The sequence below is a fragment of the Ceratotherium simum genome, chromosome 2, assembly GCF_057802395.1.
Source record: "Ceratotherium simum simum isolate JZ-2026a chromosome 2, ASM5780239v1, whole genome shotgun sequence".
In the NCBI taxonomy this organism is placed as follows: domain Eukaryota; kingdom Metazoa; phylum Chordata; class Mammalia; order Perissodactyla; family Rhinocerotidae; genus Ceratotherium; species Ceratotherium simum.
In genome coordinates, this window is record NC_141901.1 from 4,932,762 (window position 1) to 4,991,556 (window position 58,795).

Genomic DNA, 58,795 nt, shown 5'->3' on the forward strand with positions numbered 1-58,795 from the left:
GACTTTAGGACATTTATTGGACCAAGAGTGGGAAATTTAGAGTTGGAGTAGTAAGATTTGGGAAAACTTCAAGTTCCCTGACTCCACTGTCCCTACGCCCTCCTCCTTTCTGATGTGGATGGTCCTGACTTGCTTGAAGACTCTTGGATGACCTCATCTGAGGCAGATAATTTGCAAGAGGGTGCCTGTTCTTTCTATGCCCCACACCCACCACTTCTCATTGCCTCTAGATCCGTAACTATACTCACTCTCAGCATACCTGGAGGACAAGCTGCAAAGTCAAATACAGAACTCATGAACAGCAAACAAATTGCAATATTTTGCTAATTTATTTGGCAAAATCCCAGGAAACAAGTGTGGGAATAAAATCTAAGGACGCTGGTCCAGCGAGAGAGGAATATAATTTTATTTATTTTTTATTTTTATTTTTTGTGTGAGGAAGATCAGCCCTGAGCTAACATCCACGCCAATCCTCTTTTTGCTGAGGAAGACTGGCCCTGGGCTAACATCTGTGCCCATCTTCCTCCACTTTATACGGGACGCCGCCACAGCACGGCCTGACAAGCGGTGCATCAGTGCGTGCCCGGGATCCAAACCCGGGCCACCAGCAGTGGAGCGTGCGCGCTTAACCGCTACACCATGGGGCTGGCCCCCAGAATGTTATTTTAGAGTGAGCTGAATGCATTGATATGTTGATTCAGTGTGCTGGTGTGAACAGCTGGGACTGGTTTGCTCAGTAGGTGGACTGAAACCTGAACTCGATCATGAACCTTGACGACAGAACTACAGATTCTGAGTTTGCTTGGTTTGATGTGGAAGTAATCCAAAGACATAGGGTGATAAGAATGTTGGAGTGGATTTCTCACATGTAACCTGCTTATCCATCTCCTAATTACGTCTTCTAATCCCTGGGAGGATTAGAGGACTTGCCCTTTACCAAGAAATCTAGTGGTGAAAGCGGCACCACATCCTTGGAGAGTACTTCACCAGCTGACTTCTGTAGTGAGGCGATGGAGGTGGGAGATGTTCCATTTTAATAGACTCCTTGATTTCCATGGGGATGTAAGGATGTCCAAGACGGAAAAAGCCAAATAGGAGTATTTAATTGACCGAGGCAATGTGAGTACGGTAACTATAACAGGCAGCAAGGATGGAGTGATTATCAGAATGGGTTGACCCACAGAGATCTTGGGCAGGGGCAACTGATGATGGGTCCCTATGTCAGAAATAGATGGGCAATACATTAAGGTTTTATTTGGTCTATATTACCAACAGAACCCTGAGGATAGTAAAAAACTTGGACTGTGGGACCACAGGAGCCATAGCCCCTCCCCTAATTCCCAGACCTGAGTCAGTTCACAGATCCTGAACCCCTTGAATGAAGCGGAAGCTGGGAAGCCTTGTGGATGGGCAACTTGGCCAAATTATTAGAAGTTTCAAGATCATCTTTCTGCTTGCTATTCTACGGTGCAGAAAGGAACCATTCTGAGATAGAAGAGACAGTTAAATTAAATTACAACTGATGCAGTATATAAATTTGAACAATATTGATTTCCTTTAATGACATGATCATTCATTCAGAAGTGTCCCCACATCACGCAGATATTAGCATTCATTGCCTATGTGCATCGTATGGAATTTCACACGTAGGGGAGGAAAGCGAGTTCAGACAGATCTGAAATTTCGTTTCCACAGGCTCTTCCTCAGAAAATCCAGTTTTTTTCTCTCCTTTGATATGGCCACGTCTTCTCTTGTGCTGGTCCCTGTCCTTCTTTGTCATCACAGAATACACAGGTCAGCTGACCAGTGTCCTGATTATAGCTTTGTGATCTCTAGGCCACCAACTGGATGTCTCTCCCCTTACGTTCAATCAGTCACCTAGTCGTCTCCCATGTCTGTCCTCTCCTCTCTAACCCCTCTACAACTGCCTTCAATTAGACCAATGGTCCACAAAGTGTTTTGATCACTCGCCATTAATATCTGTAAAAAATTGAGCATGCATCCCAATATTTGTTTTCAAATAAAATGCATGTGAATATATATTATTTACATTATGAAACACACAGAAATAGAACTAGCACTAAGAAAGATGAGATAAATATAAATAGACATAGTCATATTTTCTTCCTCCACTCCAGTGCATTTTGTACATACCCTGGTGTGTGTGTATACCTCACTTTGAAGACACAAATTTAGGCCATCATGATCTCTCATCTAGGCAGTGGCCCCTGACCACCCATTGGAAAAAATCCCAAGTTCTTTAGCACAGCATCAAGTTCCTTCATGATTTGGCCCATGCCTACCTTTCTCGACTCATCCCCTATACCCTCCCAGTAAAAGTTTATGTTCCAGCAATCCTCAACTACTTCCTGCTCCTTACTCATACCATTCTGTTCCACACTTCCATGCCTGTGCACTTGCTGTTCCTCATCCCTGAAGTGGACTGACTCCTCCTGATGAAATCTTTTACTTTTTCTTTAAAACTTTGCTCCAGCATCAGCTCCTTTGTGAATGGATCATTCCTAACCCACACAGAAAGAGTGAATTACTCCTTCTTCCTGTTCCCTGTCCGTGTACACACACGATTTTATTGCCCAGATGTCATATGGTATTGTTTGTATTTATTTACTTCGTTTCTTATACTTGAGTACAGTTGATCTTATACTTGAGATTACAGACAGTGTCTTATGTATCTATATATCCTTGGCACGCGGCCCAGGTGACTTGAACAAAGTTGCTTGAGACTGGGGAATATCATAGCTTACTCATATTATGCATTGTAATGCCTTTCTCCAAGAACTGTGCTTCAGACCTTAGAAATGTAAATATCATTGAATAAATAAGCAGATAGATGAGTGGGTGGATGGATGGATGGATGGACAGATATATAAGTGAATGGATAAGTAAAAAGAGAAGGGGAAGGCATAGAAATTGTTTTAATATAAGAACAGTCATGTGGAAGAGGGAATATGTTTGTTCCATGGCACTGCAGGGGGCAAAACCAGGTTTAAATAATATAAGTAACAAGCAAGCAGATTTTAGTTTGACCTAAGAGAGAACATTCTGATCATTAGAATGTTCTTCATAAACGGCACAGGTTGTTTAAACAGAGTAAGCTTCTGCTCAACAAAGATTTTTTTTTGAAGAACTGTACATTCATTTGATAAGGTTGCTGAGAAAGGATATGGTATGGCTTCCAACATACCTACATCATGGAGCCTCTGCCTGCCTTTCTGAACTCTTCCCAATTCCCTCCACTCCAGCCACTGGGCTTCTTGCTCTTCCTAAAATGTGACGAGCCCACTGCCTCCTTTGGGCTGAATAGCTGACACCTGGAATGTCCTTCCTCCACATTTTCTCATGGATCTCCCTTCTTATCAGCAGATCTCTGCTCAAGTGTTAGCTCCATAGACAGGGCTCTTCTGATCACTCTGTCTATACTAGTCTGCTCCCACCCCAAACACACACACTTACCCTCCCCACTTAATCTGCTTAATGTTCTGTACAGAATTTATCTATAGCTGAAATTATAAATTTTGTTTACTTGTTATTACCTGTCTTCTCTATTATAGTGTAAGCTCCAAGATGAAAGGACTCTTGCCTGTTTTTTTAACCGCGGTGTCCTTAGTACCTAAAACAATTTCTGGCACCATAGTAGGTACCAAAAAAGTTTGTTGAATGAGTGCATTTCTACAATAACCAGTTGGTTCTTCTCAGAATTGAATCTTGAGAAACTTAAACAGTCTATGGTTTGATTTAGTGGCTCTAACATCCTTTGCCCAATTTGGTTGAAAATGAATTCCCTCCCTGCATCAAGTCCCAGGTATTACAGGTATTACTCCATCTCAAGAACCAGCTTTATAAAGCAGATAGTTGTTGCATGATGGTACTTGAATGGGCACTGAAAACACCCTGCCAATACCTAAATATCTTTCTAATGTGTGTGTTGTACCTTTAAAGATTCATTTCCTTGTATCCCCAAAGAATTTTAGTTTTAAAGTCCTCTAATAAATTGTTGAATTGAAGGCCATAGAGATAACTGGTTTAATTGTTATATTTTTAAATTTAAAAATACCGCTATGTGAGGAAGTCTTCATCATATCTTTCTAGGAAAATTTGGAAGGGGACGAATGTTTTGGGAGGGTAGGTAGGAAAGCACTGACTCCTCGGTTCTGGCTAGGGTGGGCTGGTACTTCTCTATCAAGGCCAGCTCATAGAAAATGAGGTAATAAAATCATTTAGACTAAGACGTAAATGACTGATTAAGCAAATCAGTGACTTGGCCTATCTAGAAGCAACTGAAATTTTAGATGAAATTGGATAGATGGATAACATACATTTTAAGAGGCAGGGAGTCCTGCCTTGTATCTCTGAAATCATGTCTTGGAATTCCACTGTCAATCTCTGTTACAAAAAAGGGTATGAGTTGGGGCCGGCCTGGTGGTGTAGTGGTTAAGTTCACATGCTCCACTTTGGCGGCCCAGGGTTTGCAGGTTTGGATCCTGGGTGCAGACCTACGTACCGCTTATCAAGCCATGCTGTGGCAGGCATCCCACATATAAAGTAGAGGAAGGTGGGCGTGAATGTTAGCTCAGGGCTAATCTTCCTCACACACACAAAAAATAAATAAAAAATAAAAATAAAAAAGGGTATGAGTGCTATTTCGTAATAAATAAACGAATGCTTGGCAAATAGCAGGTGCTCACATTTTGGCATTCATTTGAATGAATTAATGGACAGTGATCATTGGAATGAGTGAAGTTGATTTAAATCAACATATTGGCTCACAGGAAGAATGATTAAATCCAGCTTTAGGGTTCAGGAAAAGCGTTTTGAAGATATATCAGTCCAAGGCAGATTATTCCAGGCCAGTGCAAGGCATGGGGGCTGTAGACTCTATATTTGTAAATGGTGCCAGGTTGGATCTGAAAGGGGACAGGTTTGAGCATGATGTTTCAGGCAGACAGAGCGGCAAGAACTGAGCGTAGGTGGGTAGGGCTGAGAGGGAGTTGATGGAAATGAGGCCAGAAAGACAGACTTGGGAGATGCCCTAACATCAAAACATCTCATTTTTGGGCAACTGAAGCCAATATCAATAGTTAAGTGGTTTGCCCAAGGATGCACACAACAGTGCTGCAAAAGCCGATTTAGCACCCTGTCTCCAGTGCTGTTTCCACTACACCAGGCGCCTAGGTAGCAGCTAGAAAAGCACCAGGAAAGTCTTGAAACGTCCGACGGACGAAACTTTTTGATAGTCTGTCTTAGTCAACAGTGGCTAGATGTTCCACTTCTAAATCATGTAATACTTGGTGTTGGACCTCCTAAATTCTTAGGGAATACTTCTTTTGGCCTCAACAGAAAAACGTTGGGCATTTCCTCTCTACACCAATTCGCCAGCACACGACGAAGCTACGCGGCTTTGCCAGGTCTGCAAGGCATTCTTCCCCGGCGTTCCGTAATATCCCCGAGATGACGTCATCCAATGCGCTCAGGGGGGCGGTGCGTCCCTGACCACACCCCCTGCGGCCGAAGCCCCGCCCCTCAGTATTTTCTTCTCTTTCCTTGTTCCGATGCGTCGTGACGTCAGACGTGGGGCACGCCACATTAACCACCGGTCCCGGAAGCAAAAAGCGAAGGGGCGGAGAAGAAGGCGGAAAGGAGGGCCCGCGCCTGGGTCGGCCGGCAGGGGGCGGGGCCGGGCATGGTAACGGCTCGGGGCCGACGGGGCTGGGTCGGAGGGAGGCGGAGGAACCGGTGTCCGCCGCTGCCGCCGCCTGTTCCGTGTGACCCACGCGGACCCCGCCTCGACCATGATGATCCACGGCTTCCAGAGCAGCCACGAGGACTTCTCCTTCGGGCCTTGGAAGCTGACGGCGGCCAAGACCCACATCATGAAGTCAGCGGATGTGGAGAAGTGAGGCTCCGGGGCACGGGTCGGGCGCGGGCCGGGCTGGGCCTGGGCGGAGGCTCGGTCCCTCGGGACGGGACCTTTGAATGACAACGTTAGTAGATACTCTTGCCACCACCTCCCGTCCTCCGGTTCGGGCTCGCCAGGCGCTGCCCTTGTGAACCTGTCACTCCGCCCGGCTTGGTAGAGCACGACTGTCCGGTGGACTTTGCCCTCGCCGTGGTTCTCTGCCTGCCCCAGCTTGCGCCACCTTTAGAGGGTTTCTTTCTCGGTGGCTCTGACCTGTTTTCTTGCGGGTTAATAACGGGGACCATATATATGCTTGGTTTTTAGCATGTCAGGTGCTGCGCCAGGCAGTTGAGATACAGAAGATGAAAGACAACCTCTGCCGCAAGGAATTCAGAGAGAAAGACAACCATAATACAGGGCGAATAGCTGTTTGATAGAGATGTCTACGCGGCGTTATTTGAGATCTTTTAGGGGGACAAGGCGTCCGGGAAATCGGGATGCCTGAACTGAGGCTCCATAAAGTCCGGGAACTGGGATGGGGCTGGGGCACGTGTAAAGCCGGGAGGCCTGCGAGAGGAAAGCCATGACTTGTTGGTAGAATTGTGTCTGTGTGATTGGAGCGCGAGGTACCAGAGGAGGAGTGAGAAGTGCGAGGTAGGCCCCAGGGGAGTGGAGAGAGCACTGAGAAGACTTTTATGCCAGGCTAAAGAGTTTTGAATTTTTTCTGATTACCACTGGTGTAATTTTATACGAAAGAGCGACATTATCAGATATACACTCTAAAAGATTTCTCTGGAGGTGATGTGGAGGATGGATTGGAGGGCTGCAGGACTGGGCAAGGAGACCACTTAGAAGGGGAGAGAGGAGAAGAGAGGTTTTAGAAGATTAAGTCCGTGGATTTGATGGCCAATTGACAGAAGGAGGAGTCTGTACTGATCTCAAGATTGCTGGCTTGAGCTGTTGCATGGAAAGCGTTGCCGTTGAACAAGGTGAGAAACCCGGGAAGAGGATCAGATTGGGGGCAGGTGTGGAGTGTATAAGGCAGGGAAGGGGATCATAGAGGGTGAGTAGTTTGCTGAACTGTGTGGGTCATGAAATAGAGATGTAGTAGGCATTTGGATGTGTTTATCTTGGAGCTTCAAAAAGATGGCTTGTCCGTGGGTTTACCTTTGGGAATCATGAGTTTACAGTTGATAGGAGCCTTGGGAGTCAATTAAGCTCATCTAGAAGTCATTCAGAAGAAAAGAAAAAAGTTATGAGATGGAACCCTAGGGAGCACTGGCATTTTAAGATTTATGCAGAGGAAAGAGTGGAGGGTCAGGAAAGAGTGTTTAGCTTCCCAATTTAAAGGAAAAAAAAAAGTAACATTCTTGCAGACTCACTAAGAAAATGTAGGAAAATACAGAAAAGAAAGGAAAAAAGTTCCATTTTTTTATGGTTTTTTTGGGTGAGGAAGATCGGCCCTGAGGTAACATCTGCCAATCCTCCTCTTTTTTTGCTGAGGAAGACTGGCCCTGGGCTAACATCCATGCCCATCTTCCTCCACTTTATATGGGACCCCGCCACAGCACGGCTTAACAAGTAGTGCGTCGGTGCCTGCCTGGGATCCGAACTGGCAAACTCCTGGCTGCCGCAGCGGAGCGCGTGCACGTAACTGCTTGCGCCACCGGGCTGGTCCCAAAAGTTCCCTTTTTTTAAAGATGGAGTTACTCTCTGAGTTTTCCCCTCCAAATAATTTTCTGTTACATATTGCACCATATATAGTTGTATTATATAGAAAGCAGTCAGCTTCAAGTTGTGGTTACCCACATAATTAACTTACAGACTCTCTAAGAAGTACTGGATGCATGGAAAGTTTTAAGGGAATCAAATTCCAGATCTTTAATCTCTCTATTATTTCTAAAATAGATCTGCCTAGGTATACTTAGTCCTTCTTCATAAGACAAAAGAAAGGATTACCCTCACCCATCCTAAATTTTTCTGTGATGCATTGCCTTAGGGTGTTAAATAAATGGATTAGGGGAAATATTAAATTTAGGAAGATTCCTTTAATGAATTAAGGCATCTTAAACCCATAGAGGCTTCTTGTCTTCCCTGCCTTGTCAATGGTCATGCTTATCGGTTAAGAATGAAGCTCAACAGTAGACATGGGGTTAAGATACTCTGTGTTTGGCATGTGTTTAAGATACTCTGAATTTAGAACATTTGGAGTTAAGTTAGTGACAGTGTTTCTTTTACATATATAACTGTAATATTTCATAGGACTACCAAATTTTTCCAGATATAATGGGAAAAAATCCACAGAATCACTTCTTACATTATTTCATATTTGGTATGCATTATTTAGTAAAGTAGTTCAACTTATTTTATCTAATCTTTTTATGGTATTTATTCCAATTACAATTGATCTTCATCTTATTTAATTTTTAAGTATTTAATATTTTCTTTTTTTAAATATTGTTTTATTGTGGTAAGAACACTTAATATGAGATCTATTCTCTTAACAGATTTTTAAGTGTACAATACATTATTATTGACTGTCGGTACAGTGTTGTCCAGCAGATCTCTAGAGCTTATTCTTCTGGCTTTACTGAAACTTTATGCCTGTTGATTAGTAACTTCCTATTTCCCCTCCCCCCAGCCCTTGGCAACCATCATTCCACTCTTTGACTCTATGAATTTGACTATTTTAGATATCTCATATAAGTGGAATCATGTGTATTTGTCTTTCTGTGACTGGCTTATTTCACTTAGCATAATGTCCTCAAGGTTCTTCCATGTTGTTGCATATTGCAGAATTTCCTTCTTTTTTAAGGCTGCGTAATATTCCATTGTATGTATAAACCACATTTTCTTTATCCATTCATCTGTCAGTGGACATTTAGGTTGTTTCCTCATCTTGGCTATTGTGAATAGTGCTTCAGTGAACATGGGAGTGTTAATCTTTCTAATATTTAATATTTTCTATCTTCTAATAACAAAGAATAAATTTTATTTAAATTTATGATGAAAAATTAACATTAGAGATCATCCTAAAGATGTGCAACTTAAAATGTTAGATCACTGATATGTGCACATATACGTATACACACACAGATGTAATAAATATTCAGTATGTGGCTAGTTTTTTCCTTTACTATTGTATCATAAGCATTTTTTCTATATGATTATATTCTCTCTTTAAACATTTTTAATGATTCTATAATATTTCATCATATGGATATATTGTAGTTTACATACCATTTATTTCTTTGTAATTGGACATTTAGAGTATTTCTTTTTCACTATTATAAATAAGGTGATTATGGGTATTAACATGTGTAGTTTTTTCTGCATTGGGGATTATTTCTTTATTACAGATTTCCCAAAGCTGATATTTTGAGTCAAAGAGTATAAATTTGATTGAATTCTTGGTGCTTTTTGCCTAATTGTTGCCCCAGGGTGGAATGTAAATTGACACAGTCCTTCTGGAAATCCATATGAGCAAGTGCTGGTTTCCCTCATCAGCGTCAGTGCTTTTCCTTTCTTCATCACCACCTTTTAAAACTTGTAACAAGTTGAGAATTTTCCTGGAAAAGTTGTTTTCCTACAAGAAACAGGATCCTTCCTGTCTTTTCTTCACAGCTATAATTAATATAATTGTTGTATAAAAACAAAAAGTTCACCAGCGATATGAAGCTTATGGAAACACAGACTATTATGCATTAAGTCATTGCCTAGAAAGTCATAATGGGTTTAGAACCCATCTTTGTTCTTGGAAGTGATGGGCCATTGATGATCCAAGAATGAAATAGGTATTTCTAATAAGAACCAATATCTTTCCCATTCAAAGCCTAAATTGTTTAATTTTTCATGTAGGGTTTTTTGCTTATTTGTTTTTAATATATATACAAGATTTAATTGGTGTGTCTGATTGGATCTGAAGCAATTGGAAAGAGGGTAATGGTCTTGGACTATTCATAGATCTTTTGTTGGCCTTATGTAAGAATATATTCTTTACTGTAGTATTATTTTACCTTACCTAACAAGTATAGCTATGTAGCTGTTCAAAAATCCAGAAGTCTTAAAAAGAGAGAAGAAAAGAAAGCCTTCTGATGTGGTAAAGTAGCTGTCATAGAACACTTGCACTGAAATCCTGTGCTTTATTGAGTCCCTTAGAACATCACTCAGAGCATGTTTCAACTTTTGACTCCATTGCACACTTTATAGTTATAACCATATTGGAAATGTAATGAAGCAAAAAGTTCCCTACAGTCTCTTTGCCCTGATAAATGAGTTGTTGTTATCTTTCACGTTCTCTTATTATTCATTATGTGATTTTAAGAAGTGTGATTGTTTGCTTTTCCAGCCTGTGATAGATTAGAAACCAAATAAAAAGGGGCAAGGGTTTCAGGGGCAGGTACCACGTTCTGGAGCAGCTAGAGGTGTACACAGGCAATTGAACTTGAGGACATTGTCTTACAAGGTTGTTAAATGTGATGATCTCTGATCATCAAGAAAAGGTAAAATAACATTTTATATTTTTTGTTTAAGAACACAGAAAAGTCTATAATACATTTTGAAAATTTTCCAAAATCAATAAAATAAAAAATTTGGTATATAAGGTAACTGGAAAACTTACTTCCCTGGAACCTCTTATGCTAGTTATGCTTTCAGGTTGCAAGGAACAGAGACCCACGTTGCCTCAAGTAATGGGAATTTAATAGTACCTGAGGAAATAATTAAACACAGGAATTATCTCAGAAAATGAACAGCAGTTCTTGTGGCCCCAACAACTATAGAAGTCTCTGTTCTTCTTATTACTATTATTTCTCAGTCTCTGCTTTGCTCTGTCTGCTTTTCTTGCTGTTACTTAACAGTTTCACTCTTCCCCCCTCACGACCTCATGGCTTCTGTTTCATGTCATGTCTCTTGGTCTGTACTTTGCTTGACTGTCATTCAGACTTATGAAAAGAGAGATCAGAGTGAGTTTAATTGGCCATTATGCAATTCAGCATGAGGATATGGGGCAGAGTTCTCAGGCTAAAGTTCAGGGGTTCCTGCCAGCCCATAGATCTTTGCCTTTGGTTGAGAAGCTGAACTTTCATCCCTAAATGAGAGTCTGGGTTGTGCTGAGGTGATGGGTCCCTAAGGCACGGTAACCTATACATACAGCTACTTGTTTCAGAAGTGAGTGACTAGCTGCCACTTAAAAACTTTATAACAGGGATTCTAAACTCAGCTTTCCAGAGGGCCAAGGTGACTGGTGCCCACTTAAAGGGGGCAACCTCTACTCAGCAATAGCCAACTGGTGCTATGTGGAATACAGGTCCAATGTTGCCAAGTCTTCCATATTTTTTAGAAAAAAAGAAACCAGAAGTCCAGATTTCTCAAAAATCTCTCAATTTTCATTGGCAACTATTTCAAATATATATAAAAAAATATTGTGCAGGCTAATCAAAACACATCTGTGAATTAATAATTTGTGATCCTGGCTTTATAGTATGTCTACTGTAACTTTCTTCTCTAATGAGGCTGGCGAAATGAGGTCCAAGTATTTATAAAGCAGTCTAGTATAATGGAAAGAGGCCTGGTATTATCTCTTACTAGCTCTGTGGTCTTGAGTTAGCTACTTAAACTCTCTGAGCCTTTCATAGCTCACAAGGTAGTTTTATTTTTTTTTTTTTGTGAGAGGAAGATTAGCCCTGAGCTAACATCCGATGCCAATCCTCCTCTTCTTGCTGAGGAAGAGTGGCCCTGGGCTAACATCCATGCCCATCTCCCTCTACTTTATATGGGACTCTGCCACAGCATAACAAGCAGTGCGTCGGTCTGCGCCCGGGATCCGAACCTGCAAACCCTGGGCCACCGAAGCTGAGCGCATGAACTTAACCACTACGCTGCCGGGCTGGCCCCATCACAAGGTAGTTTTGAGGCTCAAATTCAACTATCTCAGAAGTGATCTCTAATCATCCTACCTAAAATAGTGCACCCCATTACCTTGCTTTATTTTTTTGTGTATCATTTATTACTAGCTGACATTATATTATGTATTTATTTTTATATTTGTTTATTATCTGTCTTCTTTAGCCCACTACCTAGTACAGTGCCATAAAGATATACATGGAAAGAATGGATGACTTTACAAATGTGTTTATTAAATCATATGTTATTTAACTCATCCAGGAATGTAGGAAGTATTCTGTTGGGATCAAAAGGAAGCAAAAGTGCCAACAGTGATATAAAAGAATCCTGCCTGACTTTTGGTTATGCGTAGGTTAGCCGATGAATTGCATATGCCATCTCTCCCTGAAATGATGTTTGGAGACAACGTTTTAAGAATCCAGCATGGCTCTGGCTTTGGGATTGAGTTCAATGCTACAGATGCATTAAGATGTGTAAACAACTACCAAGGAATGCTTAAAGTAGCCTGTGCTGAAGAGTGGCAGGAGAGCAGGTGAGAATCAGGGCAGTTATGGGTTAAACAAGAAAGAGCTGAAAGAAATATTCATTCATCATCTGTGTGTTTTATTAGAATGAAGGGCTAGTATTATTATTAAACTTGATAGTTGGATCATTGTAGAATTCTTTTTTCTCATCCATGAAATGGAGGTTAGTTACCCACCTCTTGAATACTTGTTGAGTAAAATTGAATTATAATGGAGCTGAGCTATGTACGGTTTACTTTTTTGAGCCTTCAGTGTTATTTAGTGAAGAGGCAGTACACTGTGTACTTTAATGTTCTTGTTTTTGAAGAAAAATGTTTACTTATGATTTGCATTGAAAATTTGAGGAGCGTTGAAATTAAGAAAAATGTATCTTCTTTGATAATCAAATCAGCAATTATTTACTTTGTGCCTATTATGTACTAGGACCTTGGAGGATACAAAAAAGTATAAGCTTTTAAATCATGTCCTCAGGCAGTGTACAGACTAATTGGAGAGATTACATTGGCACATGACAAGTTAAATCACGATAAATGTGCAGAAGAACTGTAAGAAAGATCTTGTATTAGTGATATTAGTGTATGTGTTTAGTAGGATATTTTACATTGTTTGTAGAATGTAATTTGATGTGCTAAATGAATCCAGATAGTCTCTGTTCTGCATCACTGACTCTGATCCTTCTCCTTTTGGTGTTTGAGGACTGAGGGTGACCACTCCAAGGAGGTTATTAAACCATACGATTGGACCTATACAACAGATTATAAGGGAACGTTACTTGGAGAATCACTTAAGTTGAAGGTAAATCTTTTTTGGTTTATGAGTCATTGTCTTGGACATTCTTTGCATTAGAACTTTCTAGTAATGGGTTATTTTTTGCTACTACTTTCATTCTACTTATTTTCTATTGCGGGAGGCTTCCGAACCTAATGTGAAGGGATTTCGCTTGTTGATTATCAGCAGAAAATAGAAGGCGGCCATAGTGGAACAATTTTTATCTTAAAAGTGTGGTTGGTAACAATGGCAGATAATGATGTTGTCATTATCACTATCAAAAAGCATTAAAATGTGTATCTGTCCTTGCTGTAATGTATTAGGTGATTTAGATAGAACCTGCTAGATAGTAGCTTACAGTTTTAAAGATGAACAGATAGGTGGGCAAATAGGACTTTTGGTCAGGCAACTTAGGTTTTTGTCCTGCTTGTACTATGTGTGAAACTGATATGACTTTAGGCAAGTTACTTAATCTATCTGAGTCTCGGTTTAGTCAGTAAATTAGATACACAGCAATATCTACCTCACAGTAGAGTTTTGATTTGAGATAATCTATGGGAAAGCTCTCAATAAATTCTAAAGCTCTGTATTAATGTTAAGTTGCATCTGTGTAAGACCTGCTTAAGAAGAGACTCACTTCATGGTAAATGACACTAGGAAGGTGGAATTGTTAGGTCTCATGTTGAGAGCTTAGCTGTATTTTGAAATCTTACGGTATAATTGAAATGAAGTCACATTGATTTCACATGAGTCACACATTGTCACCTTCTGTTATAGATTACATTCTAAATATCACATTCTCAGTATCACATTCTCTTAATCACATGCTATTATATATCATATTCTATTATAATGGATAATCACATTCTATTATAGAGAACAAAATTATTTCAGTGTAAACTATTTACATTAAAAGTAGTTATTGGAGACCCTATATCATATGTTGGTGCTTAGATGGAAATGTTAAGAAGATAGGGTTGTGTGTGGGCTCCTTGTGTCTGAGAGATTTTTAGAATCTTGGGAAGATAGAAGTTCATTGCGGGAACTTCATAATTCTTAGCTTCAGTTTCTGCCACTCCTACATTCCAAGCTTTAACTACTTTCCTGTGCTGCTTCCAGGACAAAAATACAGTTTTTGAGAAAATGTATATTCATTCATTGATTCTTGAGCTCTTACTATGTACTAGGCACTAATCCTGGGAGTCGTGAATACAGCAGAGAACAGACAAAAATCCCTCCTTTTATTTTTTTAAATTAATTAATTTTTTATTATGATTTTTTTATTGATGTCATAATACTTTATAACATTGTGAGATTCCAGTTGTACATTATTATTTGTCAGTCACCATATAAATGCACCCTTTCACCCCTTGTGCCCACCCCCCAACTCCCTTCCCCCTGGTAATCAACAAACTGTTCTGTCTGTGTGTTAGTCTATATTCCACACATGAGTGAAGTCATACAGTGTTTGTCTTTCTCTTTCTGGCTTATTTCGCTTAACACAATACCCTCCAGCTCCATCCATGTTGTTGCAAATGGGACGATTTTGTCTTTTCTTATGGCTGAGTAGTATTCCATTTTATATATATACCACATCTTCTTTATCCATTTATCAGTCGATGGACACTTGGGTTGCTTCTGCTTCTTGGCTATAGTGAATAATGCTGCAGTGAACATAGGGGTGCATACGCCTCTTTGGCTTGTTGATTTCAAGTTCTTTGGATAAATACCCAGAAGTAGGATAGCTGGATCATAAGGTATTTCTATTTTTAATTTTTTGAGGAATCTCCATACTGTTTTCCATAGAGGCCACACCAGTTTGCATTCCCACCAGCAGTGAATGAGGGTTCCCTTTTCTCCACAGCCTCTCCAACATGTGTTATTTTTTGTCTTGGTGATTATAGCCATTCTCGTGGGAATAAGATGATAATCTTAGTAGTTTTGATTTGCATTTCCCTCATGATTAATGACGTTGAACATCATTTCATATGCCTATTGGCCATCTGTATATCTTCCTTGGAAAAATGTCTGTTCATGTCCTCTGCCCATTTTTGATCGGGTTGTTTGTTTTTTTTGTTGTTCAGTTGTGTGAGTTTTTTATATATTATGGAGATTAACTCCTCGTTGTATATATGATATGCAAATATCTCCTCCCAGTTGGTGGGTTGTCTTTTCATTGTGATCCTGGTTTCCTTTGCCTTGCAGGAGGTCTTTAGTCTGATGAAGTCCGACTTGTTTAAATAATTCCTCCTTGATAGGCTAATGGGGGAGGAGGGTTATATCAGTCCCTTATAATACTTCGTAGATTAATGTTCTCATCTCTCCTCACTCTTGATTGAAAACTTTGCAAATTGCATATTTAGGCCATTTAGTATTTCCTTGCCAGGCCATTTAGTATTTCTTTGCCAGGAGTGAGGAAATGGGAACTTGTTTAACCCTCTGCAATAATGATGATGACTTACTTTGTGGGCTAATTTACAAAAAAGCCTGCTGGAGGCTATGAAGTAGCATTAGCTGTGTCCAGGGAGCGAGAACCAAGGCAGTAGAAACAGGGAGTGTGAGAGTAGGACGAGGTGAAAAGCATGCATTCAGTACTCTTATTGACACGGTCAGGCTGGAATGTAGTTTCTTCTAAGGACTTGCCGACAAATGTCAGTGTTATCGCCTGCTAGCCACTGGTGGGAATGAGCTAAGGCTTTGGCAGAGCACAGACCTGGGTTCAAATCCCAGCACCATCAATTAGCAGCTTGGAAAACAATTTAATCTTGCTGAGCCTTGTTTCTCACTTTGGTAAACTGGGGATAATACCAGTTGTGAGGTAGTAAAAAAAGATTGTATATGTAAAGTGCTTAGCACAGTGTCTGTTACACAGTAAGATCTCAATAATTGGCAGCTGCTGTTATTATTATGATAGTATCATACCTCAAACTTAGGGGAACTAAGTTAATATTGTTGAAATACCAAGAATAGTAGTAGACATATTGTCTGAATATTTACTCTTGCTTTATGATCTAAACAGAACTGATGAATGTGTTCCTTTATTGCTTTAAAAAATGAAAAGACTATTTTCCAGGCAAAATTGTTAGGACCTTCTTGCTTAATCCTCAAAATAACCTTATAGGATAGATATTATCCTTATTTTGTAGATGAACAAATGGGTTCAAAATTTTAAAGTATGTGTCTCTTAATAACATAATGGCAATAACATAAATATCAAGGTTATAGCTTATTTTGAGCATGTTTCTTATATGTGGAAGATCACTTCCATAGGAACATTTTTTGCATTTAACTCTTTTAATACCTTTAAGGATTATTTGATCTATAATATTACTTGGCATTTTTAAAATTCTTTAATCTTCAGCCCTTCCCCAGTCACTATTCAAAACCCCTGGTGTGTCTAGGAAGTGTATGCCTGCATAGGAAAATATATTTTATATGGATAGTAGGAGTGTCAGACAATGAGGTATTTGAATAAGGTCTTCGTTTTGCACTTAAATTCTTGCTTTTTAGTTGCTGGGGACTGCTGGTCTGTGTGTGTGTGTTTAGTGTTTTCTCACTCTTTGGGGTTGTTTAACCTATTAATCTATGAGTTGTAGCATGCTGTTAGAGAAGAGAGCCAGTCACAGAGTTGTACTGACCTGGCTGGATTCAAATCCAGCCTTGCCATTTATTAGCTGAGCCACCATAGGCACTTCTCTAAGATTGTGTTAGGAGAATGTTATGAGAAAACAGGTCAAATGCCCAATATGTATGTGGCCTGTAGTAACCTATCAACATATTTCTTGTTAAATAAATAAATTGGCTCTGCAGGAGACTAGAGTTAGAAGGCTGCCTCTCCTATTTGTACTGCCTCTTAGGAATAAAATATGCCTAGTATCCATGCACTTAAAAAAGCATTTTTTTTAAAGCACATTGGAATGTTTGCTCAACTCATTCAGTGTGATTTAATATCTTGAGCTTCTTTTTTCTTTTTATTATTTTGGTAAAAAATGCGTAACATAAAATTTACCATCTTAAAAATTTCTAAGTGTATTAAGTACAGCCATGCATCGCTTAATGATAGGGATACATTCTGAGAAATGTGTCATTGGGAGATTTTGTCGTGCGAACGTCATAGAGTACACTTACACAAGCCTAGACGGTATAGTTGACCACACACCTAGGCTACATGGTGCTGATCTTATGGGACCGCCATCATTGACCAAACATCGTTATGTGGCGCCTGACTGTAGTGTTAAGTATACTCATATTGTTGTGCAACCAATCTTCAGGACTGTGTCATCTTGCAAAACTGAAACTCTATACCTATTAAACAACAACTCCCTATTTCCTCCTCTCCCTAGCACCTGTAAACCACCATTCTACCTTCTGTTTCTGTGAATTTTGACTACTCTAGATACCTCATATAAGTGGAATCATACATTATTTGTCTTTTTGTGACTGGCTTATTTCACTTAGCATAACGTCCTCAAGGTTCATTGATGTAGCATATGTCAGACTTTCCATCCTTTTTAAGGCTGAATAATATTCTATTGTATGTATATACCACATTTTATTTATCCATTTGTCAGTGGGCATTTGGGTTGCTTCTACCTCCTGGTATTGTGCTGCTATGAACATAGGTATGCAAATATTTCTTTGAGATTCTGCTTTTAGTTCTTTTGGATATATACCCAGAAGTAGAATTGCTGGATCATATGGTAATTCTATTTTTAATTTTTTGAAAAACCACCATACTATTTTCCACAGTGGCTGTGCTGTTTTACTTTCCCACCAGTAATGTATGAGGGGTTTTGATTTGCATTTCCTTAATGATTAGTGATGTTGAGCATCTTTATATATGCTTCTTGGCCGTTTGTATATCATCTTTAATATCTTCAGCTTTTAAGTAGATTTAGGGGAGAAATGTGCTGATTTAAACATTGGAAATGAATGGAGTTTGTAAGACTACAGGCAAAAGGCACTGCACATAAGTACTGTACACTAGTTGGTAACGTTGTTTTCTACAGGGGTATGGGTTAACAATGCTGATGCTGTTTCAGTTTTGCAGGATAAAAAACTTCTAGTGCTCTGTTTCACGACAACTTGAATATAGTTAACACTACTGAAATGTATGCTTAAAAATGGTTAAAATGGTAGATTTCATGTTATGTACTTTTTACTGTGATTAAAAAAAATGTTAAACATAGAGTTACCATATAACCTAGCAATTCCACTCCTAGGTATACACTCAAGAGAATTGGAAACAGATATCTACACAAAAGCCTGCACGTGTTCCTAGCAGCGTTGTTCATAATATCTAAAATGTGAAAATCCCCCTGTCCATCAATGGATAAACAGAACTAGTATATTAAGACAATGGAATATTATTCAGCCTTGAAAAAAAAGAGTGAAGTACTGATACATGCTACAACGTGGATGAACCTTGAAACCATGCTAAGTGAAAGAAGCCAGACACAAAAGGGCACATATGTATGATTCCACAATGATTTGCAGAATAGACAAAGCTATAGAAACGGAAATTAGATTAGTGGTTGCCAGGAGTTGGGGGAAGAGGAGAATGGAGAGTGACTGCTAATTGGATATGGGGTTTCTTTTTGGGGTGATGAAATGTTCGGGAATTAGGTAGTGGTGATGACTGCACAATCTTGTGAATATACTGAAAAACACTGAATTGTGCACTTTAAAATGGTGAATTGTATAGTATGGGAGTTATATCTCCATTTTCTTTTTTTATATCTCCACCTTTTTAAAAAGAAAGAAATTGTTGTAAAACACAGCAATTTCACTATATGTTCCTAATGAGATATACTCTAAAGACAAAAAGAAAAGATATGTATTCACACACAACACACACACACTGTTTTCAGTAATTTTTAGCATTTGCTGTTAATTAACTTTATGGGATAAGTTAAAAAATATAAGTCAAGTAATTTCCTTTTTATAAACCTCCATTGATGTGAGGGAGGTCCCATTTGAAAGATGTGACCAGGACTTATTTTTCGTGTAAGGAATCAAGAATGTAGCGTTCCATGTTTTTTAAGCCTTTTTAAAATTGTGAAATAACTCAGACCGAAAAGTTGATAAAACATGAAGGTACAGTTTAATGAATTGTAAAATGTAACCACCAGGTGAAGAAATAGAACATTGCAAACACCCCCTAGCATGATGCTTCCTGATCATAATTCTTTTTTTTTTTTTTGGTAATATTTTCTAGTATCTTTTGAAATTTTCACCCTTAGCTTTTACTTCCTTGAAACTAGAGTGCATTGTTCTTTCACAGCTTGGGCCTCATATTTTCAATAGCTGAAGTCTCTAGGGTCTTTTATTGTCTTGTTATCTGTTGGTTCTGGTTTATGGTATCTAGGCTCCTAATATGCCTCTTTTTTTTTTTTCTTTTTGGTGAGGAAGACTGGCCCTGAGCTAACATCTGTTGCCAATCCTCCTCTTTTTGCTTGATTAAGGTTGTCCCTGAGCTAACATCTGTGCCCATCTTCCTCTATTTTGTATGTGGGACGCTGCTACAGCATGAGTTGATGAGCGGTGTGTAGTTCCATGCCCAGGATCCGAACCTGTGAACCCCGGGCCGCTGAAGTGGAGTGTGCAAACTTAACCACTATGCCACTGGGCCAACCCCTATTCCTCCTTATTTTTGTTTGAATTCCAGGATGATGTTGTTTTCCTCTAGAGAGGACTTTTGTTTTTTCTCACAGGCACTAGAGGGCATTCATAGTCAAGGACATAGGTCTGCAAACTTTTTCTCTAAAGGACCAGATAGTAAATATTTTAGGCTTTGAGGGCCATACAGTGTATGTTGCAGCTACTCAGCTTTGCTGTTGTAGTTGAAAGCAGCCATGGACAACATGTAAACAAATGGGCATGGCTATGTTTCAGTAAAATTTTATTTATGGATATGGAAATTTGAATTTCATATGATTTTCATGTGTCATGAAATATTATTTTTAAAAATTCTTTCCAATCATTTAAAACATGATTCTTAGCTCAGAGTCTATACAAAAATAGGGGCTGGGTCACATTTGGCCTGCAGGTCTTAGTTTGCCAACCTCTGTCTGGTCTAGGACCAGAGTTTGAGGTTTACTGGGCCTGTAATATAAGAGGCTATGAAACCAGTGTAGCACTTTAGGATATCATCCCAAAATTGGGAGGCGGCAGGGAATTCTCCAGGGTCCCTGCCCTTAGCGAGCACTGAGCAATGATGGCACCAAAAGCTCACAGAGTGCACCTTCTTGTCTGCATCAGCCAGTGCTGATGCTTCAGGGCCTAAGCCAGCCAAGTACAGACTTGCTTTTCTGGCCTCCTGTCCTCTCCCAGGTGTCAGCCCGGTAATTCTTCGGCGCCTTGGCCATTTGATGCTTTTAAGAAGTCTGTTTTTTCATCCAGCTTTTTAAAATGTCTTCAGCAAGAGGGTTTGGGTTATTCTGACAATACTGGAAGCCTAAAGTGCTCGATATGTCTTAAGTTAAGCTGGGTTTTTTCCCCCTTTTCTTTTCAGATGCCTGAGTTCAGGGAAAAGACAAGTGGAGTTGAGGAAGAGAGAGGGCTGAGAAATATAGTTTTAAACATATTTCTCCTTGCAAATGAAGAAGATAGTATAGATAAGTTAAATATAATGACTGTCCCTAACCCATGTTTTATCTAATTATTTTTTGTTTTTCTCTTTCAAACATTTTATAAGAACAAGTAAATGGCAGAACTGATGAATTCATTTTGATCAATCACTTACTGAAGGTATATATGAAAAACATTGAGAACATTCATATCATGATTAGCTAATTTTTTGGAAGTCAGGAGTATCTGTCTATAAGGAGGATCTTTCAAATGTGTTCCTTTGAACTGAAACTAAATAAAAAGTAAGGAATTTAGAAGTTGTGTTTAACACTCAAGTTTTATGCTCTTAGGCAGTCCTAGAGGCACCGACTTTTGTCTTAAATAGATCACCACCATGCACGTGATGCAAGGGGCTGGGTATATATGCTGCTTTGTCCCTATCTACCCCTCCCCCCCAATTTACACCTTCAGATGTGGTCTCATGTCTGCTCCAGATACAGTTTGGAATAAAATTGCAGAGGATTAAAGTGTTACCTGTAGGTCAACATGGAAGAACTGTGGGCATTTTTTTCACTTCTTGGGGATCATATACAAACTGCTCATTTCTTTTCTTTCTTCTTTTTTTTTAAATATGTTGTTATTTATTTATTTATTTTTTGCTGAGGAAGATTCAACCTGGGCTAACATCTGTTGCCGGTCTTCTTGTTTTTCTTGCTTGAGGAAGATTAGCCCTGAGCTAACATCTGTGCCTATCTTCCTCTATTTTGTATGTGGGTTGCTGCCACAGCATGGCTGACAAGTGGTGTAGGTCCAAGCCTGGGATCTGAACCTGCCAACCTGGGCCGCTGAAGTGGAGCATGCTGAACTTAACCACTACACCATGGGGCCAGCCCCCTGCTCATTTCTTTTCATTGCAACCTCTTTCCCCCTAGATCGCACTTAATACGCCCTTAGACCATTTTCCCCCAAAAAATCTATGCACTCTTGAATATACTGTATCATTTTCTTCTTCTTTTTTGTTTTTTGTTTGTTTGTTTGTTTTGTGTGTGTGAGAAAGACCAGCCCTGAGCTAACATCCGATGCCAATCCTTTTCTTTTTTGCTGAGGAAGACTGGCCCTGGGCTAACATCCGTGCCCATCTTCCTCCACTTCACATGGGATGCTGCCACAGCATTGCTTAACAAGCGGTGTGTCGGTGTGCGCTCAGGATCCGAACTGGCGAACCCCGGGCCGCCGCAGCAGAGCACGCGCACTTAACCACTTGCAACACCGGGCCGGCCCCTGTATCATTTTCTTCTAATTCTTGTCCAGTTATCTCAAGCTACTCTCCATGAGTCACACAAATGATCTAATCGTGGCTGTTAAGTAAAGCAAAATAATAGCTACCATTTACTGAATACCTATGGTTTAATAAGCAGTGTTGTGTTTATTTAGGATACAACCATGTCAAAGAATAGAAAACCTTTGTACTGAAATTGGATATAGTAAAGAATGGTATCACCAATCATGCTTTAGTGCTGCTATTAGGAGACACTTGGATTTAGTGAGCCACTGCTATGGCCACGACCCTCCTTCAGGCTGTTGATGCTTCTGCTGCATTATGTGTGTGTGTGTGTGTCTGTGAGCTACAAAGTAATACATTGAAAAAATTGCCAGCATCTTTTAAAGCCTTTTGGAATGCTAGGAGTTTCCCCTCAGAATTTCTCTAAAAATTCTTATTTAGCTCATTACTTAAAGCACTTTATTTTGTTTGTATGTTTTGGGGAACTAGGCTGGGAATCTAAAATATATAACATCATTCTAATGGGAAAAATTTTTTTCTTCTTTTTTTTTTTTTGTGAGGAAGATCAGCCCTGAGCTAACATCCATGCTAATCCTCCTCTTTTTGCTGAGGAAGACCGGCTCTGAGCTAACATCTACTGCCAATCCTCCTCCTTCCCACCCCCCCAAAGCCCCAGTAGATAGTTGTATGTCATAGTTGCACATCCTTCTAGTTGCTGTATGTGGGACGTGGCCTCAGCATGGCTGGACAAGTGGTGCGTTGGTGCGCGCCTGGGATCCGAACCCGGGCTGCCAGTAGCGGAATGCGTGCACTTAACCGCTAAGCCACGGGGCCGACCCGAAAAAATTATTTTTTTAAGTTCCAAATGAATGTCTTAGAAGTGGATTTGCACAGCACAAAACTGCTTTGAACTTTTAGGATAGTAGTTGTTTACCACACTGACTAATGTTCAGCTGATTAATTTTCTCATAGGCACAGCAGAACACTTGATTTTAATTTGACTTGTGAAAGATGATGAATTTTCACTCTGTTTTTTTGTGAAGCTATAGTATCAGCCATCTGTAGTGTCTTAAGTTTTTCAGAGGCAAAGCACATATCTCGTCTTTCATGTCTACTGATGACACCCAAATTGAGAACCATGTGCTCTGGCTGTGCAGAAAAGACTGGTAGGAAAAACTACTTTCCTATGTCTCTAGCTCCTTAAATTTTTTTTTATGTGTTCCTTCTTCATTTTTTCTTTCAGGTTGTGCCTACAACAGATCACATAGATACAGAGAAATTGAAAGCCAGAGAACAGATTAAGTTTTTTGAAGAAGTTCTCCTATTTGAGGACGAACTTCATGATCATGGAGTTTCAAGCCTGAGTGTAAAAGTTGTGAGTATTATGATTTTTGTTTAAAATTTCTTTCTTTCTTCCCTTCTTACCATTGGTCAGAAATACAAGACTCACTTCAAATCACACTGTCTTAACATGATGTCATGTAAAGTTTCACTTGGTCTAGAGCACATCTTACTAATATCCATTATACAAGTCACAACATCTTAGTATATTGTTAAGACTTCAGTTTAGCAAAGCGATGTTTTAATACTTACCTGGCCACTCTGTAGTTTGTTTGCCTATTATTTAATTTGAATGAAAACTATGGCTTAAGTCTCCAGCATACAAGTGGAAAACAGAAAATGATGAATGTAAAATCCCTTCTCCTTTTGTATTCTTTTCTATCAGTGGAGGACAAACTGCTTCCATTAACAATGTCATTGGTGGAACATGCTTAAAAAGAATAATAAATAGGCCACTAGCAGTTATTCATATTTGTTAACTATTAGGTTGTAATTGAGTTTCTAACATTTTCCAGAAAAACTTCAACTGAAACTTTTAATTAAATACCTTATCCCTTAAGACCCAGCTAAAATGTCACCTCCTTTGTAAGGCCTTTCACAGCTCCCATAGGCAGAGTTAAATATCCCTTTTCCGTACTCCTGTAAGTACTTTTTTTTTACCCCTCAATTATAACACTTATTGTAAGGTCTGTCAAAGACAGGCCCCAGCATCAAGCATTGTTCTTGGAGCATAATGATTGTGGGTGTTGTGATTTAAACAATAATGAAATGAAAACAATAAATATATAAATAATAAATAAGTAATGGATGAAAATAGTAAATCAAAAGCAGCAATAATTTTTTTTTTTTTTTTTGTGAGGAAGATCAGCCCTGAGCTAACATCTGCCAACCTCCTCCTTTTGCTGAGGAAAACTGGCCCTGGGCTAACATCCATGCCCATCTTCCTCCACGTTATATAGGATGCCGCCACAGCATGGCTTGCCAAGCGGTGCGTCGGTGTGCACCCGGGATCTGAACTGGTGAACCCCGGGCCGCTGCAGCGGAGCGCACGCACTTAACGGCTTGCACCACCAGGCCGGCCCCCTCTCCTTTTTTTTTTTGTAAGGAAGATCAGCCCTGAGCTAACATCTGCCAATCCTCCTCTTTTTTTTTTTTTGCTGAGGAAGACTGGCCCTGGGCTAACATCCATGCCCATCTTCCTCCATTTTATATGGGACACCGCCACAGCATGGCTCGACAAGTGGTGAGTCGGTGCGCGCCTGGGATCTGAACCGGCGAACCCTGGGCTGCTGCAGCAGAGCGCCTGCACCTAACCACTTGCGCCACTGGGCCAGGCCCAATAATTTTGTTTTAAAGTCAGGTTTTTTTGTAGACTCGTAGAGTTTTGGGATTGTAATGAATTTTTATAGAATCATTTAGTCTAGCCCTCTGTATTTTATAGCCGAGGCCCAAAAGGTTAGTTTATCTAAGGTCGTGAAACTAGTTAGCGACAAAGTTTTCTTTGTACTACCTAATATATCTCATCATGCTAGCATTAGATAATTGTTTTCTTAGCACGTTACTCCCTTGTTCGCCTATAACTGTCCCCCAGTTTATCTTTTGTCAGTTAGATTGGATGATCTTTGACTCGTCCAGTCAGGTGCCTTTCCACTTGTCTACCCACCTACAGAACTGACTTTGTTGAATGTTCATTATGAGTTTGCATATCTGGGTTTGCATTTGTATCCAAGTGGGTGGATATTCTATGATGTATACAAGTGGGTGGGTACGTGGGGAGCACATGTGTTTTTTGTGGATGAAGGAGTTTAAGAGGATATGGGCATAAATGAATTATGTGTGTACCAGAGTAAATAGTAAGTCTCAAGCTGAAGAGTAACGTATCTTAAAATGTTCTTTTTTCTTATCCAGCGTAACTTTTTGAAAGTTATGTGCTAGAGTTGCATTTTGAGAATGCCTGGAAGAATTTCATTAGAATAGTGTCTTTCTGGGTTGGTTTCTTTCCAACAACGTGACAGATATTGCTGTGAATAAATGCCATAGTTACAGGTGTAGAGGCAATGGGGTATGGGCAAATGAAGTTCCCTTCTGTAGAAGTGAAGACTAGCCTGGAAATACGGGTGCAGGTGAGAAAGCGGGAATGTGGTGCTTGGGCAGCTGCCGGAGTAGGACTTTGCAAGAAGGGGACATGAAGGTCAGTATCATGCTGTAAAGAGGTGTTGTAAGCTTAGAATAGGATGGTGTCTACTAGACTCAAACATTTGTTTATTGGTTTTAGCAATTAGAATATTGTTATTCACCTTGGCAAGAACAGTTTAAGTTACATGGTCAGGGAGTAAATGACAGATGTGGAGCTGGACACGGAGTGTGGCTGTAGACCAAACTTTCAGAAAGCTTTACTGGTATAGAAGAAACAGAAACGTGGCTAGATAGACCATGAGGTTGACAGAGGCGTGTGTGTGTGTGCGCGCACGCCTTGTTTTTAAATATGGGGAAGACTTGAGCATGTTTAGGTGCTCATAGGAAGGAATCACTTGTAGAGAGGGGAGAAGATGGATGGAGTGAGGTTTCTGAGGAGGAGGAGTAGGGGAGGAAGAGAAAGGCTTTGAGCCTTTACTGTATGTGAGACACTGAGTTGGAAGAACTCCAGTCTTCTCCTGTGTTTCTCCTTTACTGTCACACTGTCACACTCACAACACTTCTGACACTAGATGTGTGGCTGTTTTCCCCACACCCAGCAATTCTGCAACACCAGCTGGGTGTCCTATAATTTAACTCAGTTCTGACACTATCTACCTGGAGATAGCGTCAGATCCCATAGATTAAGGCCTCAGTCCCACAAGACTGCCCCCACCCCACTTCAGATGCCAATCGCAAGTAGTGGGTTCCCAGGTTACCCACAACTTCTGTCCAACTTGACTGCAAGTTGGAGGTTCCCATGACCTCCTCCCCCTTGGATGTGGTTATTTGCTAGAACAGCTCATAGAACTGAGGGAAACACTGATGTTTACCAGTTTATTAAAGGATGTGACAGATGAACCGCCAGATGAAGAGATAGATGGGGCGAGGTCTGGGAGGGTCTCAGGCGAAGGAGCTCCGTCCATGTGGAATTGGGATGTGTTCACTAACCTGGAAGCTCTCTGAACCCTGTACTGTTGGGATTTTATGGAGGCTTCCTCACATAGGCATGATCAATTATTAACTCCATTTCCAGCCCGTCTCCCCTCTCTGGAGGATGGGGTGGTGGGGCTGAAAATTCCAAGCTTCTAATCATGGCTTGGTCTTTCTAGGAGCAGCCCCCATCCCGGAGCCACCCAGAGTCCCCTCGTTAGAATAAAAGATGATCCTAGTGCTCTTGTCACTTAGGAATTTACGAGAGTTTCAGAAGCCCTGTGTCAGGAACCAGGGGCAGAGACTAATATATATATTTTCTATTATCTCACAGACACAATGCTAGATAATTATCTATATCTCACAGACACAATGCTAGATAATTATCTATATTATCTCACTTAATCCTCAGGAAAATTCTATGCAGTGGATACTTTAATATCCTTATTTTACAGATAAGGAAATGGAGGGTCAGATATATTAAGTAACTGGCCCAAGATCAATCACACAGCAGACCAGTTTGAGTCTCTGCCCTTGCTCATAGTCTTCTAGGAACTAGATCACAGAGTAGAAGGATTAGCCTTAGACAGGAGAGAGAGATGCTTCTTCCATGGTGATAGGAGGAAAGGGGGACAGGATGTCAATAAGTCAGCCTCTATTCCAGTGATCCCCGAACCTGGAGTTTTATCAGAATTACCTTAGGCAGATTATGGATTTAGTTGTCTTTTAACACTATAGGAGCACAGAGAGTATTTCCTGCTTGATTATACATAGTACATTTGCTGTGTGTTTGTTGACTGGAAAGATGGATAGACAGATGTGGGAATGGAGGGAATAGGTCAGGAAAGGCTTTTTAGAGGAGGTAGTCCCTGATCTGAGTTTTAGGTGTATAAGTTTCTCTGGCTGGACCAGGGAGGGGCCTGGTGCTAGAACACAGTGACATCGATGTATTTTCTGAGCTGGTCATCTGTGCGAGTTGCTAATTGCTTCAGGCTGTCATATTACTGGCTGCTGCCAGAGAATGAAGTATGATGATCATTTCCAAAGCCTTTGCTGGGTCCTTTCCACTTAAAGTTCACTTAAGGAGGTTGTTTAATTGGCCTTTTTCGATAGAGCTTTTCCTGACTTACAATCTACATTTTCCTAGTTGCTTTCAAATAAAATGTGAACCATCACAGATTATTTTTAGTTTAACAAAGCTTTCCAAGGAACTTCTAAAAAAAAAGTATATATTTTTGAGAACTACCTTATATCTTTCCTTGTTCCTAGGAGTTTGATTGGGGATATGGAATATATAGATATCATCTCACTTTCAAAATGTTCTTAGAATCATCTGGGGTAATGGTAGTAGTGTTCATTGCTTTTATTTGGTGTTTGAACCTTGGCTGGAAAACTGCTAAAAAGTTCTTGTTTTAGAATTGCAAAACTAATTTCTTATGAATGTTTGTTTTTTTAGGTTTCCATAATGATTATAAAACACTCTAAAAAGAAATGCTATTGAAATATGGAAGCTGCTTGTATAAACAAAGTCACTTACTTTAAAGTCCTCGTATTGTTAGATGGAATCTTTTAGATTGCTCTTAATTTATTTCACTGTTTCAGGTTTTAAAGTGTTTTTTCCACCTTAATTTTTAATTCTAAACCTAGTCAATTTTTATTTTAAAAAACCCCATAATTTCCTTGTGATACAGTTCCCCAGGGAGAAAGAGTAGATTTAGAGCTCTGTGTACCATGAGGTCTGGGATGTTAATGGATTTGCTTCATTGAGTTTATTATGAGTTTTGATAACTTCATATGAGTGGCATTACTTATATCTAATTAGAAGATATTTGTTTCAGAAATTAATTTATCTTTTGTATTTCTAAATTAGCTTTTCTCAGCAATGTTTGTTTTTAGGATTAGGATTAAATTACAATGTTTGTGATTAGGATTTTGTGTCCTAATCTACTGTCCTTGGTAGGGCTTACAGTTTGTAGGACTGTGTTCTAACAGAGAGCTGAAGAGAAGCTCTTTTCGTGCTAATATGTTATTTTTTAACTTGCAGAGAAAATAAATTTCCTATCTACCAAATAGTGGCATTGCTGTGATGTTCTGTAGTGGTTTTTACAGCTAATGGTTAGTTCATTCTTAGTAGAGTCAGGAGTGAGTGTTGTCACCTTCTGCTTCCATGTTTTACTTAGAATCCGCGTATACTGGACAGGGACACATCTTTCATCTCTGTTGTACAAGGAATTCCACAATGCCTGTGCAGAGGTAGCTTTTGTTAGAAATGTAGTCCTGCAGAATTGTCACATTTTATAGAGACAGGACCTAAGAGATTGTTTCCTCGCATCCTCTATTGTTAGAAATGAAAGAGGAGACTTAACTTGCTCTAGGTTAGTGATTCTCAACCTTATCAGACCCATTGCTCCACTTTTTTTGTCAAATACTTTTAAGCACCCCCTCCCTTTTACTACCCTGAAATGAAATGCTTAGATAATATAACCCACCTTCTTTCCAATAAATCAACAGACTGTCCTAATTATAAAATAAAAGGGAAATAAAAAGAAATTGATTTAGAATAAAATGATATGTATTTCAATATGTAAATATATAATATGACTGCACTAAAAGACATAATGAAGTAGTCAGGTACTCATATTTGCATATTGAATCTCTGTGAATGCGACAGCTACAAGTGTAAGCTGACAGAGATGCCAGGTGTCAGTCAGTGACTCAGATAACACAGTTGGGACGCCAGTGGTGATGTAATTTTTCAAAATGGTGAGCTACTCTGAGTAAAGTTCCAAATAAAACAAAGTATAATCTTCCCTTGATTTATAAGGTAATTGCCTTCCTGGAAATTGAGTAAATTTTGTATTTATGTGTGAAATGGAATTAGGTTCTAAGGTCAGTTACTTTTAAATCAGTTGTTTCTCCCACATAAATGCCAGGTGAGATATTTGGAAGTTTTGTGGGATGGAAGATTGGATTTTGTTGTATAGGATCGTCCTGTGCATTATAGAACATCTAACGTCTCTGGTCTTTAACTGCTAAAAGTTAGTATTGGTTGTTCATCATTGTGACAACGAAAAATACCCTCAGAAATTTCCAGATGTCCCTTAGGAGAGAACTACTGCCTTAAAATATACAGTTGAATTGTAGAATTGGGACTAGAACTCGGGTCTCCTAATTCCTAGTCTCCCCATTATGTCATGCAGAAATGATACTTCATCTTGCTTCTTGTGTGTGACTGTTAGTAGCTAATTTTGAAATTTGAAGAAATGTGAATTTGTCTTTCCAGTAATTACAAATAGCACTCTGTCTGGTAATGGTGTGCTTCCCCATCAATTTATTGTGACGTACCAAGTTGTTGTCAGTCACGTTCTTCCTCCAGCTCTTCTTTACTGTAAGTCTTGCTTTTCAGGCTATTGCTGATAACCCCATCAGAATGCAGTTTGACCCAGAGCCTTTTCTCCAGCAAAGATAGCTTCTAGCCTTTATTTCATTCAGCCAGTAGCTAATGAGCACCTGCTGTGTGCTAGCTAGGACACAGTGATGAACAAAGCCATATTCCCACTGTCCTGGAGCCTATGGTCAAGTGGAGGGAGATAGGCTTTAAGCAAGTAAACACAAAAATGAATATAGTTACAAATCTGTTCATTTGTAATGGACTACTATGAGAGAATAATAAGAGAAATCTGCTATCATGGAATGGTAGGAAAGGCCTCGCTGTAGAAGTGACATTTCCACTGAGATCTGAAGGATGAGTGAGCATTAGCTGGGAGAACACGCCAGGTCAGGGAACGGGGTGTGTAAAGGTCCTAGGGCAGGAGAGCTTGGCCTTCGGCTGGTGACTCTCCAGGTGGTAAAGCCACTATCATTATTGGGTTATCTTGTTATTTCTTCTTTCTTCATTAATGTTGCCCTGTGCTTGTATGGAATTGCAGGCAGTTTCCTGAATAACTTTACTATTTCATGCCTTAGTACTTTTTGTACATGCTGTTTCCTCTTTCTGGAATTCTCCTTCCCACCCCCAGATCTTCTTTCCATGGTTAGCTCAAGCATTGCCTTCTCTGACTTTCTTCAGCAGCCTTAAATACTTCTTTCTTTGAATGCTTCTTGAACCTTGTGCATACCTCTGTTATAGCAGCTACCACTCATTTTATCTGTCTGTTTTCCTCTTTGATAGACTTCTTGAGCATTGGAATTGTAACTTTCTATTTTTATAAATCCAAGACCTACTATAGTAAGAACTGGACACTTAGTAGATAACAAGTATTTATTTAGTGAATGGTTAAAGCATATTCATTTTAAAGACCCCACACTCATCTAACCCCTCCCTCCCTGCCACTAGGACCCACCTTCTTACTCTCCACTACTTTGGGCTTTCTTCAGTGATGATACTTGGAAAACAGAAATGTGTAGAAGGGACACAGATGAAAGATGTTAAGAACATGTTACAATGATCTCATAAACCAGTCTTAGTATGAGATAGCACTTAATTGGTTGCACTGAATCAGAGCATTCCATTTAAGGTCTCCTGTCTTTATTTATGTAAAGTGAATAAAAGATGAGTAGCAACAAAGAACCAAATTGTTCTTTCATTTCGATGTTACTGGTGTTGACATTTACTATAAGTACTATTGTTTTTTAAAATGAACATTATAGGGCCGGCCCTGTGGCTTGGTGGTTAAGTGCGCGCGCTGCGATGCTGGCGGCCCGGGTTCGGATCCCGGGTGCGCATCGAGGCACCACTTCTCTGTCCAGCCTGAGGCCGAGTCCCACATACAGCAACTAGAAGGATGTGCAGCTGTGACATACAACTATCTACTGGGGCTTTGGGGGCAAAAAATAAATAAAATCTTTAAAAAAAAAAAAATAAATAAAATAAAATGAACATTATAATTTTCACATTACTTAGGAATGTTTTAAGTCTTTTTAACCTGAGTATCTTTTGACCTAGAAAAAAATATTTTTCTCTTATAGGAAAGTGAAACCAGTATGTTAAATAATCCCATGTAAACAAGGTTTTGAGCCTTAGTTGGAGCTGGGAAAAAGAACCTCTAGTTCAGAGATTTCTGTATACTGCTAATTCAGCCTTCTTCTGATGCCTTTTTAAAAAACTTTTTTCTTTTAGAAAAGTAATAAAATCTTATTTTTCATTACAATATTAATGTACTTTTTTTTTTCAGAGAGTAATGCCTTCTAGCTTCTTCCTGCTGTTGCGGTTTTTCTTGAGAATTGATGGGGTGCTTATCAGAATGAATGACACAAGACTTTACCATGAGGTATCAGTTCTCATTTATGACTATACTGATTGATACTGGGCTGGGCCATGTTGTTTCATTGTCAGTCTGAGAAGTTGAAATTAAATGATGCTGTATATTATACAGTGATCCTTCTAACCTTTGAGATTGGGTGTTGCGCATTCACTGTTGATGCACAGTTATTGAAACATTGTATGTTCTTTTCCAGAAGTTCTGGTAGCTGAAAGTGTTTTCTAAAAGACCCTCCCCAGGTTGGGGAGTCTAATGCTTTGAAAAAAATCTCATGTGTACTTAATCTGTTTAAGAAAACTGTCCCTTAACTTTTACCTTTGTTTATAGTATGTATTGTTTATATAATGTCCTAATATTAGGAATACCAATCACGTGGCTTCCTGAAATTTGTATTATATCATTATTTTGATAGTTGTTCTCAAGTTTGAAAGCTCTGTGCTCCATCTGAAGAAACTGTTAACATACAAGGTTTAAAAAAAAAGTGTTAAGGGGGGCGGCTTAAATTGAGTCATGAAAATTCTTCTAGTAGCTTTCTAGAAGCCTATCCTTTTTGAATGACTTTTTAACTTCAGATTTTTGATCATGTAGAATGATGACTTAGAGAAGAGATCACCGGTATCAGTCAGGGTAATTGTAGTAAGGGTCAACTCTCACAACAGCTCTATGAAATAAATGCTTTTATTTTCTCTGTTTTATAGCTGGGGCAACTAAGGCAAAGAGAGATTAAGTAACTTGCCCAAGTTAACAGGTAGCAGAGCTGGGATTTGAACCCACTAGGATGGGATTGGATTGGTGTAGGTCCAAATCCTGCACTTAGGATGGTGTCTTTTTTTCTTTGAAATAACACAGTGGCTGTGATGGACCTTTTTCTTTTTAAAAGTGGTAGCAAAGTACTAAAAATAGGCTTCATTATTCTCCCTCAGAAAAAATGAAATCTAAATTTTAAAAATGCTTATGTTTTAACTCAACAGTGTTGAATTTTAAAGGAATTTGTCCTAAAAAGAATTCTTATATACAGTAGTCCACAAATATTAATCAGGCAGTCATAAAGAGTTGTATTTATATGGATGTTCATGGCAATGCTATTGTTTCTAATAGCAAAAAGAAGAGAAGGAAGGAACTTAATACCCATTCAATGGGCATTGATTAAATTGTTTACTTTATATCCATATAGTAGAAAAATATACAACCATTAAAATTAATGGCAGAGAGTTATATTTAACTGATTTGGAAAGATGTGCATCTCAGTGTTGAATTTTAAGAAGCAAATATGAATCTATTTATATAAGATTTTGTGTAGAGATTTCTAAATGTTAAGGGTAGTGTTGTCTATAGAAGTTCTGATTGCTGATGATTTATACTCTATTCTTTTATATTATTTGATTTTTTTTACAATGAGCATTAATCTGTTTTTATTGATATAAAAGATTGAAACTTTAAGAGAATATAATCTTGTGATTTTCCTTTTATTAAATAATGTTTCACCAAAAAAAAGTTGTAATAAATTGCTTTCTAAAACCTAACTTTAAAAAGTCTTAAATGGGAAAAAATTGAAGTACCAAAAGAGTAATTTTATTTATTTATTTATTTATTTATTTATTTGTTTGTTTGTTTGTTTGTTTATTTATTTATTTATTTATTTATTTATTTATTTATTTATTTATTGTGAGGAAGATCAGCCCTGAGCTGACATCCATGCCAATCCTCCTCTTTTTGCTGAGGAAGACTGGCCCTGAGCTAACCTCCATGCCCATCTTCCTCCACTTTATGTGGGACACCGCCACAGCAGGGCCTGACAAGCGGTGCATTGGTGCACACCCGGGATCTGAACCCGGGCCCCCAGCAGCGGAGCGCGCACACTTAACCACGGGGCCACCCCCAAAAAAGTAATTTTTTTTTTATTATTATTATTTTTTTATTTTTCCCCCAAAGCCCCAGTAGATAGTTGTATGTCATAGTTGCACAACCTTCTAGTTGCTGTATGTGGGACGCGGCCTCAGCATGGCCGGAGAAGCAGTGTGTCGGTGTGCGCCCGGGATCCGAACCCCAGGCCGCCAACAGCGGAGCGCGTGCACTTAACCACTAAGCCATGGGGCCGGCCCCAAAAAAAAGTAATTTTAAATAAGCAGTTTGGCAAGAATTTTGTGGAAATGGGAGAGAATAAAATTTGTTTGAAGTTCTTTTGGGAACATAAAAGTAGCCACAGTTATGTAGGTAGATGATAATATAGCTTAAGGAAAAGATGTAGTTCCAAACTTGAAGTAATATTAAAATGTCTTGCATATCTCATTACAAACATATTTTCTTTCAAAGTAAAACATGTGCTTGTGTTTTTCTTACACAGTATTATTAAATCTGTTTACATATGTGTCTGATATTACTGTGATTTATAGAGATTGGAATTAATTCAGAATTCTTGGTGAGAACTAGTTATCTCACTGTAGATATTCTTGTCAAACTTCATGCTACTTTCACAATCTGTTCTAAAGTGTAGACAGTTCTGTTTAGTAGGAAGGATTTTATAAGTCAGTATAAATAAATTTATTACAAACTTTTTTTTTATTTTTAAACATAGGCCGACAAGACTTACATGTTACGAGAATATACATCACGAGAGAGCAAGATTGCTAATTTAATGGTACTGTATTTAAATATCAGTTTTTAGAAGTTGAATTTTAATGTTTCACTTTAAGTATGGTATCTCCCAATATCCCACCCATCCACCCAAATCTACATCGCTAAATCCATTCGTTTACCTAATAGGGCTCTAGAGGATAAATCCCACTGGAGCGTAACTTTTCTGAACTTACCTCAAATACAAGAACAGTTAGACTTGTTAGGTACCTTAGCCGTCATCCAACCTAATTTCATTAGATTGCAATTGCATTTCAGATTCAATCAGATTGCATTTTATTCTAGAAAAACTGAGTCCCAGAGGTGTGACTTACCCAAGTCTCACAGCTGGTTGGTGGTGGCGCTGCAATTGTCACCAGTTGGGTGTTCTTTCCACTTATCACTCTGTCACCCTATAATTTCTTTCTACCCACTCTCGTTTTTTCTTCCTAAAATTTGTAATTCTGTACCATGACTTGTTTGTTTTGGTATAGTTTTCCTTTATTTTTTGCTCCCCTGGGGCTTGTAAAGAGCTTCTGCAGGTCTGTAGGATTCTCTAATGGGTTGCTTAAAAGGTGACACCTTCTTCCAAACTTGATATTCTTTTTTCACCCTTAGTGCTATTCCTGTCTGGGTATAGAATGTATGTGGGTTAGAAAAGTTACTTAGAGTCTGTTGTAGACCACAGACTGGGCTCTAACCGAAGGCTGGTGCTTTCAGGGTACAAAAGCAACAGGAAAAGGGGATTAGATTAAGATGCATTAAATTCTTAGGACATTTATGGGAGCATTATAAATAACAGAGCTGAATGATTCGGTAACAAGAGATGGCTGTTATTATTAGGTACACTTAATGATGCTCCTTATATCTGTATATTGCACTTCATTTTAAAATTGGCATGCTTTATGAATGCTTGCACCAAAGCATTTCTAAAGAGTATCAATGCAATAACTGAGTATATGCTAATATGATTTATATATTTCCTAGCATGTTTCACCTTCGCTCTTCACGGAACCTAATGAAATATCACAGTATTTACCGATAAAGGAGGCGGTTTGTGAGAAGCTAGTATTTCCAGAAAGAATTGATCCTAACCCTGCACACTCACAAGAAAGTACACCTGTGGAATAGAATGTGATACAACATACACTGACCGTGGAATCTGACTGGAGACCTTGGCTTTGTGGAGGGGGTATTTTTATTATGAGAATTAATTGCCTTGTCTATGTGCAGTTTTTCTGTAGCCTTTAAGGAAAAAAAATAAAAGATTGTTGCAGGCAGTTTCCACTCAACTGCTCTTTGTACTGTCTATCTTCACATTCATATTCCAGATTTATATTTTCTGGAGTTAAAATCGGATTTCTAAATTATCACAAAGTGAGACTTCACCAGTAGTGATGTGTGTGTGTCTCATGTGCAGTGGGCATAATCTTCATCCATCATGAAACACTGTTTTCTACCGTGAGGAGGTTAATTTAAATCACTGAATCGCAACACCTTGTGATTTGTGTAGGATTCCTGATCATGCATGTTGATGTACTGGCTCTTTACCTTGGGCTTTTTGATGTTTATTCGCATTTCTGGAGAGTCATGACTTGCCTCTTAGGAAATTGATCTCATACTAATGATCTTTACCCACAAATTAAAAAAAAAAAATTCCCCTCCCCCCAAATTTAAATTGGCTTTTGAAGTTTAAAGAATGTTTCAGTCATAGAACCAAATAACCTAGGTTTTTGGAGCACTTAAGGTATTATGTCCATGGAAACACATGAACATGGTTTGCCACTGACAGGTAGGATGTCAGAGCCGTCCTTCTTCCATCGTTAGGTGCTTTTTCTTAGGTGCAGTTCCACTTGTACTGACATTTTTTACTTCCATCCTCCATGCAACCTCAGAGTGAATAAATCCTCTGGATATTGAATTTGATATTGGTTCTAAAAAGTTCGAAGAGATAATATGGACTGTTTTAAGCAAATATTACATCCACCCTTAAGCAATCAGATTAATTTGCTGCTTGATATTTGAAGGGTAGCTGTGGAGGGAGAAAGCTTATTTTAAAATGTAAAAGCCAGTTTTTCTATTTTAAGATACATGTTTTTAACATTATAGGAGATCCAGTAAAATGTAATTAATTAGTACAAGACCTAGGTAGTACAGAAAGTACACAAAAGTAAGTTTAAAATCCCATTTGGTTATTTTGATGATGACCCTTTAAACATTTTATATTCTTTTCTGCCTTTCTAAATGGTCTTCATAAACTGGAAAGTAGCTATAGAGCACCAAGTTAGGAATTACTTGAAATGGGTTTTTAAAAATAATTTTTTACAGAGCAGGGGGGAAAAATCACTCCTTTTTTTCTGGTTTGAAATAACCATTGTATGTATTTCCGCTTGATGCATAAATCATTAAATAAGAAGATTTAATTTGAAAGTATTAGCAGAGCTCTTCAGGTATTGGCCCAAAGAGAAATTTTAGTGAAACAAATACAATTGGATAGTCATCATTGCTGAGACTCTGGTATATTGTCGTGTGTGTTTTTGTTTAGCTCAATTTGGTCATAAACGCCTCTGGTATGTGTTTGCCTTCTGCTGCATCACCTGCAAGGTGTAGGAGATCAGGATTTTGTTGGCTTTAAGAGAATATGTGGCGTGTTCACTGTATATTAGATATGCCTGTATTGAATGTTTTCTCTTAGGACAGAAAAGCGTATATATTTCCTCAGCTTTCTGTTTTACTTTATTGGCTATGAGATTTGAACAGAACAGACTCTTTATTCATACAAATTATAAGAAATGAGAAACTTGTAAGAATACTCATTAGTTGAAGTTTCTGGGCAGCATCATATATATATATTTTTAACTTGATTCAGGATGTCTTATCCCTGAGTCAGTCTTAAGTTACTTATTTTTAGAATCCGTTGTTAAAAATTGTAGGGAATTAAAAGAATTGACCTTTTTATAGAGGGCGGGGGATAGATAGGATGCATGTACTTCTGAAAACTTCATTAGTTTATTCCTGTGGAGAATACCAAGAAAACCTGTACTTGGCCATTGCTAAAGAAGACATATACCATTTTATATTTATTTGTTCCTAGTGTCTTTTTGTAAGAGGAGAATAAACAATAAGGAATTACTGATCTATGTTTTGCTATTTCATTTATCAGTTTTTCTTGAAGCTTAATTAAAGAATGGTTTGGTATACCTTTCTCATTTGTGCTTTATGTTTTGAACTTGGTCAGTATTGTAGCCAGATTGCACAGACAGATTATAAATGGAAATGTAACAGATAGTTCATAATATCACCCCCCAGCTTAGCTTTGGGCTCTTGTTCCTCCTCTCCCTCTGTCCCTTAGTACTTCTATGGATGTTAATTAGCCAGTGTTTTCTGTATGTTGGGTTAATGTTCTCTGTTTTTACAGTTTTGTTTTGTTTTGCTGAGGAAGATTCACCGTGAGCTAATATCTATTGCCAGTCTTCCTCCTTTTTTGCTGAGGAAGATTTGCCCTGAGCTAACATCGGTGCCAGTCTTCCTCTATTTTGTATGTGAGCCACCATCACAGCATGGCCACTGACGAGTGGTGTAGGTCTGTAGCCAGAAACCGAACCCGGGCCACTGAAGTGGAGCACGCCAAACTTAACCACTAGGCCACCGGTGCTGGCCCTGTTTTTAAAAATATAAATACCTGTCATAGGTATCATTCCATTTAGTGTTGAGTACTATGTGTCCAATATGGTGCTAAGTACAAGGGATTACAATAATAGATACAGTGTGTGTCTTCATGGGGTTAAAGTCTAACAGAGGAGCAAAGTAAAAATAATTACAAATTTTAATAATTGCCATGATGGAAATATACTGATTTAAGAGAAGAACAAAATCACTTTTAGTAGAGGTAGTCAGAGTTCTGCTTCTGAAGAGAATGTAGAAAGCCTCAAGAGAATATCACTCCTAACTTAGCAAGGAGAAAAATCTGGGTAAAGTTACAGCTTGTTTTTTGAGTATGTCAGAGAGCTGAGGTTGCAAGGCAAAGTAAACTGAATCCCAAAGATTGATAAGCCCTCCAACAGAAGATGGGACCTACAAATTATTTCATCTTAGAAAGAATATGCGAGTAAGAAGTGGCCACTGTACAAGCAGGTAAGAAAAAAGCAGCTAAAATTTTCACGAATTCTTAAGGGCTGAGTGTGGGTAGTGCATCAGTTTGGAAAAGCTGAGAGTCTCGAGTACACACACTCACAAGTTCCTTCCCAAGGGCCTACACCAGGTGCTCACAAGAAACCCTGGGGCAGGGCAGGGACCAGAAAGTCCATGTCAGTGGTTCAGGCCTGCAGGAGGTCACTGGCTGCTGCTGAGAGAGAGGTATGAAATCCTGCTACTTCCCCCCAGACTCTTCTCTTGAAGGACCAATGAAGCATGTCACTCCCAGGATCCAGGCAAAATCCATTATTTCTGGGGAGGAATAAAGGCAAAACCCATCTGCCTCTGGGGGAAGAGTAGGAGATGCTCTGCTTTCAGGACACAGACAAAGAACCATTACTACTAGAGAAGGAGGACAAGCAAATATCCTCCGACCTTGCAGGAGGAACAGAAAAACCTGGGCCTAGGATCCTATGTGGATCACAAAAAGAATCTGCTCCCACTGGGGGATGGGCATGAAATTCACACACATGACCAACAACGGATTTAAGGCAGAGTTTGGCTACTACTGGGGAATGGGGCATAAATGTTGAAAAAGCCATACCTCTAAGGCCCAGGCACACAAGGCCTCCCTAACACTGAGGCTAGCCAAGGTCGACTGAGAAAACCTTTCTGTGCCCACCATAGTAACAAGGACCACCAGTCTGTCATGGGGAAGTGGCAAGAGTGTAGAGACAGACCCTCTGTGTGGTCATGTATCCCTGAAAGTTGAGGGTAGGACTCATAAAACTCCACCTGCACTCCACTTGCACTCTCAGCACAAGGTGACAGCAGTCCACCGCTGGGGGAGTTTGAAGCCTGTGTTGTACTAGATAACAGTAGCAACAAAATAATCCAAACCCAGATGAACTCCTGTCTGCATTGACACAACCCCCAAACTAATGGCCTGACAGAAGTGTGCACCTCTCCAGGTGAAAACAATCTACCTCATCCCTTCTATTATACACCTGACTGGCATTCAATCAAAAATCAACAGAACCAGATTCAGAGGTGACACAGATGTTGGAACTGTCACAGAGGGACTTTAAGACAACTATGATTAACATGTTAACATATCTAGTGGAAAAGGTGGAAAATCATGAAGAGAGAGGAAACTTTAGCAGAGAGTTGGGTAGGAAAGAGTCAAATGGAAATATTAGAAATAAAAAACATCAAAGATAATTCTTTCAGAGAACTTGACATAGCTGAAGAATGAATCAGTGAACTTGAAAGAGGTCAATAAGAATTATATAAATTGAGTTACAAAGAGAAAAAAGAGTGATTGATGGTGGTGGGGAAAGAGTGGAGCATCTAAGAGCCATGGGACAAGATCAACTAGTCTGATGTCTGCAATTGGAATCCCATAAAAAGTAGACTGGAGCAAAAGAAATATTGAAAGACATAATGGCCAAGAATTTAACAAAGTTAATGAAACACAATAAACCACAGATCCCAGAATTCCAGAAAACCTACGTCAGAGTCAAAATGCTAAAGCCAAAGATAAGAGAAAAAATCTCTTGAAGGCAGCCAGAGGAAAAAGAAATATTACACACAGAGGAAGAAACACAATGATATCAGCAGACTTATGGTCAGAAGCTGTACAAGCAAGGAGACAATGGTGTAAAGGGTCCAGCATGTAAGGAGCTTACATGTCACTCTGTCCTAACAAGTAAAAAGCTGAACAAAGTGAAAAATCAGCAATACTTCTTGGATCCATCAGAGAAGTGAGGTCACGGGGTAAACTGCTACTCCCAGAAATGGGGAGAGAGACAGGTGAATACAGAGAATCACAACTTATCAGAGCATAGACCTATGAGCAGAAACGTCTGTGCCAGGGTAGGAAAACCTAAATTGTAATTGACAAATTGCTGGAGGCTCAGTTTGGACAAGTCTGAGAGTTAAAAACTCTAGAGCCACCCAGTCCTGGTGGCGGAAATGGACACAATGAGTTGGAGAGAGGAAATGGAAGTATACTTATGTAAGGTTCTTATGTTGTAGGTGACAAGGCATAGTATTATTGAAAGTGAATTGTGATAAATTTAAGATGTATGCTGTCAATTCTAGAGCAATCACTTAAAAAAAAAAAGCTAAAAGTAGTAAGCCAGTAGAGGTGAGAAAATGGAATCATAAAAACTACTTAATCCAAAAAAGGTAGGAAATAGGGAATAAAGAATAGATGGGACAAATATAAAACAACCAGCAAATAGTAGATTTAAATCTAACACTCTCGTTAATTAGAAGTCAATGGCCTAAAAACCTCAAGTAAAAGGCAGAGATTCTCAGACTGAATTAAAAAATCAAGATCTAACAACATGTTCCCTCCACAAAACTCACTCTAAACAGAAACACATAAATGGGTCAGAATTAGAAGAATTGAAAAAGATATACCATGCAAACACTAATCCAAAGACAGCGGGATTTGCTATGTTAATATCAGACAAGGTAGATGTCAAGCAAAGAATATTACTAAGCACATATCGAAATTTCATAATGATAGATATGTCAATTCATTAAGAAGACAACACTCCCAGATGTGCATGTACCTAGCAACAAAGCTTCAAGATACTTGAAGCAAACTGGTAGAACTAACTGAAAGGAGAAATAGATAAATTTACAATTTATGGTTGGAGGCTTCAACACTCTTCTCTCAGTAATTGATAGAACAAATAGACAGAAAATCCATTAAGGATGTGGAAGACTTGAAAAACACATCAACAAACTTAGCCTAGTTTATATTTATAGAATATACCACTCAACAACAGTAGAATGCATATTGTTTTCAAGTGCATACAGAACATTCACCAAGATAGAGAATATTCTGGGCCATAAAACAAACTTCAATAAATTTAAAAGACTTGAAATCATATGAGGTGTGTTCTCTGACCATAGCAGAATTAGACTAGTGAAAATCAGTAACAGAAAGATAACTGGGAAATAATCAAATACCCAAATAGCCTGTGATGAGAGAAATTAAAGAAGGCCTGAGTACATAGAAATACTATGTTCATAGAATGAAAGACTCAAGATGTTAACGTGCCAATTCTCCCCAGATTGAGCTACAGAGCCAATGTAATCCCATTCAAAATCCTACCAGGCTTTTTCATTAGAAATTTATAAGACAATTCTAAAATGTATATGGAAATCCAAAGAATCTGGAATAGCTAAAATGATTTTGAAAAAGAACAAAGTTGGAGGACTTCTCAGCTGATTTCAAGTCCTACTCTTGAGCTGCAGTAATCAAGACTGTGTGGCTATTGTGTTAGGATAGACATATAGATCAATGGAACAGAATAGTGAATCCAGAAATAGTCCCACACATTTATGGCTGATTTTGAACAAAGATGTGAAGGTAATTCAATGGAGAAAGGATAGTCTTTTCAACAAATGGTACTGGACGATTAGACATCCACATGCAAGAAAAGATGAATCTTGAAACCTGACCTCACACTATGTACAAAAATTAAATGCATCATAGACCTCAATGTAAAACCTAAAATTATAAAAGTTGTGGAAGTAAACAAGAGAAAATCTTAATGACTTTCAGTAGGCAAATATTTCTTAAATAAAACACAAAAAGCACTAAACATAAGAGGAAAAATGGATAAAGTGGCCTTCATTAAAATGAAGAACTTTTACTCTTTGAAAGACGCTGTTAAAAATATCAAAAGACAAGCCATAGACTGGGAGAACACATTTGCAAGACACATAGCCGATAAAGGACTTGATTCCAGAATATATAAGAACTCTTGTAACTTAATAATAAGACAAATAACCCAATTTAAAAAAGGGCAAAAGTTGTAGATGGTAAATAAGCACATGAAAAGATGCTCAAAGTCATCAGTTATTAGGCAAATGTGAATTAAAACTTCAATTACACCAATTATAATAGCTAAAATTTAAAAATCTGACAATACCAATTGGCAATGAAGATCTGAAACAATCGGAATCTCCTACATGGCTAGCGAGAATGTGAAATGGTTCAACCACTTGGGAAAACAGTTTGCTGGTTTCTTATAAAGAAAAACATTCACTTACCATTCAACCCAGCAATCCTACTCCTAGATAAATAAAATATATGTCCACACAAAGGCATACATATGAATATTTATAACTTTATTCGTAATTTCTAAAAACTGGAAACAATCCAAATGTCCAGATAAAAAAATTGTGGTACATCCTTACTACTCAGCAATAAAATGAAACTAACTATTAATACATGCAACTACATGGATGACTCTCAAAACCATTATGCTAAGTGAAAGAAGCCAGACATGAAAGACTAAATACTGTGTGATTTCATTTATATAGCTGTATTAGGGTTCTCCAGAGAAACAGAACCAATAGGAGATTATCTATATATTTGAGAATATATCTATGAGATTTATTATAAGAAATTGGTTCATGCGATTATGGAGGCTGAGACGTCCCAAGATCTGCAGTCCACCAAGACAGGAGAGCCAATAATGTAAGTCACAGTCCAATACCCTGCAGGCTTGAGACCCAAGAAGAGCCAATGTTTCAGTTTAAGTTCCAAAGGTAGGAAAAGACGTCTGTCCCAGCTCAAGGCAGTCAGGCAGGAGGAATTCCCTCTTACTCTTGGGAGGATCAGCCTTTCTGGTCTATTCAGGCCTTCAACTGATTGGATGAGGCCCACCCACATTGTAGAAGGCAATCTGCTTTACTCAGTCTACCAATTCAAATATTAATCTCATCCAGGAACGCCCTCACAGACACACTCAGAATAATGTTTGACCAAATGTCTGGGTACCCTGTGGCCCGGTCAAGTTGACATATAAAATTAACTTCACTATCACGATAACATTCTGGAAAAGGCAAAACTACTGGGCAGAAATCAGATCAGTGGTTGCAAGAGAAGGTGAGGTTACTGAGCACAAAGGGATACGAGGGAAATTTGGGGGAGGTGACAGAATAAGCTGTATTTTTATGTGGTGATGGTTATAAGACCATATATGTTTGTCAGAACTCATTGAATTGTACACATAAAAAGGGTGACTCTCCTCATATGTAATTATACCTCAAAAAACAGGAATTAAAAAACAAAAAGAATTTGAGGAGCAATTTGAAAAAGAAGAAGAGCTAGTCTGGGAACTATTCTGAGAACTCTGTGGAAATGCCTCAGATGGTCCCACCAGAGGAGGGGAGGCTGGGCCATTCATACCCCCATCCCGCTGGGCTTAGCTCCAGGACAATGGCTCCCTGTTAACCCACCCCCACCACACAGACACACAGACACATAGAGACACACACACGAGAAGGGGCTTGAGGAGAAAGGCTCTCTGCACGCCAGGTTGTCAACCCCAGGCGCAGTGGGTTCAGGTGGGCAAGGAAATATGAGGTGGGGCAACAGCAGCCCTTGTCACCACGCCCAAAATTCATGCATTGCAAGGTTACCCCCCTGCAGTGATGACTAGGAGAGTCTTGTTCTTATCCCCGATTTTGTGCACTCCTGAACTGAAATGGTTTCCTTGGTCCCTGTCCACATAACCGTTCCTTTTCAGCTGGCTGTATTGTAATCGACAACGGAGAACACCCGAAGAGTGGTAACTGGACATCAGACAGTTACACTTCAGCTCCATTTCCTACCTCTAAATGATCATGCCTCTCCACAAAGGCACTTGGGAAAAGTTATCTAAACTCTCATGACATCACTAAAATCAAGTGAACACGCAAAGCAATCCAGGGCTTGGAGAAAAAGAAAGCTGGTGAGTGTCTGTTTTCTCCTAAACCTGGAGTTCTCAACCAGAGTTCCAGTCAGTGGCTGAACTTCCAGTCTACATAACCCCCCGGAACTGCAGGCAACTTTTCTGCAGGTGGGCATATGGAGACAGGCTCTATGGCAACTGTATTCTCAAAAAGTCTGTGATACCAAACTAGAATAGAACCACTCTCCTGACTGGCTCAGCAAGGGCCCCTTTTCTACTTCACTTATTTACCTCATGTGAAGATTCAAGAAAAGGCAAGAATACCCACTGGATGCAGAAAGGAGGTCTGGCTGCCCAGACAAATCCCCATGGGGTGGCATGGCCCCGAGGAGTCCTCCGTAGTTCAGCCTCTTGGCTTCACGGGTCAGCGTCTGACTTGCAACCACTCAGGCTGACACCTTCCTGGGAGCGCAGCTTATGATGGAGAAGGCTGCCTGGTAAGCAAGAAACCAGAGCGAAAGAATCAATTTCAGGATTTGCACTGGCAGTGGCCCCAGGCTCTCACAAGTGTGATAGGGATGTACCTGCTTCAGGTGGGACTCACACACCAGAACCACATCTCACCTGCTCTGTGCGCAACTGGGCTTCGCCGACACTGCTTTAGACGCTCCTTTCTCCAGCCTCGAGGATTAACCAGTCTGAGGAATCGGCTTTCCTTCCCTCCCTCCCCCTTTTTCTTCTTCAGACACATTAGGACATTCAATCTTGATATGTTAAGGTCTTTTACATCTTGTTCTTTAAAATTGCAAAGTATGCATATCTCCACTCCGATTATTTCTGTCTTAATTTCAAGCATTAACGCTCAGATGTGGCCTCATTTCCTATTCCCTGGGGGCTACCTCCCTGTGGCTCCCTGAATACAGACTTCTTAGAGACTCTAAAAGCTGCTTTGTTGCTAGCTCTTGCTGAGGGGAGGGTGAGATTTGACAAGACACACATAAAACTCCCTCTGAAAGCTGCCCGCTTGTCCCCTGGCAATTCAGATGGACAGAAGGGCCGTGCAGAAGCGGACCCCTGAGCCTGGAGGCTTGTTCACTCCTGCATTGCACAGTGGGGAGAGAGGAGAACGGCTAACAGTGAGCCATCTGGGCAGTGACTGAAGTAGGTTATTTAGCACCCACTATGGTGCTATATGTATCCATTTATTTGGCACCTACTCTGTCTCTCAGGTACTGTGCCTGGTGCTGGAGATGCAAAGACAAATAAGACAGAGCCCCTGCCCTGGAGGGACCCGTATGTGAATGGGAGAAATAGCGTATAAACAAATAGAGCATATTGTCCTAGTGTTAAGACAGAGGTAAGGATAAGGTGACCTGGGAGCTCTGTGTGTTGGGTGAAGAGAAGGCACAAGGATGAGAACAGAGTAGGAGTTTTCCAGGAGGACAGAGTGGGGAGCACAACGAGTTCAGGAACTACACACGTCTCTTATGCTTGGAGCCTGGAGTGTGTGAGAAACAGGAGGGAGATGAGTCCAAAAGGGAAGGTATGTGTTGTTGAGAAGTCAGCCACAATTTATCTGTAGTTGGTGGGGAACCAGGTCCATTAGTGTCCTGGGGCTGCTGCAACGAATTATCACAAACATGGTGGCTTAAAACACCAGCAATTAATTCTCTCACGGTTGTGGAGGCCAGAAAGGCTGAAATCAAGGTGTGGGCAGGGCTGTGCTCCCTCCAGAGGCTCTAGGAGAGAATTCCTTCCTTCCTCTTCCAGCTTCTGGTGGTCTCCAGCACTCCTTGGCTTGTGGCTGCATTGTTCCAATCTCTGGTCACATTGCCTTCTCCTCTTCTGTCTGTGTCAAATCTCCCTCTGCCTCCTTCTTATAGGGATACATATGATTGCATTTAGGGCCCACCTGGATCAACCAGGATAATCTTCTATCTCAAGATTCTTAAAGTAAAAAAATTCACAAAATCTTTTTTTTTTTTTTTTTTTTTGCCGTATAAGATAACATTCACAGATTCCAGAAATTAGGACATGAATATCTCACGGGGGATACTTTTTAGTTACCACGCTGTGGGAGATTTTAAGCAGGGCAACAACTCAGTCAGACGTAGGTTTACAAAGATCCTTCAGAGGATGGTGTGGTCCAGTCAGAAAGAACCCTCTGAAGACGTTTATTAAACCTAGCTTGACATAGCAGGTGGAACAGTGGACTGAAGGAAGCCACAGAAAATCACTGTATCCACCAGGGTGGTAGCCTGGGGCTGGTCAGAAGCGGGGCAGGAGTTAGGTGCTTAATTTGGGGCTCTGAAACCAGAGGAAGTCATTTAACCTTCTCATGCCTCAATCTCCTCACCTGAGAAAGCTGGATTATAATAATAGTACCTACCTTTTTGGGGTTGCGGAGAGGAGTAAAAGAAATATGACACATGAAAGGGGACTGGCACCTGGGTAGTACTCAACAAAGCTTGCTCTGATTACGATTGATATTCTCGAATCAGGGTCCTGAGCAGAGACGACTGGGAAACCGTGAGATGGAGCATTTTTCACCCACTGGCCTCTGACCAACTTGTTGAACCAGTCAGCTGAAAGACAGACGTTGTCTGTGCAGCGCTGAAGGAATGCCTCGTTCTTAGAGGGGTGGTTTAGCCCTATTCAAATGTGGAAATCAACTACAAGCAATGTTCTCTTAGACTATCAGAGCCTGCCAATGACTTGACACCCTAAATTTGAGAAATACGTAGCACGAATAATGCATTTTTAATTTTATATGTAATGTTTAAAGTCAATCGGTACATGTTAGTTGATCAATTATGTGCAGCGCACGATGCTTGAATCATTGTGTCAGGAGACCAGGCTGGCCAGTCACTTTAGGGCCATTTAAAGGGCCTTGAGTACCAGGTCAGGCCTTCAGACTTGACGGTGAAGGCAGTGGGGACGCGGTGCAGGCTTCTGAGTGAGGGGCGTGACCTGATGAAAACGGCCCATGAAGGTGACCAAAGCTGTGGTTGTGGCAGGATGGATTTGAGGTAGAAACAAGACAAAGGCAGGGCGGCCTAGGAAGCTAGTGCGGATTCCATATGTGAGGGGACTGGACCAGAATGGAGGGAAGCCAGGGAATGGAGGCGAGAGGGAACTTCAAGGAAATCTTCCCTCAGGTAGATGAGTGTTGACAAGGGTGGTTCCAATGACAAGTGAGCGAGCAGTAACAATACAATGGGAGGACCAGAGAGGCTCAGGTGGGCAGAGTGACAACCGTGCCGTATGAGCCACTGGAGGTGTCAGAGCAGCCTTGCTCGCCTTTGGAAGAGCGAGTCACCACGAGAGAGATGATGGAATGAAGTCTGTGAGGAGTGGGAGTTTGGGGAGTCCTGGAGAGATCAGGCTCTACCCCTACTATCCTGGGAGAATAATCAGCCTTTTGTGTTAAATTTTAAAAGTAGAAGCTGCCTGGCCATGATGGGGGCCGCAGAGCGGTCAAGGCAGCCAGATGGGAGTGGCGCCAAGTGCAGGAGGGCTGCAGGGGGCGGGCGTTTGAGGCTCTGAGGGGTGGCTCTGAGGAGGGGCATGGAGAAGGAGTCACTGGTGCTCTGGGTCCTTATAACCGGGTGGTGGAGGCCGGAGGGCAAGCCAGCTGATGTGCTGGTGAGAGGACAGGCCCTGAACAGCAGAGGAGCCCCAGCAGACAGAAGGAAGCAGGCACTGCTCAGCTCCGCGCTTATCCTGGTACCTCCCTGGTCGCTGTGACGTTTGTTTCCCTCCTTAGCACAGGACACGCTGGACAAAGCTGTTTCCTCAAAACGCTCCAGGCCAGCTGCTGCTCTGTGATGGAACGTCTGCACCACCCCCTTCCTCCCTTCCCTGTCTTTCTGTCTCTTTCCCCTTCCCTCTCCATCTTTCTTTCTTTTAAAAAATAATTACTTATTGAGGTGCAATTTGCATAACATAAAGTTAACCATTTCAAAGTGAACAATTCAGTTGCATTCAGTACATTCACAATATTGTGCAACCAGCACCTTTTCCTCCATTTAGTTCCAAAAGATTTTCATCCCTCTAAAGTAAAACCCCTTACCGTTAACCAGTTTCTCCCCATTCCTCCCTCCCCCCAGTCCCTAGCAACCACCAATCTGCTCTCTGTTTCTATCGATTTATCTATTCTGGGTATTTCATACAAACGGACTCATACAATATGTAACCTTTTGTGTCTATTTATTTTTGAATAGCAGGTACATTCAGAAGTTTCATAATTGAAGTGTCGGTAAAAGATACATAGCGAAAAGTTCTCTGCCCCATGGTTACCTAGTTTCCCTCCCTGGAGGTAAAGAAAAACCTCAGTATTTTGTTTGTTTATTCTTGTTTTGGTTTTTCTATCCTTCCAGATATATTTCATGCATAAATAAGCAAATCTACATATGTATACACACATATGTCTATCTATCATCTATCTCTATGTATCTATCATCTATCTTCTACACTGTTTGGACCTGATTTTTTTTCTCCTAACAATATATCTTGGAGAAAATTTCATATCAATATATAAAGAACTTCCTCATTCTTCTCTTTTTAATAATTGTTTAGTATTCTTGTGAATGGATGTATCATTATTTAAGCATTCCTCCCATTGATGGACTTTCAGGTTGTTTCCAATCTTTTGCTATTGTCGGGGGAAGAGGGAGAATCTCCCTCTCCCCTTTTCCTTAAGGTTCTTATGGCTGGCCAAATAATTAACAAGACAGGTTAGCAGGAGAAAATAATACCAAGTTTAATAACGTGTATACATGGGAGAAAGCAGGGACGCTGCGTTTCTCAACACTAGCAGAAACTCTCATCTTAAATATCATGTTCAGCCAATGACAAAGGAGGATTTTGGGGGTGGGGGGAGTCAGTTACAGGAGATTACCACTAAAGCACAGTAAACAAGAGTAAGGTTATTATGCAGATTTAAGGCCTCACCTTCCACACTGATAAGCCTCTAGAAATGAGGCCATCCCCTCCTCTTCCCAAAACAGAGAGGCAGATACCTTTACAAATGGAGATTTCCCGGGCCGGCCCTGTGGCTTGGTGGTTAAGTGCGCGTGCTGCAATGCTGGTGGCCCGGGTTCGGATCCCGGGTGCGCATCGAGGCACCACTTCTCGGATCCCGGGTGCGCATCGAGGCACCACTTCTCCGTCCATCCTGAGGCCGAGTCCCACATACAGCAACTAGAAGGATGTGCAGCTATGACATACAACTATCTACTGGGGCTTTGGGGGGAAAAAATAAAATAAATAAAATCTTTAAAAAAAAAAAGAAAAAACAAATGGAAATTTCCCTTATAAATGTAAATGATTGTCTGGCAACTCCTCGCAGGGCCATCCAGAGAATGTGGCCAGAGAGACAGAACTTCCGATAAGATGGGCTTGTTGGTGCCTTTTCTATTGTAACCTCTATCCTACATGATCTTTACAGCCATCATGATAGATCTGTTCCAGGAAGGACCCACCATGTCAAATTCTTTAGGCAGTTAGTGGGGGAGGTCAAATGTCCCTCAGAGAAAACAATCAAGGTAAAGAGAGATATTTTAGGCTGGCCAAATCTTGATCTCCCACACTATTATAAACAATGTCACAATGAATCACCATGTACATGGGCCAATTTGCACATATGCAAATGTTTTGTTGGGGGAAGAGGGAGAATCTCCCTCTGCCCTTTCCCTTAAGGTTCTTCTGGCTGGCCAAATAATTAACAAGACAGGTTAGCAGGAGAAAATAATACCAAGTTTAATAACATGCATACATGGGAGAAACTCAGAAATGAGCAACTCGTCCCTCTGTCTAAGCTGCTTGCTTAAGTATTGCAGCTAAAGGCGAGGAGCGTGTTGGGGGTGGGTAGTGGCCTGGGACTTCAGAGGGCAGGAGGACAATTCTTTTCGGGGTCATCTATAGATAATGTGGTCAGGGAGAGATAGAGTTTTTTGATAAAAAGGGGCTTGGTGCCCCTCCCATTGTAACATCTATTTTACATTATCTTTATAGCCATCATGATAGAAGATCTGTTCCAGGAAGGAGCCACCATGTCAAATTCTTTAGGCAGTTAGTGGGGGAGGTCAAATATCCTTCAGAGAAAACAATCAACGTAAAGAGATATATTTCAGGGTGGCCAAATTTTGATCTCCCACAGTCCCGCCTTTGAAACTAAAATTTTCACAGTCCTTTTGAAACTTAAAGAAGTTTCATAGTCCAGATGCTGAGTTGGTAGATTGTTTCATCTCACTGAACACATTTCTTAGTCCTGATAATAGATCAGTTCAATTAAGTTCCTTTCGGAAGGTGGTGATGCAGGTGGGCTCTCAAGGTTACGCCTATATTATGGAAACAAGCAATCAAGTATTTAATAAGAAGCATTTCTATGGAAACAAAAGAAAAACAAGGTTAATGGTTGGAGCAAATTGGAAACATGTTTCTGAGATAAGAGGACAGCCAGTTAAGAAGATTTTTAGATGTCAGCGTCAAAGTATCTTTTGCAGTTTAAATGTCTCTGATGATGTCATCGGGTAATCTCTTAAGTTTGTATCAAGTCCATCAGCTTCAGTTTGTAAGGCTTCAGGAAAAAGGGCAGGTTCAGTTCTCAGTGATTCCAAATGAAAATGATGGAAAAAATCAAAAACGTTAGTTTGGAGATCTGTAGCCAGATATTTTAGGAGACTAGAAGAAATCAGGATCCAGTCCAGTCAACAGATATAAAACAAAAATCTCAAAAGACAACAAAACTAGAATCTAATATCCGCAAATGTATACTAGAGTTTTTACTGAAATATAATTTTTCTCTCTAAAATCACCCTCATTTTCATTAAGATGGCCAAATTAAAACTAACTAGTTTGCAAAATAAGTCTAGTTCCAATAAAGTTGGCCCAATTATTTACATAAGTACAGCAAGAATAGCAGTTGATCACATAGGCTCTTTTAAATCTGCTTTGCTGGAACTTTTTATAAGGAATCTCAGATTGAACTTCAAAGGCCTCTCCAGGCCAGGAAAGCCAAGCCAAGGATTTTGTCATCAGACTTTGCCTGCAATACCTACAGATTTGGGTGAATTCCTCTCCTCGAGGTTCCCCCAAAATATTTCGAGGTTCCTTGTACCTGCCAGATAAGTGACATTCTTTACTTATCCTGGTAAGTGCTGCTTGGAACATAAGGTACCAGGCCAATATTTCCACCTGGCTTTATTCCATAAAGTCCAATCTTCATTCCTCAAAAGCTGTATGGTTATATCGCAAATATGATGTTCCAGTCACAACCTTGGTAATATAACCAGTGTTTCCAATTGTGTCCTGTTATAAGGAGAACAGATTCTTATTGAACTTATGCAGATAACTATATTGCCATGAAAACAACAATACTCACTTACTAAGAGTTTCCAAATCCTGGAGGGATCAGGTAGAGAGAAAAAGATAAATATTTCAATTTTACTTGCAAAAATATCATTTACCAAATTATTATGTCATAGCTAGCTCAGGAGAAAAGAGAAAAAGTTTTCCTTAAATCTGAAAAAACAAAACATTAAAAATTCAGCAATACTTCAAATGAAAAATCATAAAAATTATAATCATCCTTATCAGTTCATTCAGTCCTGTGTAATCCATTCTCGATCCCAGTCTTTTTGTTAGCAGCTTCATGAAGTCAGTTTCTCCATCAGATTTCTGTAATTTCTTACCAAGTTCAGTTTTATGATCAGAAAGTTTGTCAGAAACCTGTATTCCAGTGTAAATACCAGAGTCCTTTCCATGAATTTTTCTGAAGTTGAAACATATTTTGCAAAAGCATTAGAGCAAAGAAATAAGTCTGTAAACCACAAGACCTCAAAATGGCAATTGACAAAGACATTTGGTTAATTTTGTGACATACAACACTTTAAAATAATAATAACCAGAATTATGACTGATAATCAGGACAGGTCAGAATTTCAGTAATGTTATAGAATTTTAAAACACCTATGTCAATAACATTTGCCCACATAATAGCACCTAAGCAGACTTATCATCACTTGTCTGACAATGCTTTCCATGTAATTTAACATACTGAATCAGCCTAATAAGTTTAGTATCTTTCTCCTTATAGGAAGAGAGCAAATTTCTTTGAGAAGTTCCAGGGCCCTTTGAAAATTCTCAAAGGAAAAAAGTAAAAAAAGACTTTAAGATATGAATTTTGGGGAGCTTGTCAAATATATAAACAGTCAAGTCAATGCAAACAGAGCACTAACAGTCCAAAAAGCCTTAATAGAGAAACCTCAGTCTTTTGAACACAGGAAATTATTTTAACAGGTTTTTTTTTTTTTTTTTTGGTAGACTTACTCAAAGGTAAAGAAAAATCTTTTGTAACCTCTTTTTATCAAGTTCAAGAAAATTATCCTTTTAAGAGAAAGAAGACCAAATTATAATTTTGTACCAGCTTACTTCCGATATTAAAACTCATTTACTTAATTAAATTTATTTCAATCTTAACCAACTTGACCATGCAAAAACTCTTTTTCTAGAATTCCTCTTCTACAAACCTATAACTTTTTTTTTACCTTTAGAATTTGTCCCATGTCTTTCTTTTCCCTCCTAGTACTTGAGGACAAATTTATCTTTCTTAATCAACCAAACAAAATATTTCCATTCTTTGTACCTTCTTTATACATCTTACTTTCCCTGTACACAGACATATTTTTCTTAATATTTAGTAGCTTCAATCACATATACTAATTAGGAATTTTACCCCTTAGAAACCTTAATTTGTGAGTAAAAACTAAGTAAACAATTATAAACTTTCTTTTACATTAGTATCTTGTGGCTTGGAAAATTTATAAACACTTCATAACTTCTAGAAATATGTTACTTTATAGTACAATCTTTTAATAAAACACATGTTTACCAATAGACCCAAAACACCTTTTAGTTTTCCTGTAATGAAAAGCCAAAAGTAGACAAACGTACATTTAGCAATCAATGTCTAATATCTTATGTTATTTGGAAATGATGATACTCAGAGAATTTTTATCATAAAACTTAGCAAAACTCTCAAGTTTTAAGTCACCAAAAAGAGTTTGGAAGCTGTAACCACCATAACACATAATTATTGTTTAAAGTTCATCCAACATTCATCTTTTTCACAACTATTTAGTTACTTATTCCCAATAATTATTTAGATTGCCTACAAGACTTCATAAGACATTAGATAAAATTAGCCATCATTTAAATTACTATTTTTGTTAACCAGTTCTGTAATAGAAATAACATCAGTTTTTTCCTACAAAGTTTTATGTAAATTTCATCACCTCTTATACCTTTAAACATAGTTATCATTAAGATTTTTATCAATAGGTCTTGGTCTTCTAATTTCGGACAAGAGAAGCATTCCCAGTCAGACATTTTAAAACATACTCAGGCAAAGTTCATGTAACCTCTTTATATAAAATTAGCTCAAACATTCCAACCTTTATAATCTTATCAACACTTACACTTTTACATGTTCTCAATTCACTTGTAACCTGAGTCAAGGTCTTAAGGCTAGTCAAATTTTTCCCTTCCTTTTTCTGGCCTTTTTTTAGGTACCAAATAAATAATTATGTGAGAGCTCTCAAAACAATTTTTTTCCCCTAATTTAGAAGTTTTTCCAATTCAAAGGATCCGTCGTCTGGCCATTGACGAGTAGGATCTTCATTTGTATATTTATTCCAATAGTGACTCGAACCAATATGGCTTTTTAAGGAAAGACCCGGAGGTAACTTTCCACGCTTAGAATAAATCTACCACGGATGCAAGAGGCGTCCCTGGTGAGGGCGCAGATGATGTAGCCCCCATGATCCACAGAATTCACTCCCAAAGATTCAGAGCAAGTAAAGACCTTCGTTGCACAGGCGGTAAGGATCTCCGGTCTCCCACAATAGTGTGGGACACCTCCAGTCACAGACCCGCTAATCTGTGACACCGGGCGGGCGATACTGGAATGGGATTTTTCCAGCACTAACAAGCAAAGAAGGTTAAGACGACAAAAGCCCTTATGGACTGGGCCTTTTATGACAAACTCCCCTGAGAACTTGGCACAGCCGGACAAAGAGACAGTTCAGAACCCCAGTCTTCTCGACTGGCCACCAAGGTGCACCCCGGTAAATGCACCTTCTGTATGGTGGAGACCAAGGAGAATATTCTCACTGGTCACAAAGCCAAGTTTTCTCAGGACACAGAACAAGACAGTGGAAAAACCTCATCCGGTTTTTTTTTTTTTTCTCCTTTTCTGTGCACAATGACAGCTTCAGCCAAGCCTTAGGTCTCTTGGAGCCAGAATAATACCTAGGGGGGGAGGTGCCACGGGGTTGGGGACTGTGTGCTTTTACAGAGTACCTCGTCGTTGCACGGACATTTTCTTGCAGTTGGCGGGGGACCTGTGTCATCTACCCCGTTCTGTGACCCAACTTATCCTGTCACGGGAGTCTTCTGAAAGTGGCGAGCGCCCTAATGGCTCTTAACTGCTCGACCCGTGCCCACCAAATTTGCGGCCTTTTTGGCTTCCAAGATGCCCTTGGCAATGACCTTCACTTCATGTGCGTAATAACCCACAGCAAAGTTTGTAGATGCTGGTCTGGTGAGACCCACAAACTCACCAGTCTGTGGGGCCAGCCCGGACAGCAGGCTTATAGGGCCTATGCCTGCGTCCTACCCTATTGTATTTCCTTCTTATGACAAAAGACACAGACAAAAGAGAAAAACAGAGACTACCTCTGGGAGGAAAAGGGATCAAGATCAAAACCAAGAGTACTCTACCAAATTAAAACCAAGAGTCACTAAAAGCACAAGAAACTAGTTTCCCAAATATTTTCTCCTGCCAATCTAAATTTAGAAAGAGAAAAAATTCTCACCATTTCCTTCTGCCGGACTCCGCAGATAGAGATTCCGGGAGGCTGACATGGTAAGAAGTCTTACCTTTTTGCCTGCTTTTGTCAGGCGTTCCCGTATCTCATCATCTGCAGTAGTCCAGGGAGAAGGCAGGTCTTCCAGCCAGAGAAGGCAACTTGCCAGCCAGTGTGGATCCTGCCGACTACGCCAAAACTGTTGGGGGAAGAGGGAGAATCTCCCTCTGCCCTTTCCCTTAAGGTTCTTCTGGCTGGCCAAATAATTAACAAGACAGGTTAGCAGGAGAAAATAATACCAAGTTTAATAACATGTATACATGGGAGAAACTCAGAAATGAGCAACTCGTCCCTCTGTCTAAGCTGCTTGCTTAAGTATTGCAGCTAAAGGCGACGAGCATGTTGGGGGTGGGTAGTGGCCTGGGACTTCAGAAGCCAGGAGGACAATTCTTTTCAGGGTCATCTATAGATAATGTGGTCAGGGAGAGATAGAGTTTTTTGATAAAAGGGGCTTGGTGCCCCTCCCATTGTAACATCTATTTTACATTATCTTTATAGCCATCATGATAGAAGATCTGTTCCAGGAAGGAGCCACCATGTCAAATTCTTTAGGCAGTTAGTGGGGGAGGTCAAATGTCCTTCAGAGAAAACAATCAAGGTAAAGAGATATATTTCTGGGTGGCCAAATTTTGATCTCCCACAGTTTCTATACATAAATTAGGAGTCCAATATTCTGGGTTCAAATTTGGACACACGTAGGGCAAGATAAGAGTGGACGCCTGTTACATTATATGATAAATAACATTCATGGATTGGGAAATACGTATTAGGCACTATGCTAGGTATTTTTAACTGACTTTATTGCAATATAATTCATATACCATAAAATTCACTTATTTAAAGTGTATAATTCAATGATTTTTAATATATTCACAGAGTTATACTACAACCACCACCACAACTGATTTTAGAACATTTTATTACTCCAAAAAGAAACCCTGTACCCATTAGCCATCACTCTCCATTCCCTTCTGCCCCCAACTCCTGGCAATCACTAATCTACTTTTTGTCTCTATGGATTTGTCCATTCTGGACATTTCATATAAACAAAAACATACAATATATCATTTTTGTGTCTGGCTTCTTTCACATAGCATAATGTTTTCAATGTTCATCCATGTTGTAGCATGTATCAGCACTTCATTCCTTTTAATTGGAGAATAATATTCCATTATATGGATATCTCACATTTTATTTATTGATTCATCAGTTGATGACCATTTGAGTTGTTTCCACTTTTGGGTTATTATGAATAATGCTGCTATGGACAATTGTTACAAGTTTTTGTATGGATGTATGGTTTCATTTCTCTTGGGTAAACGCCTAAGAGTAGAATTGCTGAGTCTTATGGTAACTCTATTTTTAAACTTTTGGGCAACTGCTAAACTGTTTTCCAAAGTGGCTGCCCTATTTTGCATTTCCACCAGCAGTGTATGAGGGTTCCAATTTCTCCACATCTTCAACACTTGTTATTATTATCTGTCTTTTTCATCATATCTTAGTGTATGTGAAGTTTTCTCTCATTGTGGTTTTGATTTGCATTTCCCTGATGACAAATGATGTGGAGCATCTTTTCATGTGCCTACTGGACATTTGTGTATCTTTTTTGGACGAATGTCCATACAGAGCCTCTTGTCCATTTTAAAAATGGGGTTGTCTTTTTATTATTGAGTTCTTTGTACCTTTTAGATACAAGTCCCTTATTAGATAGGTGATTTGTAAATCTTTTCTCCCATTCTGTGGCTTGTTCTTTCCACTTTCTTGGTGTCTTTTGAGCATAAAATCTTTTCATTTTGGTGAACTTCAATTTTTCTTTTGTCACTAGTGCTTTTGGTGTCATATCTAAGAAGGCCTTGACTAACCCAAGGTCATGAAGATTTATTTCTATATTTTCTTCTAAGAGTTTTAGGTCTTCCATTGAAGTCTATGATCCATTTTGACTTAATTTTTGCTTCTGGTGTGAGGAAGGGGTCCAACTTCATCCTTTTGTATGTGGCTATCCAGAAGTCCTAGCACCATTTGTTGATAAGATACGCCAAGCGTTTTACACTGATTATCTCATTTACTCCCCATAAAATCCTATGAGTAGGTATTATTATTATTCTCTTTTTACTAATGAAGAAACCAAGTCTTAGAACAATTAAATAACTTGCCCATGGTCTCAAAAGTAATAAATGGAGGACCCTAGATTTAAACCCACATCCATCTGACACAGGGACTACACTATGCTTCATAAACTGTAGAGCACTGGAGCAGTGTTTTGTTGAAACCCTAAAAGGAATAAGCTTTGCAAAGGCGAATGTGTAAAGAGAGAAAATAGAGGGTGGACAGCCTGGCCTTGGGAAACACCTGCTTTATGGTTGGGAGACAGAAATGAAGATGGAGAAGAACTGGGTATGGGTGTGGATCCACGAGCGGGTCTCAGACTCGTGAATTTCACAGACGTGGTTTGCACAGGGCCACAACTGAGGTCCCGACCGTTTTGTCCATGTCATGTATGCAGCTCACACAAACAGTGGGTTAAGGCACCACCAACAGAGTTGTGGAAGAACACAAATATTTAATCTTGCTAAGAATATTTTTGAAAACCTACCTTTTTCTATCATTATCATTTTAAAAAATCATCAGTAATTACAGAAAAAGAACAGCTCTTCCCAAGAAGTGTGTATATTATACCAACACAGACACATACATTGTCATATACCACATATTAAATATTTCTTAAGCACTTATGTATGCCATGCAGGTACTGTTTTGTTGTTTCATTTGTTGTTTTTTCATTTCCCTGCTAAAATAGTCAAAACTTCATCACAGACTGGCGTCCGTAACTTGATCCACTTTGACAGCAGAAACTGCATATTTCTTCACTGGCACATAGCCCTCAATAAATGTTTTTCGAGTGAACCATAGACTGATTAAAAGAATGAATTAGCAACCCTGAGGACAAAGGGAGGAGAAAGTTAGAGTTAAGATATTCATACATAATATTCCTCAAACATTCCATAACCACTTGCATAGCAGTAGAACTAGTGAAATTGGGCTCCAGTGCACATTCTAATATTCTGCCTCCCTCCCTTTTTCTTATGGCTCCTGCAATTGACTCCAAGTGCTTCTCCTCTTTCCAGCAGGAGAGGAGATTGGTCTTTACAGTTCTTTGAAGCCAGGGATGATGTCTTTTCAGTTCTGCGTTTGTATGTCAAGCACATCGCATTGTGCACGGTATGTAGTAGGCACTCAATAAATGTAGAAGGAATGAATGACTACGTGCAAGTCAATGGGGGAGAGGAAGGCTGCCTTGGAGAGGGTAGAGAGACTTTTGAGGGAAAGGAGACTGTCCCCAGCCTTTCCCTGGGGCACACCACATACTCCAGTCCTGCAGGAGGCGGACCCTCTCCCTTCTGCCTCAGGCTGAGGTTCTGCACTAAGTCTTGCCTTAGATACCGTTGACAGGGTCGCAAGGCTTGTAATCTCCTGCCTCAGGTGATTTCATCACTACTTGAACAGAAAGCTTGTGCACTGAAGCTTTGGTAGCAGACTCGTTTTTCTCCTACTTTAAGACAGAAAATCCACCTTGTATTTTTACATCTGGAACTGATCAAGCATTTCCCCATAGGCAACCCAAACCCTTGACTGGGCCCCTTAAAGATAGGCATGTCCCGGGGCCAGCCCGGTGGCGCAAGCGGTTAAGTGCGCACGTTCCGCTGCGGCGGCCTGGGGTTCGCCGGTTCGGATCCTGGGTGCGCA

General features: G+C 39.7%; 1 protein-coding gene across 6 annotated transcripts; it reads left to right on the forward strand.

The window, feature by feature from the left end:
* Positions 1-5,686: 5,686 nt before the first annotated feature.
* TIPRL (TOR signaling pathway regulator) lies at positions 5,687-37,423 on the forward strand. Of its 6 annotated transcripts, none has more exons than XM_087437661.1 (8): positions 5,702-5,914; positions 12,174-12,353; positions 13,041-13,140; positions 23,208-23,339; positions 31,588-31,683; positions 33,349-33,560; positions 34,250-34,312; positions 35,275-35,421. In XM_087437661.1, the coding sequence occupies exons 1-7, from the start codon at positions 5,811-5,813 to the stop codon at positions 34,308-34,310; spliced, it is 885 nt and encodes a 294-aa protein (XP_087293787.1). In that variant the 5' UTR covers positions 5,702-5,810; the 3' UTR covers positions 34,311-34,312; positions 35,275-35,421. The 6 variants fall into 6 exon arrangements, with proteins under 6 accessions (XP_087293810.1, XP_087293813.1, XP_087293787.1 ...); XM_087437674.1 differs by lacking the exon at positions 5,702-5,914 and adding an exon at positions 5,953-6,906; XM_087437687.1 differs by lacking the exon at positions 12,174-12,353 and having other exon boundaries at positions 5,698-5,914.
* The last annotated feature ends 21,372 nt before the right edge of the window (positions 37,424-58,795 follow it).

What these genes read in the sequence shown, in the direction of transcription:
- TIPRL (XM_087437661.1), top strand. Translation starts at nt 5,811, where the DNA reads ATGATGATCCACGGCTTCCAGAGCAGCCACGAGGACTTCTCCTTCGGG. An exon ending in GAAGAGTGGCAGGAGAGCAG is followed by an intron (nt 12,354 to 13,040) that starts GTGAGAATCAGG and finishes TTGGTGTTTGAG; the next exon opens with GACTGAGGGTGACCACTCCA. An exon ending in GAGAATCACTTAAGTTGAAG is followed by an intron (nt 13,141 to 23,207) that starts GTAAATCTTTTT and finishes TTTTTCTTTCAG; the next exon opens with GTTGTGCCTACAACAGATCA.